The sequence below is a fragment of the Myotis lucifugus genome, unplaced genomic scaffold (genome assembly GCF_000147115.1).
Source record: "Myotis lucifugus unplaced genomic scaffold, Myoluc2.0 scaffold_827, whole genome shotgun sequence".
NCBI lineage: Eukaryota > Metazoa > Chordata > Mammalia > Chiroptera > Vespertilionidae > Myotis > Myotis lucifugus.
In genome coordinates, this window is record NW_005871875.1 from 6,380 (window position 1) to 78,468 (window position 72,089).

Sequence of the window (72,089 nt, forward strand, 5' to 3'; positions counted from 1 at the left end):
GCAATATTTGTCTTTTTGTGACTGGCTTCTCTCACTGAGCATAACGTTAGCAACTCTCTCTCCTCTTTAACAATTTCTCTGTTGTATGTGCATTTCAAGTGCTACGTCCTTCCATCAGGACCCGCATGCCCAACAAATACAAGTATCAGATTGGAAATCATTGTGAATATGTTAAGAGCAGGTCAATAAAAAGAAAAGCAATGTCTACATGAGGGTGCCAAAATATAATTATCAAGAAAGCAAATAAGTCTCTAGCTCTGTTAATCAATGAGTTAAGTCCCTGGACTCCAGATATCTGGAAGGAAAAAATTTTATTTTTCTTCAGCCTAGAAATGGTAAGCAGGAGGCAAGTGGCAGAGGGAGCATGTTTATATTTGGAGGGCTTGACCTTCTAGTGTAGAACTTCCACATATGCTCATTAAACATATATTTATTCGCACTCTCCAAGATCATTCAGCCATTCAGGGTGATGACAGAAATAAAACTTTTCTGAAGTAAAATACACACAAGTGATAGACCCTTTCCAGAGATGGCCCCAATTTTTGTTTTCTTTCATGTCTTTGGCAATGGGACTGTGAATTCCAGAATAGTAGTCTTTTTCTCCATGTTTGAATCTGGGCTGGACTTAAGATTTTTTATTTGTTTTGGCCAATATAATATGGTGGAAGTGACAGTGTGTTTTACCAGGACTTGGTGCATTTCTGCTGCTCTCTTTCAAAACCCTGCCCTCAACCATGTGAACAAATCCAACTGGGCAGTTTAGAGAAGGAGAGGACTTGCGGACAAAGCTCATGTATTCCAGCCAAGTCTTCCCTAAATCAGTCACAGTAATAGTTAAACCCCTAATACATTAGAAAGCCCAGCCAAGGTCTGCAGAGGCTCTCCAGATGACCTATATCTGACTACCGATTCATGAGGAGACCAGCAGAGATCAAAACATCTCTCCACTACACAAACCCATTGCAAAATAAAGAAATTGTATTAAACCATTTACCTTTAGAATGGCTTGTTATATAGCAACTAGAGGTCCAGTGCACAAATTTGTGCAAGGGTGGGGGGGTCCCTCAGCCTGGCTAGCAATTCAGGCCTATCAGGGGGCTAGATGGCTAGAGGGGAAGGGACCCTGGGAGGTTGGCCAACCAGCTCCGCCCACACTGGGTTGGTGGAAGGGCAGTAGGAGGTTGGAGGAGGGCTTATTGGGCCCAGATCTGGCCGGTTGGCTACTGCAGTGCACATCATAGCAACCGGTCTTTCCGGTCATTCCACCATTTGGGTCACTGGGCTTTTATATACATACATAGTGAATTGAAACTATAGTCAAAGAGAACAGAACTGAGGGAAATTTTAATAATCTGCTACTTCTTACTTTGGGCACTTCTACTGATATTTGAGGACAGCATTCACAATCATTCTGTTATTCCAATATGCTTTAGATAACTGTATAAAAGTGACCACTCCCAGGTAGTCAGGACAGGGTGGAAGGACATGCATGTTTGTGCAGAAATTTTGTGGGTCTTATTCACATGAGTAGGCAGAATTTTATCTCCTGTGTGATTTATCCTTTGATCATAAATATTGAAGTTATTCCCGAGTGTAAAGGAGACATATATTGTATGATATTGAGATTGTTCACTCACTTTCCCTTTGGTGGATTTGAAAACATTTAGAAAAGGGCAGATATTAAAGGAGTCACATTAGTAGGGAGCACATTTAAAGTTTTCAAGAAACCCTGGCCTGTATGGCTCAGTTGGTTGACCATTGTCCAATAAACCGAAATGTTGGTGGTTCTATTCCCAGTCAGAGCACATGTCCAGGTGGTGGGTTTGATTCCCTGTTTGAATGCTTTGGGAGACAACTGATCAATGTTTCTCTCTCATATAGATGTTTTTCTCTCTCCTCTCTCTCTCTCTCCCTCTCACTTTAAAAATTTCAATGAAAAAGAAAGTTTTCAAGCAGAAATAATGAAATAGTTCAGAAAAAAATTCATGATACTCCATGTAATATTTCACTCCAGAGAATAAGGAGCCTTACAAATGGAAAGCATATTTCACACCTTATTGAGTAGATGTGGGTCATGAAAAACATTTTTGTATAGTAAAAAATTGTATGACTATTATTGATTCATCACATTTACGGTCATCTCTGACTCTAACCATATTAGATCAATCTACTTATTAAAATGTATATTTCCTTGTAGACTCTTCCAGAAAAAAAATGTGTTTGATAGGCAATTTTTGCCAGTGGCTATAATAGGCATGTGGACACAGAGCTGAATAATAGAATGAACACTATAAAACCAGGAAACAAGCTATAAAACATGCTAGTATGTTAAAGTCTACATTATCAAGAAGAGCAGCAAAAGTTACATGTTAAACTCTACATTATCAAGAAGAGCATCTACAGAAAATAATGATGAAATAGAAGTGAAAACTGTGGTCTCAGAGTTACCTCTAAAATGAAATTATGCAAATGACCTTAGTAACCAAGTATAATTTTGTCCATAGGGTTGGTATAATTCATAACTATTCTTTTAGGAAAACAATAGAAAAATTACTTATAATAAAATATGTCATAAGACAATAAATTATGCTAAACTAATTCATGTTAACCCATGAGATAAATGAAAATTTCCAAATACATATGGTCAAAATATTGGTTTTATTTGTGTCAGACTTCTGGCTCTGAGGATTTGCACCCTGAATTCCTGGGTAATTCTTCAGCCTAGTACAGTTGGCCCTTGAAAAGCTTATCTGCCAAGGAATCTTTCCAGGGCCCTCTTTATGTCCTTGTTCCTCAGACTGTAGATAAAGGGGTTCAGCATGGGTGTGACCACAGTGTACATCACCGAGGCTGTTGCACTTGAGTGTGCATTTTGGGAAGCAGCAGAGCTGAGGTACACTCCTAGGATCGTACTATAAAATAAGGAGACAACTGAGAGGTGAGACGCACAGGTAGAAAATGCTTTATACCTCCCCTGTGCTGAAGGAATTCCTCGTATGGAGGAAATGATCTTGGAGTAAGAGTAAAGTATCCCAGCAAGGGGACCAACACCTAGCAGTCCAGCTGAAAAATACATTATAATGTTGTTAAGAGACGTGTCAGAGCAGGCAAGTTGGATCACCTGATTAAGTTCACAGAAAAAATGGGGGATTTCCAAGTCTGAGCAGAAAGACAGTCGCAACACCATTAAGCTTTCTAACAAGGAATCCAGTGCACAGATGATCCAGGACACCAGAACCAGCAGTCCACAGAGCCAGGGGTTCATGATGACTGTGTAGTGCAGGGGGTGGCAGATGGCCACAAACCTGTCATAAGCCATCACGGTCAGAATAAAATTGTCCAACACTGCAAAGAGTATGAAAAAATACATCTGGGTGATACAGCCTTCATAGGTGATGACTTTGCTCTGTGTCTGGATGTTCACCAGCATCTTTGGGATGGTGGTGGAGGTAAAACAGATGTCTACCAAGGACAGGTTGGAGAGGAAGAAGTACATGGGTGTGTGGAGGTGGGAGTCTGAGCTGACAGCCAGGATGATGAGCAGGTTTCCGAACACAGTGATCAGGTACATGGAGAGGAAAAGCCCATATATGAGGGACTGTAGTTCCAGTGCCTGTGAAATTCCCAGAAGAAGAAATTCTGAAATTTGTGTACCATTGCCTGGTTTCATGTTTTTCAGTTGACTACCAGAAAATAGAAAAAAATGAATAACTAATTATTATATTAGTCAGCATTAGTAATTGAGAATTAATGACATATATATTTTAGAATCAGGAAAATAATTTCCATTGTTGGTGTGGTCCCCATTATGGTATCTTTATTGGTATTTGTCATTATAATTTTCTTTTCTACCATCAACCTGTTCTTCCAACATAATGTATATTGCTGTTTTATTGAGGATCTCTTTCATGCATTTGAGGGATATAGAGTGACTATGTACCATTCTTTAGGCACTGTTCAGAGTATGGGTTGCTGAAAAACAAAGTCTCTACACACTAATGATTAAGAATATAATAAAATATATATTAGCAATACATATTCAATGGTGCAGCTCCTATAAAAACCTAAATGACATCAAATGGAAAGAGTATAGAAGGTGCTTTTTTAAAATAGACATTAGCCAAGGCTAGCCAACAAATGACACTGAAACAAATATCTCAAAGGCGGCTAACTAGGAGACAGAGGGAGAACTGTTTGCCAAGCATAAGGGAGAGCCAGTGAAGGCCCTGTGGAAGAAAATTGTTTAGAAAATCAGGAATCAAAATGATCCAGTGTGTCAAATGAAATGAGCAAATCAGAGCAGGATCAGAGATTATATCAAAGAATATTGAGTCATAAGGAAGCCTGTGTCTTGGTGTTATCTCTCTATTACCTTCTTCTACCTCCCCCAACATAATAATGTTTATAAGTCATTTAAAAGGCTGATAGAATAATAGGCACAAAAATAATATTCAAATTAACAGGACCATTAAATATATGAATCTTTAATCAAAGTCAGAAATAGCTCAGAAGACAATAAAATTTCTTTCACATCGTCAGCCTGGGGAAAAACTTAAGAAGGTGTCACACTGACCATGGTTAGAACTTGCAAACAAGTAGCTATGGGGTACTCTATTTTCTTTTATGGCAGAACAGTAAAGTGTTACAACATTGGGAAACCAATCTGAAGACAGATATAAACATTACAAGTACATATATTCTTTAAGTCATGGTTTCTCAGTCTCTGCACTATTGACATTCTGGGCCAGATCATTGTCTGTGGTGTGGTCTCTCCTGTGCATCCCTGGACTCTACCTACACTTTCCATGTGACAGACTGAAATGTCTCTGGATATTTCTCAATGTCCCCTGTGGAAAAAACACTGTCTAGCTATTAGAGAACCTCAATTTTAATGTAACAATTCCCAAAATATCTTTGTATAACTGTTATAATAGCAATTCATTGAGAATGTATATGGAAGGCTTTCAAGTGTAAATAGCACAGCCACATCATAAAATATTATGTAAACATGGTAATAATGAATTGGTATCACAGTAGTTGATTGGAGGGAAGACTATAAGGTATTGTTGAGTAATAAGGAAGAGTGAGCACATGGAAAAAAAGACTGTACAACATAGAAATAAATTTTCTAATGGGCACAGGATGTTATTTCTGCATTTGTGCAAATGTACACGTATTTAAAGCAGAAATGACAAGTTTTTTTTTAAAGCTAAGAATTTATGGAATACAGATTATCAGTAGGAATGCAATTAGTGGTTACAAAACAACTGTGTGAAACAAAATTAAGTGAGAATCAAATTAATTTATATAAAGACAGAAAACAATAAGTTAATAATATCAACATGGACCACTAATTCTGGATTAAATTTCCAATAACTTGGAAATAAAAGGATAGCATAGAAGGGCTTTTAATTTGGGAGGAGAGCAGCATCTAAGTTATAATTTCTTCTTATATAAAGATATTGGATTCAAATATGCTAATGGAAGGTGAAGGTACTCTTTAGTAAATACAAAAGAAAATGCCTTCCAGAGGATGGAAGAAGATGATGCAAATTTACACAATAGAGCTAACCACAAAGTCCAAAAGGAACAATAAGGAATAACGGAGATGTGAAACAAGTTGGCAATATGTGTATAGGATGATTTACCAACACTAAGTACATAGAATAACATTCACTTTCATTTTCATTGATAGCAAAGATTCACATGTGAAGAATATAAAAGTAACAGCTGAACTTTTTTCAGTAGGCAAAGCAAAAAATAAAAAAGCAATGGAGAGAATACAATATGACTGAGTGACAAATTTGAGCCCACAATATCAATAACCCTCACAATTGCCCGCATATACATATATGAAAGTACTCAATGACAAACAATGAAGCAGGTGAAAGAAATGTCCAATTCCTTGTTTAGAAGAATGTACTCAAAAACAGGAATAAAAACATGCTGGTCCCACTGTACAAATGTCAAGACTTGTGCAGACAATTTATAATAGACAAAACAAATGAATAACTAACCCACAAATATATTCATGTCACAGGTAATGAAGTAATTGCAAAGTTAAGCTATTTTGTATACCTCATTTCACTTATCAAATAAATTCTTTTTCATGTGAATTGAATGCCAGAGTGAAAGAAGATAGTGTGAATGTATGTCTCATGAACAATTGTTGCAAGATAATATTTGCAAGAAATATATTGGAAAATATCTTTCTCATCATATGGAAATGTAGTGGAATAGAGCCCCTGAGAAAAATAAAGAACTGCCCTCACTTTACTGGACATCCCTCCATAAATAGGACTCTACCTTCCTACTCCCTTTAATTGCAATACTCAATGTATACTTTCTACTTTTATTTGAAATACTTTATGCCTCCCATTGCCACCTCTAATTGAGCTTCCATCAGTTAATTGTCATAAATTACCAATGTCTTGCTGAATTCAATGTTCATTTCTCCTTTTAGCATTATTAATTAATCATTAATTAGTTAATCATGCAAATCAGCAACCATAGGCTGATGGCTGTCAAGAGACCTCAGAGAAATGTGCTTGGCTTTGACCCTTTCTGACCCTTTCCTGTTGTAGCAACTTGACCTCTGGACTCACCTGATTGGGAACTCTGAGGGGATGGTCTGATGGGAAGTCCAACCTACTGGATGGTTGATGCTGGAGACTGAAGCTCTCTGTCCAGACAAGACAGCAGGAAGGAGGCAAGCACAGGTCTCTTAGACAAACATGGGACTCCAAAAGCAACAACCAGGTCCCATGTAGCTCAAAGTTACACATGATGAAAGACTGGAGATGAGGAAATATTTATAGCTCCTTATAGCTGCTCATTAGGTACATTTCTCTCTTGTTACTCCAACTCCTAATCATATGATTTCCCTGTGGATCTGGACAGGTTGGAAAGTTTTTCTGAAGATTCTGTGTTCCCAACAGACTAGCTTAGAAGGCAAGTGAATCCATGTCTACTAGCTTGTCCTCACAAAATCTGTTGGCTTTCAGAGGACCAACCTGCCAGCACATTATCCCAACCCTGATTTAAGATATTTCTTGTGTGGATTAGAAAACTTAAATCTCCAAATATTGACTTGTGGTAAGGACAGAGACCCATGATATCTACATAAAATTGCTACTTTTCTTTTCATCAAAGGGGAGAACTAAATAACTTTAATATAAACTTTGAACATTACACACTGGGCTTCATGACACATTAGGAAAAATAATTTGGCATTTCCACCTTATATCACAAGTTGAAGCTGTCATTTAGTCCCTCACTGTGAAATATTTGTGAATTATAGGAAATATATTTAGATTACTTTCACTATAATCTAAATATGGAATAAGAAAATAAGTAGATTCTTCTCTGTAGCCTGCAGAAGAAACTTAGCCTTGCAAATATCTTCATTTTAGCCCAATGAGACCCAATTCCTGTTTCTGACCTCATGAATTGTAGCAGCATAAATGTGTTTGTTTTAAGTCTCTAAGGTGGAAATTTTACATTGGCATTGAAAAGTAAATATAAACATTTATCAGATTACATGTCTGAATTCATTCATTTAGTATCCTCTAGGTAAAGGAACCTTGTGTTGTAATCCCCCTTAAGTAGAAGTAACTTATAATCAGTTGGAGATATTCTGCCTCTTTATCTGGTAGAGAATTTCTTATTGTATAAATGTAAATGTGCTCCAGATTTTAATGTTTTTGAAGCATTAACATAGGAAAAGTAATTCATCATTTAAGTTCATGTCTATCATTTACTTGAACTCTTCATGTCTAAATTTCTACATCTTTTCATTTTATATGAATTCTAAGATTCTTTCTTTTTATTTCTATACTCTTCAACTTCCTCTTAACTTTCTTTTCAACATAAAACATGAGATTACAAATGAATCTGTGTAGTGTCCATATAAGTGTGTACATTACTTTGAAATAATTATGTATATGAATAAACACACATACATACACAGACTTTAACTTTGAACATTTTATTTGTGCTCATCAAAATATATCCACATATCTCATTCATCTGAAGTTATGTATACTAACCCACATTAACTTCAGAAATAAGGAAATTGAGGCTCAGAGAGATTAAATGTTTAATAATTACATTAAGAAGCCATTAAAGTTTATTGTGCATTTTCTTGTCTTATATGCAAATGGAAACGTGAGGTATGGACTGTAATTTTTATATGGCTTTTATACTCCAAATTGTACATTTTAATCATGTTTAGTTTATATTATGTAATTATACTTCAATAAACTATGTAGAAGAAAAAAAAACCAGGATACAGAGATCATATAGCTGATTCACACTCAGAAATTATAGGAGGAATCTCTTCTACCTGGGAAGAAAGCAAAGTGTCATCGATATAGGAAGAATAGAAATAAAATAAAGCAATTCACATTTGGTACAAAAAATATAAAATAGAAGATAAACATAAATATAACATTAGGGTAAAGTGATCATATATTGTTTCAAGGGAGAAAAACAACATGGCCACACACAACATCATGAATAAGCCTTAGAAAAACATGTAGAGACTCACAGCTGACTATAGACACATAAGGATGTGGGCAGAGCTCAGAACAACTCCCAATCACACAAACTCACTTGATAATAATGGAATTATATTAAATAATTTTTTGTAGGATGGCTTGTCATGCAGCTTGTCATAGCTACTGATACAATAATTAAAGTGAATAGGTGTGAGGACAGTAATAACATGCTGCTGATTCTAGCTGGCATATGTTATCATTTTTTAAGATGTCATTCATAGTTACTGTGGTTTTTAGTTTATGTCAGACAACTGTATTTAAAAACCCTCATTGGGATTCATTTTCCTGTAACCAGGAGAGGTGGAAAGAACATTTATTTATTGTCGGAACACTAGTGACCCTGATTTACATGACTAAACAAGAATGCAAAAAAGTTTTATATTTTGACTCTATCCATGTCAATATCCTAGTTGTGGACACTACCATACATACGACGAGGACCAAACTTGGATTATAACTAAAATACAGAAAAACCACACTGAATAATCAACTGAAGACTAGCTGGAGAGAATCATAATAACCAAGAACAGAAAGTAGAGACTGCTTAGAGACTGATTCAAGTGTGAATGTGCAAAAGGGCTGGTCTGCTCCCACAGATAGCAGCTGAAGGTCCAGAGGAATATCTCAACTGTGGGAAGTTCCCACTGAGAACTCTGGGGTCTAAACCCCAAGCTGTGCACCCCAGTCCAGAGCACCAGAACTGAGAAAGGTGCCTATATAACATCTGACTGTGAAAAGCAGCAGGGTTACTGTTTGCCTGAAGAAATGGCTGGAAATGCAGGCACCCTCTTAAACGGCCAACACACAAAATTTTGTGTGCTGCCATTCACCTTGGGTTCCAGCAGAGGGAGGGCAGAGCTGACTGGACCTGTGCAAGCAGAAGCCAAGTTTGGGAACTCTGGGATTAGACCTCCAAAGGCAGATACCCCTATTTTCTATGCTGAATCATTCCTTCACACTGAGGAGGACATCTTTTTCCAGCAGATCTTTGCTATCCCGGCAGTTTTGCCTGGGGGAGGCAATTGCCCCACCTGATTGTAAAACACCTTGCTCCACCATGTGGAGTTTCTGAGGCCCAATAAGAGACTAAGAATAATAATCAGCCTGAAGGCAGAAGCAATTGCCCCATCCTCTTGGAAAACCTCTTGTACCACCCAACCCCTTTGATGATAGCTTGAGGCTAATCAAGACAATGCAATCAGACTGCAGTTAGAGGTGGGTTTCTGGAGGCTTTGAATCTTTGTCTGATCTAATTCAGGGGCTCAGGGCTATGAAATGTAGACCTTGGTGCACTTCTTTCCAAAGGCACCAAGCCACCTCAGAGGGAACCACAAGTGGTGGATTGTTGATACCTCCAAACAAGGTATGCAGGGCCAGTCAGAAACAGTGTCTCCCACTATCCTGCACTAGAGATTGGGAGATATAGCAGATCTACCTAATATAGTCACAAACCAAAACTGGCAGCCAAAATGGGGATACAAAATAATAATAATAATAATAATAATAAGAAGAAGAAGAAGAAGAAGAAGAAGAAGAAGAAGAAGAAGAAGCCCCAAATGGCATAATAAGAGAATTATTCAGAAAAGCTACAGAAATGAAGGTAAGAAATTTATCAGACATAAAGTTCAGAGTAATATTGGCAAAAATGCTCAACAGCTTGAGAGAAGATGTAGTAACTATGAATAATGACACAGCATTAATAAAGAACACAGTGGAAAGAATACAAAGCAGATTAGAGGAAGCTGAGGATGATCAATGAATTAGAAGACAGGGCAGAACAAATCATTTAACCAGAAAATCAAAAAGAAAAAAAACACTATTAAAAAACAGGAGGACAGCATAAGGGGCCTGTAGGACAACATAAAACGTAACAATATTCACATAATAGGAGTGCCAGAAGAAGGAGAAAGTGAGCAGGGAATAGAGAATGTGTTTGAAGAAATAATGGCAGAAAGCTTCCCTAACTTGGTGAAGGAAAAAGGCACATATGTTAAGGATACACAGAGAGTCCCAATCAAGAAGAACCCAAAAGGCCCACATCATTATCATAATGAAAATGCCAAAAATTAAAGACAAAGAAAGAATCTCAAAGGCAGCAAGAGAAAAGCAATTTGATACCTACAAAGGGGCTCTCATAAGGCTGTTGTTTGATTTTTCAGAAACTCTACAGGCCAGAAGGGATTGTCATGAAGTATTTAAGCTAATGAAAAGAAAGGGTCTCCAAGCAAGATTACTATATCCAGCAAGGCTATCATTTGAAATAGATGGTGAAATAAAAGTTTCCTAGACAAAAAAAAAAAAAAAGGCTAAAAGAGATTGTCACCACCAAATCAGCACTAAAGAAATGCTAAAGGAACTGCTGTAATGAGAAGAAGAAATAGAGAGAAAGAGAAGCATAGGCATAAAGAATTAAAATGGCCATAAATAAGTACCTATCAATAATAACCTTAAATGTAAATGGATTAAGTGCTCCAACCAAGAGGCATGGAGTAGCTCAATAGATACAAAAACATGACCCAAATATATGCTGTCTACAAGAGATGAACATCAGAACCAAAGACTCACACAGAATGAGAGTGATGGAATGGGAAAAATTTTCCATGCCAATGGAAAAAAAAAAATGCTGGAGTAGCCATACTCATCACTGACAAAACAGACTTCAAAATGAAAGCCATCACAAGAGACAACAAAGGTCACCACATAATACTAGGTGGATCGATACAACAATAGGATACAACCCTGGTAAACATATATTGATCCAATATAGAAGCACCTAAATATATTTAAAAAAACTTCTAAAGGACTTCAAGCGAGAGATCAACAACAGTCATAGTAGGGGAGTTTAACACCCCACTTAATTCACTGGATAGATCTTTAAGACAAAAAATTAACAAGGACACAGTGATTCTAACGGGCACACTGGATCAAATGAACTTCATTGACATTTATAGGACATTTCACCCCAAATCTGCAGAATCACATTTTTCTCAAGTTCACATGGATCATTTACAAAGATAGACCACATGTTAGGACACAAAACAAGTCTTTACAAGTTCATGAAGATTGAAATCATATCAAGCATCTTCTCAGATCACAGTGGAATTAAATTTGAAATCCAGTACAGTAAAAACACCCCAAAACATTCAAGCACACGGAGGCTAAATAGCATGTTATTAATCAATGAATGGTTACCAATGAGATCAAGAAAGAAATTAAAAATTTCCTGGAAACAAATGAAAATGACACACAATAACCCCACATCTCTGGGACATAGCAAAACTCCTGAGTTCCATTCATAGCACAACTGGCCTACCTCAAAAAACAAGAAAAATTCACAATAAACTATTTAACACTACAACTTAAATAACTAGAAAGAGAACAACAAGAAAAGCCCAGAGTAAGTAGAATGAAGAAAATAATAAAGATTAGAGCAAAAATAAATGACATAGAGACTACAAATATACAGAAGATCAATGAAACCAAGCGCTAGTTCTTAGAAAAGATAAACAAGATTGATGAACCATTAAACAGACTCATCAGGAAACAAAGAGACAGGAACAAACCAATAAAATCTGAAAAGAAAGTGGTGAAGTAACTGTTGACACCACAGAAATACAAAGGATTGTAAGAAAACACTATGAACAACTGTATACCAATATGCCAGACAATGTAAATGAAATGGGCAAATACCTACAAAAATAAAATCTTCCAAAACTGAATCAGGAAGACTCAGAAACCTTAAATAGGACAATAATAACTGATGAAGTAGAAGTAATAAAAATGAAATAAAAAAAACCTCTCAGCAAACAAAAGCCATGGTCTGGACATCACAGGGGAGTTTTACCAAACATTCAAAGAACTAACATCTATATTCCTCAAACTATTACAAAAATTCCAATTGGAAGAAAAACTTCTAAGTTCTTTTTATGAGGCCAGCATTACCCTAATTTCAAAACCAAATAAAGACACTACAATATCACTGATGAACATAGATGTTAAAATCCTTAACAAAATATTAGCAAATTGGATCCAGCAATATATTAAAAAGGTCATACACTATGACCAAGTGGGATTTATTCCAGGGATATTCACAAATCAATAAACATGATACATACATCACATAAACAAATTGAAAGACAAAAGTCACATGATCATATCAATAGATGAAAGATCATATCAATAGATGAAAGAAAAGCATTAGATAAAATCCAGCACTTTTTTTTTCTATAAAACCTCTCAGAGGACATTAAAAATGGTGGCAGAGTAGGAGGATGCTGCAGGGACATGTTCCCAAGAACAAGCTGGAATTACAACTGAAATGTGGAAAGGCTTTCTGAATAATCAATGGAAAACTCACAGGAGAGAACCCTGATAAACAAGGACCAAAGGTGGAGATGGCATAGAGACTGGTAGGAGGGGCGGAGGGGCGAAAGGGCTGGCTGGGCACCCATAGACGCCAACTGAAGCCCCAAAGAGATATTGATTGCAGCTGCGGGGAGGGGGGTGCCACTGAGAACCCTGGGATCTAATCCTGAAGCTGGGTTTCCCAGCAGAGAGCACCAAACTGAGGAGGGTACCCACATAACATCTAGCTGTGAAAAGCAGTGGGGTGCTGTCTGCCAGGGAGTGGCAACTGAAAGTTTGGGCACCCTCTTAAAGGGACAATGCACAAAAATTCTCTGTGGAGCCACACACCTTGTGCTCTGGCAGAGGGAGGGTGAAGAGAACTGGAGCTATGACAGCAGAACCCAGGACTGGGGACTTGGGGGTGGAGCTCATAAGGCAGACACCCCAAGTTTCCTGGGCTGAGTCATTTCCTCACACAGGGGAGGACATCTTTCCCACATAGACATCTGCCTTGCCTGGGGGGAGACAATCAATACACCCTATTGGAAAGCACCTTTCCCTGAGGCCACTTAAGAGATTAAAAGTAACAGTTAGCCTCCAGGCAAAAGCACCTGCCCCACCTGTTGAAAAAACTTTTGCCACACCTGAGGTCAATTGCCTGGGGGCAATTCAAGTCAGAATCCTATTAGTCTGTAGACAGAGGTGGTCTCTGGAGGCTTTGAGTCTTTGCCTGATCCAATTAGTCAGAAATAGCCTTTAACACTGTCCTGCACTAGAGATTGAGAGGTGTAGAGGATCTACCTAAAACATAGTCACAAACCCAGACAAACAAAATGAGGAAATAAAGAAACAACCTCCAAATGAAAGAACTAGCAAATTCTCCAGAAGAAGAGATAAATGAAGCAGAGATAAGAAATTTATCTGAAACAGAGTTCTGATGTTAAAAATGCTAAACAGTATGAAAACTGATATAGTAGCTATGAAAAAAGAACAGTCTGAGATAAAGAATGACATAACACAAATAACACATTGGAAGGAATACGCAGCAGATTAGGGGAAGCTGAGGATCAAATCAGTAAATTAGAAGACAGAGATGAAAATACCACTCAAGTAGAGAAGCAAAAAGAAACAAATGAGTAAAAAACAGGAGGACAGCTTAAAGGAGCTTTGGGTCAATGTGCAACGTAACAATATTAGAATAGCAGGTGTGCCAGAAGAGGCAGAAAGGGAGAAAAGAATAGAGAAAGTGTTTGAAGAAATAATGATAGAAAACTTCCCTAACCTGGTAAAGGAAAAATCACACAAGTTTAGAAGGCACAGAGAACCCCAAACAAGAAGAACCCAAACAGACCCATGCCCAGACACATCATTATTAAAATGCCAAAAATTAAAGACAAAGAGAGAATCTTAAAGGCAGCAAGAGAAAAGAAAACTGTTACCTACAAAGGAGTTCCCATAAGGCTGACACCTGATTTCTCATCAGAAACTCTACAGGCCAGAAGGGAATGGCATGAAGTACTCAAGGTAATGGAAAGCAGGGATCTGAGACCAAGATTACTATATCTAGCAAGACTATCATTCAAAATAAAGGGCTTCCCAGACCAAAAAATTAAAAATAAATAAAAAGGCTAAAGGAGTTCATCACCACTAAGCCAGCATTACAATAAATGTTAAAGGGATTGCTGAGAAGAAGAAACAGAGAGAGAAACCTAGCCATACAGAATTAAAATGGCTATCAATAAGTACCTCTCAATAACAACCCTAAATGTAAATGGATTAAATGCTCCAATCAAAAGGTGTAGGGTAGCTGAATGGATACAAAAACATGACCCAACTATATGCTGTCTACAAGAGAATGATTACAGAACAAAAGACACACACAGGATGAAAGTGAAGGGATGGAATAACCCAGTCGGAGAAAGATAAATATCATATGTGGAATATAATGAACAACATAAACTGATGAACAAAAAATAGAGCCAGAAGGAAAAATATATATAATAGAATATAATAGAAGTAATCTTGTTATTTGCAGATTTTTAATATTTCCTACAACTTTTGTGATATCATACTATGTTAATATAGTTTTGGTAATATTATTATACTTAACATTCTCTTATTCTTGAAATATTAATGTTTATTTCATGTAACATTAATACATATAGATCATTTTTCTTGAATAATTGGTGTTTAGTGCATGTAATATTATCATATTTAAAATTGTTTTTCTTGAGATATTAATGTTTATTACATGTAACATTATTATATTTAAAATCATTTCTCTTGAAAAAAAAACTGAAAATAAAACCTCTCAGCAAAGTGGGATTAGAGGGATCATACCTCAACATAATAAAGGCCATATATGAAAAATCTATAGCCAACATCATACTCAATGGACAGAAACTAAAACCACTTCCCCTAGAACAGGAAAAAGACAGGGATGCCTGCTTTACTACTCTTATTCAACATAATGTTGAAAGTCCTAGCCCCAGCAATAAGACAAGAAGAAAACAAAAGCATCCAAACTGGAAAGGGGGAAGTAAAATTCTCATTATTTGCAGATGACATGATATTGTACGTAGAAAACCCCAAAGACCACCAAAAATCAACAAGATTTAATAAATGAATTTGGCAATGTAGCAGGATACAAAATTAACACCCAGAAATTCATGGCATTTTTACATATCAAAAATGAATTGTCAGAAAAATAAACTAAACAAACAATCCCATTTACTGTAGCAGCAAAAAAATTAAGATAGTTAGGAATAAACTTAACCAAGGAGATAAGACACTTGTATTTGGAAAACTACAAAAAAGAGATAGAGGAAGATATAAATAAGAGGAAGAACATACTGTGTTCTTGGATGGGTAGAATAAAAATTATTAAAGTTCCATACTACCCAAAGCAATCTATAGATTCAATGCAATCCCTATTAAAATACCAACGGCATATTTCACAGACCTAGAAATACTCCAAAAATTTATATGGAACCAAAAAAGACCCCAAATAGCCGCAGCAATCTTAAGAAAGAAGACCAAGTTGGAGGGATCACAGTACCAGATATCAAGTTATAATACAAAGCCACTGTAATAAAAACAGCATGGTACTGGGACAAGAACAGACATATAGATCAATGGAATAGAACAAAGCACCCAGAAATTGACCCAAACCATTATGCTCAATTAATATTTGACAAAGGAGGAATGAGTATACAATGGAGTCAAGACAGTCTCTTCAATAAATGTTATTGAGAAAATTGGACAGCTACATGCCAAAAAATAACACTAGACCACCAACTTAAACCATACACAAAAATAAACTCAAAATGGATAAAAGACTTAAATGTAACATGTGAAACCATAAAAATCTTAGAAGAAACCATAGGCAGCAAAATCTCAGACATCTCTCATAGCAATATGTTTACGGATATATCTCCTAGGCCAGGCAAAGGAAACTAAGAGGAAAATAAACAAATGGGACTACATCAAAATAAAAAGCTTCTGTACAGCAAAAGAAACCATCACAAAATGAAAATGGAGCCCACTGTATGGGAGAACATATTTGGCAGTGATACATCTGATAAACGGTTAATATCCAAATATATAAGGGATTCATACATGTTAACAAAAGGAAGACAAACGATCCAATTTAAAAATGAGCAAAGGACCTAAATAGACCCTTCTCCAAAGTGGACATACAGATAGCCAAGAGACATATGAAAAAATGCTCAAAGTCACTAATCATCAGAGGGATGCAAATTAAAATGATAACGTGGTACTATGTCATACCTGTCAGAATGGCATCTGTAAATCAACGAATGACAAGTACTGGCGAGGATGTAGAGAAAAGCAAACCCTAGTACACTGCTGGTGGGAATGCAGACTGGTGCAGCCATTATGGAAAACAGTATGGAGTTTCCTTAAAAAATTAAATGTGGAACTGTTACTTGACCCAGTGACCTCACTTCTAGGAATATATCCTAAGAAACCAGAAACACCAATAAGAAAGAATGTATGCACCCGTTTGTTCATAGCAGTACAATTTACAAAAGCTAAGGTCTGGAAACAGTCCAAGTACCCATCAGTCGATGAGTGAATAAAAAGCTGTGATACATTTGCACCGTGGAATACTATGCAGCAGTGAAAAAGAAGGGTACCTTACCCTTTGATACAGCATTGGAGGGACCTGAAGAGTATTATGCTAACTGAAATAAGCCAGTCAGAAAAAGACAAGTATCACATGATCTAACTCATATGTGCAATCTAATGAAAAAAGTTAACTGATGAACAAAATAGATCCAGAGATGTAGAAGTATGGAACAGATTGCTGAATCTCAAAGGTAAGGTAGGTGAGTGGGAAGAGATCAACTAAGGAACTTGTATGCATATAGGCATAACCCATGGACATAGACAATAGGGTGGTGAAGTCCCAGGGTGGGAGGGGGGGCCATGGCAGGCTATAACGGGTCAACTGGAGAAAAAAGGGGACATATGTAATACTTTCAACAATAAAGTTTTTTAATGAAAAAAAATCCCATGATAATGCCATTTCTCTCTTCAGTCATTCTTTAATCGTTAAAAATGAATAAAATTTTGTGCATAATAGGGAGAATTAGTAGATGCAGCTGATAATGATCATTCACCATCCCCTTCATGCTTACGGAACCTTTAGAAGGGGAGAATCTGTATTATTTAATAAAAAGAGTCACATTATAGACAGCTCTGAAAGTTTTCAAACAGAAACATAAAGATAATTGAATAAAACATAGAAAACACCAACCAATTTTCCATTATACGTATAAACCCCCTTACAAATAGGCATCATTCCTCCATACTCCAATGAATAGATGTACAGCATGAAGAATAAATATTTTCATAGTAATACAGTGTGTGATTTAAAAATTTGGTTCATCGTATTGAAATTCATCTCTGACTTTAAGGTGGTAATAAGTCCACCTATTTATTAAAATTTGTCTTTCACTGAAGAGTCCCTCTTGGAGACACTAAATGAAAAAAACACACAGAATCTTAACAAGGAGAATAAAGCCCAGGGACCCGCTATTAAACACACTTTTATGTTAGAGTCTACATTATCAGGAAGAGCAGTTAAGATAGTAAATACCAAAAATTGTCAGTCATAAAAGTGAAAAACACCTGTCTCAGATTTTCCTCTCTTTTCAAATTGCCTTGGTCATTAAGAGTATTTTTTTCCATAGGAATAGTGCAATTCAGGATGATTATTTTAGTAAAAAATATCTATATTTGTTAAGATATATGTAATTTAAGAAATATCCATATTGTTTCATTAGGTAAATGAAATTTTCCAAATACATCTGATCCATGATGGAAATAACTTTAAGAAAAGAGAAAAACAACAAAGAGAAGAATTGCTGAATATCTAAGAGAGCAGAGAACTTAATTGAGTTACATAAATTGAATAGAGAAGATGAGGTCAAAGAAATAGAAATTACAGGAAATAAAAGGAAAGAGCAAGTTCTGCTTCCATAGTCTGACCATCATCACACTGCCTGACTCTGCAAACATGGGCACATCTGCGGTCTTAGGACAACTGACCAGTTTGTAGTTTCCTTCACAAGGAATGTCTTCAGAGCCTGTTTGATGTCTTTGTTCCTGAGACTGTAGATGAAGGGGTTCAGCATGGGTGTGACCACGGTGTACATCACCGAGGCTATGGCACCTGAGTGTGAGCTGTGGGTTGCAGCAGAGCTGAGGTACACTCCTAGGATCGTACCATAAAATAAGGAGACAATTGAGAGGTGAGACGCACAAGTAGAAAATGCTTTGTACTTCCCCTGAGCTGATGACATTCCATGTATGCAGGACACTATCTTAGAATATGAGTAAAGGATCCCAGCGAAAGGACCACCAACAAGCAGGACAGCTGTAAAATACATCACCATGTTATTAAGAAAGGTGTCAGAACAGGCAAGTTTGATCATCTGATGGAGTTCACAGAAAAAGTGAGGGATTTCCACGTCCATGCAGAAGGACAGTCGTAATGCCATTAAGGAATGTAGGAAGGAATGCAGGACACTCATGATCCAGCATATCAGCACCAGCAGTCCACAGAGCCGAGGGTTCATGATGACCGTGTAGTGCAGGGGGTGACAGATGGCCACAAACCGGTCATAGGCCATCACAGTCAAGAGGAAAACATCCAACCCAGCAAAAAGTATGAAAAAATACATCTGTGTGATGCAGCCTGCATAGGTGATGACTTTGCTCTGTGTCTGGATGTTCACAAGCATCTTCGGGATGATTGTGGAGGTGAAACAGATGTCTAGCAAGGACAGGTTGGAGAGGAAGAAGTACATGGGTGTGTGGAGGTGGGAGTCTGAGCTGACGGCCAGGATGATGAGCAGGTTTCCCAACATAGTGATCAGGTACATGGAGAGAAAAACCCCAAATATTAGGGGTTGAAGTTCTGGTTTCTCTGAAAATCCCAGAAGAATAAATTTTGAAATTTGTGTAAAATTCACTGGTTCCATGTGTTGGAGGTGACTACCAAGAAAGATTAAAATAACATGAATAAATTTCACACAGTGTTGCATTGCTCACATACTTGAAATGCTACAATTCATATTTTGTAGACCAGACATTAATTTTATTATTTTGTGTGTATAGTCCCCTGTTGGGGATATACAGTGACCCCCCTGATATGGAGTGTTTGTCCCAATCACCTGTACATCTGAGGGGATCATGTATTCTACAGGTTTATTGAGAATTTCTTCATGTTTCTCAAGAATGTAAATTGAGTGCTGACCATGTTTAGGCACTGTCCAGGTTGTGAGAATGGGGTGCTGAAGAACAAAAGTCTCTACAATCCAATGAGGGAATGAATGTAGAAGGAACAATAAAATGATAAATTACTTTAGATGGTGGCAGTAGTATGAAGAGAAGGAAAGTACGTCTAAAGGAGAGAATGAGTAGGGAGTTCTGTTTTTCATGGGTTTGTAGGTAGATCTGCAAACAAGGTGACATTTGAACAGAGACTTCAAATAAGTGAAAAGGGGAACATTCTGAGTTGTCCTAAATTAAATACACTGGGGCTAGAGAGTGTGAGAAAAACTATAGTAGTCAACCAGCTAAAAGCTGTGGCCCACTTACAAAAGGCTGCTCACATTCCTGAATGTCTGTTGGAATGTGAATCAACTTTTGTAGTGACCACTAGATGCCCCTGCATCCTTCACTGCATGAGTTTCAAGACTATTGCCTGCAACCAATTAAAAGTAGTAAATATTTCTTCCTCCGTACCTGTCCTAGAACTGCTCACTTTACCTTCTTCTGCTGCCCCACAGCTATCAATAGTCGATGTAAATTCTTTTTAAAAAAAGTACCTCTTTCTTCCCCAAAACATAAAGTGTAAAGAGCCCTCAACTCCAGGTCAGTGGACATGACTTTTCTACCTGGCTCTGCTGCTGGTGGTTTAGACTTCATGCCCAATCACCTGGTCCTTTTCTGGCTGGCATTTGGCTCAATAAACATTTTTTTGTTTATTGAGCCAATAAACAAAGATTTTTTAACTCAAGAGAGGAAGAGATATATAAGTAGATGTGGGAAAGTGTGAGCCCTGCAGAGGGACTGGCCAGTGAAAAGGTCCCGAGGAAGGTGCTTCTTTCACATGTTCAGAAAAAGTGAAGCCAGGTTAGAAAGTGAATGAGCATGAGGAGGAGTGATGAGAAGTGGTGGCTGACACGTTGAGGAGTGAGGTGGCCTCTCTGCCACTGCTGACACCTCTGGCACAGGGACTTCCTCATCCCCTCGGCCTCTTATGCTCTATTATTCTTGTTGCAAAGGTGTCCAGTGAATGGAAAAAGATCCCCTCCTTAGTACCTGCTCTTGATTGAGTTTGAGTCCCATATTGTAAGAACCACCTTGGAGTGTATGAGTGCAGCTACCCCTGGTCTGAGGACAGCTCACATCTACAAATCACACACACACACACACACACACACACACTCCACCTCCACCACCACCACCACCACCACCACCACCACCACCACCACCACCATGTCTGTCTCAGCCCTAGCCATCCTGATGATGCTAGGAATGGATAGAACACAAGTTGACCTGATCAGTGATCTTTCACCTGTCAGATGTAGAAATATTTCTGGATATTCCAATTCTTAAGCCTTCCATGGACAAATGAATTTGAGGTTCCATATTTGATGGATATTTTATGCCCTGTATTTAATAAAACATAAAGAAATCTATTCAATGAATGGATAGGAGAGTATGGGGGAGGGTAATGAATTGATTGAGCAGGAATAGAGATTTAATGAGCTCAGGTGATCCCCAAGATACGGTGAGGAAGAAAATCATCTTGGTTCTGGCAAATAAATGCAGTAAAAGCTTTGTTTTCTGTACATTTTCCATAGTCATTTGACCAATTTGTTTTTATGTGGCCCAATAGTGGGTCAGGTTAGTCCCTTTCTCCCTTTCCTTATGTGGCACCAATTCTATCTTATTTGGGGGCTTTGGGTTTTCATCTCTTTTTTGACACACCCAGGATGCACCACTCTGTTCCTGGTTCAGGTCTTCATTCAGCATGCAAAAACCTCCCCAGACCATGCTTTACAAATCCTGCCCACACCACAACAGTTCTACCTATTTATATGGAATAGTTTTCTTCATATGTTTCTTCCTGAGGACATTATTTTTAACACATTTATTTCATTGTTTTATGTCTTCGTTGTTTTATGGCATGACCCAAAAGAGCAGAAATTACACCTGCTTTGTTCACATAAATTTTTCACAAAGGTAAGTGATTAGATGTGCACTTACATAGAAAGAAATTAAAAAATGTGAAGTGATAAAATGAAAAAGTGATGAAGAGATAATGTAACCAGGTTAAAATGAGTAGTTTTAAAACAACAATAGTAAGCAAAATGAAATGGAGGATTAAATACTAACTGAAACATGATATAAAATGACAATAATTTAATAATATCAGTATGGGCTAACCATCAAATTGTAAAGACTTAGATCTAAAAGAGCATAATGTTCTGAGAAGGTGCTGACTTACAGTTCTTTTCATTAATCTGGAATTAAGTCTTCATGTATATGAACGTTTACCATATGGGAAGGTTACACATCTATTTAGTTGACAAAGATTGAATTGTGATATGAGAGCTGGCATAAATGGCTATCAATCTGAAAGAATATGAAATTGGTCCTCACCCTCAGACATCTGAAAATATCAGAGAATATACACTCAGGGTAAGAATAACCAATACATTTGTTATGAACATCAGAAACTACATATAAAATTTAAAGGTGGGAAAAAACATCTCAAATAAAGCCAAAAACTCACTAGTAAGAAAATAAATCTATTGAAATAAAATTTTAAAAATTATGGTAAAAAATATCCTACAGAAGTCATTTGAGTAACAATGATCTATAGAAACTATTTGAAATGCTATACAAAAGTGGGAAAGTAACACATGGGCATAGATAAACAATAGGTAAATCAAAATGGTGATCTAAGTAATGAAGTTTGCTGAAACTGTGTAATAGTTTGATAAAACAACAAGAAATGGCTTTTGCACTCATTAGATGGGGAAAAACTGGAAGAACAGTGACGTTGATTGAGGTTGGGACTTTCGAACTGGTAGCAAAAGGGGGTCCTCTAATTTTATTGGCAGAAAATAAAGTGTTACAATTTTAGAGAACAATCTGAAGCCAGCAATAAATATCACAAATGACGATGTTATTTAATTCAGATTATCTCAGCCTGAGCACTGCCTCAGATGAGGCAGATCCTTCTCTGTGGTGATGTCTGTCCTGTGAATTGAAGGTTGTTTAGAGCAGCGTGCCAACCGGTGGTCCGCGGACCACTGATGGTCCATGAGGTGTGAAAGGTTGGGCATCACTGGTTTAGAGCACCCTGCTTCTACCCACCCCTCTCCAGTGTGACAGTCACAAATCTCCCTGGACATAGCTCAATGTTTCATAGGGAACAAAATCACCCCTGATCAGAACCACATTTTGAAATTAATAATTTAAACATCTTATAGCATTGATATGACAGCAATTTAATGATGAAGAGTGTGAAAGACCATTAAAAGTGTGGGTAGCCATTACCCTATGAACTCTTATGTAGCCATTGAAATAAATTCGTTGATCAATCAAGCAAACAAACACAGCAATCTCTTGCCTCTGGACTAAGTAGAATGGACTCTCAGGTGACAACAGGTAAATGCTCCTGGTTTCCATTCCCTATGACCCTCTTCTGCAGTGTCATGTGGGTCATTGGACTCACCTGGATTAGATTTCTGAGAGGAAGGTCATTGTGGGGATGTCTGAATTCCTCCCCAAATGGTTGATGATAGAGATTAAAGTTCTGTTCACAGGCAAGACAACAGGAAGGTGTGAAGCATCAGTCTCCAGCCAGAATTAGGCCTCCAAACAAAGAACAATGACAAATAAACATAACCATGCTCCTCCCACCCTAAGTTTATACAAGCTGAGAGACTGGAGTGGAGAAGTTATTTATTTATAAATCTCTGTACCTGCTCCTCAGATATATTCCCTCTTGTTATTTCCACTCTAAGCACACGATTTCCCTGGGAAATAATGTTCTGGACAGAAAGGAACATTTTTCCAGACTCACTGTTTCCAACAGACCAGGTTACAAGTCATGTGAATTCAGTTTTTTTCCCCCTTTACTCCTTCTCCATGAACTCTCCCCTCATCCAGATCTCTAATCTCCTAGCATCTCATCTCTACTCTGAGTGTGTCCTCCAAATCTAAGATTGAGGAATCTGCCTGCATTAGGTCTCTTTGTCTTCAGCACTGACTTGTGTTGGGGACACAGTCCTGATAGGTCTGGAAAATCCCTTTTCTCATTTTCAACAAGGGGAGAGCTGATTCTTTAGACAATAAACCTTGGACACTACACTTGTTGACTTTCTGTCATTTTGCTATAACAATAAGGAATTTTGTACTTTCATCACAAGTTAAGACTGTCATTTGGTCCCTCATTATAAAAATGATTGTTAATTCTAAAAAAAAAATATTTATATCTTTTTATGCACTGTAAACTGAGGCTAACACCCTCTAGGACTGTCTGATTTAATTTTTATTAGCAACTTACCACGAGAAAGCACATTTATGAGCTCCATTCTCTATTGCAGAAATGGGACTTGGAGAAGTTTAGTGATCTGCTCAAAGTTAATATCTGAGTAAGTGATGGGCCTCCATTATAATTATGTCAGATGCTTCTAGGGCAGCGCTATCAACCAGAAATGAGTTCTCCCTGGGGTTGTTAGGCAATGTCTGAATAGAGGACACTAAATACCTGTGATCCACAGGAAAGTACCCACACATGGAATTATTATTCTGTCCCCAATGTTAGCAGTGACACCTGTTCTAGGCCAGCACCTCTCCACTTCATAGTGCATATAAGTCACCAAAGTTCATAGTGCAAATTCAGATTCTGATTTGTCTTAACTGAGTCTAGGGACTGCATTTCTGACAAGCTCCCAGATGGTGTTGATGCTACAGGTCCTCTTGGTCTGTGGACCACAGTGTGAGTAGCTAGGCTGTGGCTCTATATCAGAGTCAGGGGGAAATGGTTCTAGGTCATCTGAAACAAAAATCATCTTTGCATATAACTTTTAAGGAATAGTGTATTCACTTATTCTAGAAGTTGTGTTAAATACTGTTAGTTTCTTATATATAAGGACACTTCAGTGATAGAAAACAATGCATTTCTGAAAAGGACTTTGTAGCAGGCAGAGTAAGGGTCTCCAGAAGATGTCCACATCATACCCCAGTAATTTTGAATATGATAATTTTATGACAAGGGGAGGATTGAGGTTGCAGATGGAACAGGCTTATTAATCGGCTGACTTTAAGACAGAGAATGAGCCAGGCTCATCCAGGTGGGACTAAGGTAAGCACAGTGGTTCTGTTAATGTTGAAGAGAGAGACAAAAGATTTGGTCCCAGAAAGATTTTGAAAATGCTACCCAGCTGGCTTGAAGTTGGAGGAAGGAACATGAGCCACGCAATGCAGGCAGCCAGCCACACGGACAATCATTAGAAAGAAACAGAACCTCCCCTGAGCCTGAAGGAGCCCAGCCCTGCACACACCTTGATATTAGCCACTGAGACTCATTTCAAGCTTCTGACATCCAGTCTGTAAGAGCATAGGTTTGTTTGTTTGTTTTAAGCAACTACTGTGGGAATACATTACAGCAGCTGTAGGACTCAATTTAGACATTTATTCAATAAAACTTGTTTGACAGAAGCTTCCCTTGGGTCAGGGCATTTCATGTTAAACACAGGCATGAAGTAGAAAAGGAATTTTAACTAGATTTGGAGATATTCCCCTCCCCCTTTTGCTGGTACAGTCAGGTCCTCGCTGCATAAATGTAAACTGACTGTGCTGCCTCTGTGGCATTAAGAGTTAAGGTACAATGGGTGACCTTTATTTCTCCATCTATATAACTATGGTGACTTTTTTCTCAGCACCCTATATCTTTGCCTAGGAAGTTGGTCTATCCTCAACTTATATTCCCCGAATGCATGCCAGAATTACTCATTATAAGTAGAGATCACTGGGGGAAAGGCTGAATGTGGGGTAGGAATGCCTGCCATTTGCTCTAACAGAGATAGTCAATGGGTAACAAATCCAAGAGTATATGCAGCCTGTCCAATAATAAAGTAATTAATTCAAACTGAAACTATTTAGTATTCCTCTTCAGACTTATTAAATACTTTTTTCATATGAATACACAGCATCAGAGAAGATACTGAACTGAATATCTGACAAATTGCTATAGCAAGGGACCAACTCCTTAACTGGTCGGATCTTTCCAATAAACACAAAACATGCTCAAATGCACACCAACTTTGAAATTTCATACAATCACTCTCACTCCACTGCACTGTTCTTCCTACCTAATTTTCTATTACCTTCTTCCCAAAAAACAAATCTCAGATATGTTTTCATTTTACTGCAATCATTTTATGCATCTCACTCATTCCACAGTGTTATCCAACTGGACTCCCATTCCCAGCACTTAATTGTCAACTATGGTCCTTGTAGTGCAAATTCAAACACACACACATCTTTCTTATTCTATTAACTAAATTAATTACCAATTGGTTACTAACCAAGAATACTGACACAAAGATATCTTGTCTCTGAAACAGGTTGTTTGGACTCCTATGTGACTCCAGTAAAAGTTCTGATGTTCCATCCTCTGTGACCCTCTCTTGATGTATCTGCTGGGCTCCCAGACTCACCTGGATGGGGTCTCTGAGAGGAAGGTCTCCGTGTGGAAGTCTGAATGGCTCCCTGGATGGTTGATGATGAGATTGAAGCTCTGTCCCACAGGAGACAGCAGGAAGGAGTGAAGCATCAGTTCCGGAGCCAGCTTGGGAATCAAAAGCAGAACCATGTCCTGCCCCCCAGAGTTGTACAGCTGGAGACTGCACAGGGAAGATAGTTACAGCTCTCTCTATACCTGCTCATCAGGCACATTTCCCTCATATTATTCCAACTTCTAAGCACATGATTTCCCTCTGGGCCTCTGGAATAAGCAAAAAGGAAATTTTTCCTAATGATTCTCTCATCCCAAGAGACCAGGTTGGAAGTCAAGTGAGCTGTTCTTATGACTCTTTCTCTTGAGCTCACCTGCTTTCCAGAGGTCTAACCTTACCCATCCTGACTTCATGTTTTCTTCAAAGTCTGCTTTGGGGTGGGACACAGACCTTATATCTCTGGAAAATTGCTATTCTCCTCCTCAACCAGGCAGAACCACATTTCTTTGATATGCAATGCTTTGTACCTCCCTGTTTGGCTTCCTGACACATTTGTCAAAATAACTGGGGACTTTATACTTACATCACAAGTTAAGAGCTATTATTGAGTGCCTCATAAAATATTTATGAATTATAAGTGTTACATTTAGATATTAGATATTTTTATACTACATGACCCGAGCTTAGCATTTTATAGGAATTGTCTGGTTTAATTTTTAGAAAAGTCCATTCTATGATGTAGTATTATGAACTCTCTTCCCCATTGCAGAAATGGGGCCAAAAGGAGTTTACTGATGTGCTCAAAGCTCAAACTGATAAGAGGTTTTTTAAAAATATATTTTATTAATTTTTTACAGACAGGAAGGGAGAGGGATAGAGAGTTAGAAACATTGATGAGAGAGAAACATTGATCAGCTGCCTCCTGCACACCTCCTACTGGAGATGTGCCCGCAACCAAGGTACATGCCCTTGACTGGAATCAAACCTGGGACCTTTCAGTCCTCAGGCTGACGCTCTATCCACTGAGCCAAACTGGTTAGGGCAAGAGATGGGGTTTTATTTGGAATTCTGTCAAGATGCTTCCTAAAGCTTTCTCTGTGGGGCAGTGCTTCTCAACCAGAGGTGACTGTGCCTCAGGGGCTATTTGGCAATGTCTGAAGGATGCTGCTGAACACTGACAATACCCAACACATGTAATTATCCTACCTCACTTGCCAGCATGAAAAGGTGAGAACCCTTAATCTAAATCAGCACTTCTCCAACTTCTCCAGCACTATCTCAAACACAATGAGATATCATCTCACACCTGTTAGAATGTCTATGGGCATGAGTCACCCAGGAGTCTAGTTTGAATGCAGAATCTGAGTGATCAGGTCCTGATCGGCTTGATCTTTTGAGAATCAATGTCTGTGTGATACTGATTCTGCAGGTCCTTGTCTGAGGACCACTCTGAACAGCAATGCTGTGGCTCTGTGTTAGAGTCAAAGTTGCATGTGATTTTGAACAAGTAGGGTTTTCACTCATTCTGGAGGCTCTCATAAATTTACTAGAGGCCCAGTGCATGAAATTCATGCAAGGGGAGGGGTGTCCCTCAGCCCAGCCTGTACCCTCTCCAATCTGGGACCACTTGGGGGATGTCAGACATCACTCTCACAATCCGGGACTGCAGGCTCCCAACCGTTCGCCTGCCTGCCTGCCTGATTGCCCTTATCCACTTCTGCCTGCCAGTTTGATCACCCCCTAAACACTCCCCAGCCAGCCTGATTGTTGTCTAACTGCTCTCCTGCTGGCCTGGTCGCCCCTAACTGCCCTTTCCTGCTGGCCTGATCGCCCACTACTGCCCTTTCCTGCCAGCCATCTTGTGGTTACCATTTTGTGACCACATGGGGGTGGTCATCTTTGTCCACATGGGGGCGGCCATCTTGTGCAAAGGCATGACAATCAATTTGCATATTACCTATTTCTTATATAGGATTGTTCACTTATCCTATATAATAAAAGGTTAATATGCAAATTGTCCCTTTGGGTGGGAGTTCAACTGATCAGGAGTTAAATCGATGGGGAACTCGACCACTTGCTATGATGTGCACTGACCTCCAGGTGACAGCGTGGAATGATGGAAGGCCCTGGCTAGTGGCTGGGGAAGGGAGGCCTGGGCCAGCAGCCAGCAGCTGCTAGGAGCCCTACCCATGCATGAATTTCATGCACTGGTCCTCTAAGTTTCATGTAAGGATTCATGAATAACATTATATAATAAATTCCTGAAAGATGCCTTCTTCAATTATTTTATACTAGAGGCCTGGTACACAAAATTCATGCACAGGTGTGGTCCCCTAGGCTTGGCTGGTGATTGAAGTGCGAGCATTTGGCATGGAAGGGCAGGTCCCAGGTGACCTCTGGGCCCTTGGCAGCACCTGGACTCCAGGGCCCCTGCAAGCCCCCTCCACCTGAGTCATGGCTCCCGAATCCCCACACAGAGATGCAGTGAGCACAGCTGGATGCCATGGACCGGGGCACAGCATGGGCCTCTGAGCTGCCCAACAGTGCTGCACGGAAGCCGTGAGGACATTGCACTCTCTTCGGCCTGCCTCGCAGACTGGTTCCTGTGCAAACTGACAGGGAGCCCAATTGGCCCCTGTGGTCCCAGCAGCTGCAGCCCAGCTCACCCAGAAGAAGCCACGTGGGTGCGGGGCTGGATCCTTGTGGGAGCCCAGAACCTGAGCGCAGGGGCTTCCCCTGCATGCGAGCCCTGGCATCCCAGGGGAGGGCAAGCTTGGCGGACACTCCACATTCTCACTGTGCTTCCATCACCGTCACCCCCACCCCCAGGTAACAGATGAGAGGTCACCTGCCATGTTCTGTGCTGCACCCTGGTGGTCAGCGTTCATCATAGCAAGAGGTCGAACTCCCAGTCAAATTCCTGGATGAACAACCACCCGAGGGGGACAATTTGCATATTAGCCTTTTATTATATAGGATAAGTGTCATTGAGAAGCCAAATAATCTATTACTGAGAAAGATTTTACAGTATGCAGAATGTTCACCTCCAAAAGATGCTAACATCTTAGCCCCAGAAAATTGTAATATGTCATACTTCATATCAAAGGAAGATTAAGGTAGTAGACGGGATGTGTTTACTAATCAGCTGACTGTAACAAATAATTGCCCAGGCATCAAAAGAGGGCATGAGTGGGGGGGGGGGGGGATGGGGCAGTAAGGACACATATGTAATACCTTAATCAATAAAGAAAAAACATTATTAAAAAAAGCAAAATAAGCAAATGGGACTACATTAAACCAAAAAGCTTTGCAGAGCAAAGAAAACCCACATCAAAATGAAAGGCAATCTACTGAATGGGAGAGGATGTTTGCAGATGATATATCTGGTAAGGGGTTAATATTCAAAATATACGGGTAACTCATACAACTCAACATAAACAACAAAAAACTCAATTTAAAAAAATGGGTAGAAGACCTTAGTAGACATTACTCCAAAGCAGACATACAGATGAAAAGATGTACAACATCCCTAATTATCAGGAAAATGCAAACAAAAACACAATGAGATATCATCTCATGCCTGTCAGAATGTCTATTAGCTAAAGTCAACAAATAACCAGTGGTGGTGAGGATGTGGAAAACAGGGAAGCCTCATATATTGTTGGTGGGATTGCAAACTGGTGCAGTCAGTATGAAAAACAGTATGCAGATTCTTTAAAAAGTTAAAAATAGAAGTACCATATGACCCAGCAATTCCACTTCTGGGTATTTATCTGAATAAAATAAAAATAATTATCTGAAGAGATATATGCACCCCTATGGTCATTGCGGCATTGTTTACAATAGCCAAGATATGGAAGCAAGCTAGCTGTCCACTGATTAATGAATAGATAAAGAAGATGTGGTACATATATGCAATGCAATATTACTCAGTCATAAAAATAATGAAATCTTGCCATTTTCAATAACATGGATGAACATATAGTATTATGTTAAGTGAAATAAGTCAGAGAAAAAATTCTATATGATTTCACTTATATGTTGAATTTTAAAAAAGAATATAAATAAAAATGAAACAAAGAAATTTATACATACAAAAAACAACCTGATGGTTATTAGAGAGGAAGGAGTATGGCGTTGGGGACAAGGATAATGTTATTATGAAGTATAAACATCCAGTTATAAAATAAATCATGGACTACAATGTACAGTGTAATAATACTGTAATAATTATGTATGGTGACAGATGGTGACTAGACTTATTGTAGTGATCACTTTCTAAGGAATATCAATATTGAATCACTATGTTATACACCTGAAATTAACATAATATTGATTGTCAACTATAATGAAGATATATTTGTCAATAATTATGTAGGTCAGGCTAATGTAATCTCCATGGTCATCTGAATGTGGAAGAGGAAGGAAGAATACCAGTATATAGTTGGTGTCAGAGCAAGATTTTTAAATGCTACATTGCTGGTTTTAAAGATGGAGAAAGGGCTGTAGCCAGTTTGGTTCAGTGGATAAAGTGTGGACTGAAGGTTCATGGATTCAATTCCAGTCAAGGCCACATACCTTAGTTGCAAGTTCCATCCCAGGCCCCAGACAGGGCCTGTGTGAAAGCAACCAGTTGATGTGCCTGTGTAACTCTCAAATTGATGTTTCTCTCTCTATCTCTCCCCCACCCTTCCACTCTCTTTAAAAATCAATGGGAAAAGCCCTAGCTGGTTTGGCTCAGTGGATAGAGTGTAGGTCTGCGGACTGAAGGGTCCCAGTCAAGGGCATATGCCTGGACTGTGGGCTCGATGCCCAGTAGGGGATGTGCAGAAGGCAACCAATCAATGATTTTCTCTCATCATTGATGTTTCTATCTCTCCTTCTCTCTTCTTCTCTGAAATCAATAAAAATATATTTTTAAAAACTCAATGGGAAAATATCCTTAGTTGAGGATTTTTTTAAAAAGGGAGAAAGGGCCGTGAGTCCAAAGAAGAAAATCTTGCCTATTATGATAACACTAGGAGCCCAGTGCACGAATCCATGCACCTTGAAAGGAACTGTGGCCTGCGAGGCTGCGGTGGGCACAGGGGCGGGTATCAGCCCATCCTCTGTGCCCCTGCCTGGCCCCTCCCACCACAGCTCCCAGTCCCCTGTCTGCCGGCAGCCCTGCTCCCGCTGCCTCTGTTCCCATGCTCTGATGTTGCAGAATGATTGGGGCGAGCACCAGCAGTGGGTGTGAGTGAGGCTATCGCCGTCAGCGGGTGCAAGTGGCAGCTGCTGCCCGATCACCCCTCAGGAGCAGGGGGAGGTGGAGAAGCCCTCAAGGGTGATCGGGGCTAGCAGCCACCACTTGCACCCGCTGATGGCAAAAAGCAATCGGGACCAGCACTGGACACCGGTAGCAGGTGCAAGCAGCTGCTTTGGCACTGGCTGCGAGTGCAAGTGGGGCCGGCGCCGGCAGCAGGTGCAAGGGTTGGGTGGGACTGAAGCATATGGGAGCAAAAAATTTTCAGTAACCACCAGAGGCTCGCCCAAATGACAGCAACTGATGCCCCGGCTCACCTGCTCCACCATCCCACCATGGCCAACGACCACCATGTTCTGCGCTCTGCCATCTGCTGCTGATGCCCACCATGTTCCACGCGCACCCCCTGGTGGTAAGCGCATGTCATAGCGACCGGTTGTTCGGTTGTTCTGCCATTCAGTCTATTTGCATATTACAGTTTTATATATAGATAACTGGAAGTTTGTACCCTTTGACCTACATCTCCCCATTTCCACAGCCCCCAGCCCCTGGTAACCACCATCCTAAATAGAGTCCATGTATAAGTGAGATCATACAGTACTCATCTTTCTTTGTCTAACTTACTTCACTCAGCATAATGCCCCCAAGGTCTAGATATATACGTATATATATATCCCTACTATGCAAATAGACCGAATGGCGGAACAACCAAACAACCAAACAACTGGTTGCTATGATGTTCACTGACCACCAGGGGGCACACGAGGAACATGGCGGGGAATTGGTCATGGCGGATGGTGGAGCAGGTGAGTGGGGACGCCAGACCAAGGTGGGGCGCCGGTCGCTGTCATTTGGGTGAGCCTCTGGTGGTTACTGAAAATTCTTTGCTCCTGCGTGCCACAGTTTTGCCCAGCGCTCACACCTGTTGCCTGTGCTGGCCCCGCTCACATCCGTTGCAGGCACTGGAGCTGCCACTCACACCCGCTGCTGGCACCTGCCGCCAGTCCTGATAGCTCAGTGCCATCAGCTGGTGCAAGCACCAGCTGCTGACCCCGATCAGCCCTGAGGGTTTCTCTACCTCCCCCTGCTACTGAGGGACGAACGGGGCCTGCAGCTGCCTCTCACACCCACTGCCCATTACAGCCCCGCTCACACCCACTGCCATTGCTGGAGCCATTGCTCACACCCACTGCCAGTGCCTGGCACCAGTCCCGATTGCTCAGTGCCATCAGGGGGTGCAAGCAGCGGCTGCTGGCCCCGATCGCCGCTGAGGACTTCTCCACCTCTTCCTGCTCCTGAGGGGCGATCAGGGCAGCAGCCGCTGCTCATACCCACTGACTGTGCCAGCCCTGCTTGCACCTGCTGCTGGTGTCGGTCCCAATCGCTCCACGCCATCAGTAGGTGCGAGCAGGGCCAGCACCATCAGCACGTGGAGCGGCAGTGGCGGGAGCGGGGCTGCGGGCAGAGAGGGTACCAAGGGCCATGGCAGAGGGGCCAGGTGGGGGTGTGGAGGATGGGCCAAGACCCACCCCTGTGCCCACCGCATCCTCACGGCCCACAGTTCCTTTCAAGGTGCATGAATTCGTGCACTGGGCCCCTAGTAAGATGAATAAGTTCTAGGGATGTAATGGACATCATGTTGACTACTGGTATAGTTATACTGCTGTACTATATACTTGAAAATTGCTATGAAAATAAATCTTAAATGTTCCGAACAGAAAGAGAAATGTTAATTATGTGTGCCAATGAAGGTGCTAGCTAATGATTTGATGGTAATCATATTGCAGTTTTTAAATGAACCAATGATCACTCTGTACACCTTAAACTTACACAATGTTATAGATCAATTATGTATCAATAAAGCTGGAAAAAATACAGAAAAGAAAACATGGTTAGTACAGCATTCATATTTGTTCTCCAGGGTCTATAGAAAGAACACTAAAGTAATCAGTAGTTGATACTCTTTATTGCAGTAGTCCTGTTCTCAAAAGTTGTCACTAATACTGAATTCTGTCTCTGCTTTCAAATTCCTATTTTCTCTTGTGCATACACTTCAAATGCCACCCCCTTCCATCAGGACTGCCATACCCAACAAATAAATCTATCATATTGGATTATGAATATTTTAAGAGCGTGTCAATAAAAAGAAAAGCAATGTCTACATGAGGGTGCCAACAAAAGATGGTATCAGGAAAACAACAGCTCTCTAGCTCTTTTAATCAATGGGTTAAGTCTCTGGACTTGAAATACCTGGAAGTAAATTTTTTATTTCTTTCCTGCCTATAAATGGTAAGCTGGAGGCAAGCAGCAGAAGGGGCATGGTTATTTTGGAGGGGCCTGACCTCAAGAGTAGAACTTCCACATCTGCTCATTAAACATATTTTTACTCTCACTCTCTTCTCTAAGATCATTCACCATTAAGGGCAGATATAGAAGTAAAACTTTATTGAAATAAAATTTACACAAGTGGTAGAGTGTGTGCAGAGATGGCACCAATTCTTTGTCTGTTTCCATGTCTTCGGCAATGTGACTGTGAGCTCCTCCCATCCAGAGCTGTAGTTTTCTTCTCCACCTCTGAATCTGGGCTGGAATTAGGATTTTTTTTAGTCGGTTTGGTAAAATAAAATATGGTGGAAGTGACAGTGTGCTTTACCAGGCCTTGGTGCATTTCCACTGCTCTCACTCAGAACCATGGCTCAGCCATGTGAACAAATCCAGTGGGCCTTCCAGAGGAGAGGACAGGCGGATAGAGCTCATTTATTCCAGCCAAGCCCTCCCTAGATCAGTCACCATAGCTGAGCCCCTCATACATTAGAAAGCCCAGCCAAGGTCAGCAGAGACACCCCAGCTGACCCATAACTGACTGCAGACTCATGAGACTAGCAGAGATAGTAACACCACCCAACTACACAAACCCATTGGAAAATAAAGGAATTATATTAAACCATTTGCTTTTAGGATGGCTTGTAACATAGCAATAGTGAATTGATACTATAATCAAAGCAAAAAAACTGAGGTAAATTACAATAATCTGCTACTTCTTACTTTGGCATTTGTACTGATATTTGAGGACAGCACTCACAATTACACTGTAATTCCAATGCATTTTAGGTAACTGTATAAAAGTGACTCCATTGAGGTTCCCTTCCAGGCAGTCAAGACAGGATGGAAGGACATGCTTGTTTGTGCAAGAAAATCTGCACATAACTGGGCAGGATTCATCCTTTGATCATAAAGATTGAAGATATGGTCCTAGCTGGTTTGGCATAGTAGATAGAGCATTGGCTTGAGGACTGAAGGGTCCCAGATTCGATTCTAGTCAAGGGCACATGCCTAGGTTTTGGGCTTGATCCTCAGCAGGGGCATGCAGGAGGCAGCCAGTCAATGATTCTCATCATTGATGTTTCTATATCTCCCTCTCTCTTTTTCTCTGAAGTCAGTAAATATATATTTGAAGATATTCCTGAGTATAAAGATACATATTGTGTGGTAGTGAGATTGTTCAGTCACTTTCCCTTTAATGGATTTGAAAAAATTTAGAAAAGGGGAGATAGTGAATTTAGAACACTAGAAAGAGTCACATTAGTAGAGAGCACATTTAAAGTTTTAAGGAGCCCTGGCCTGTACGGCTCAGTTGGTTGAGCATCATCCCATGCACAGAAACGTTGCTGGTTCTATTCCCAGGCAGGGCATATTTCCAGGTTGTGGATTGGATCCCCAGTATGGGAGACAATCAATCAATATTTCTCTCTCATATGGATGTTTCTCTATCTCTCCCTCTCACTTAAAAAAAACATATCAAAAGAAAGTTTTAAAGCAAAAACAGTGAAATAGTTCAGAAAAAATCATAAAATACACCACATAATTTTTCACCCCACTGAATAAGGAGCCTTACACATGGACAGCATATTCCACACTTTATTAAGTACACAAGTGCCATGAAAAACATTTTTGTACAGGAAAAAATTGTATGGCTATTATTGCTTCATCACATTTAAGGTCACTCTGACTCTAACCACATTAGCCCAATCTATCTATTAAAATGTGTATTTCCTTGTAGACTCTTCTTAGAAACATGTGTTTGATAGTCAATTTTAGCCAGTGGCTATGGTAGGCATGTGGACACAGAGATGAATAATAGAATGAAGAACATAAAGCCAGGAGACCAACTATAAAACATACTAGCATGTCAAAGTCTACATTATCAAGAAGAGCAGTAGAGGTAGTGTTATAAAATATAACGATGAACAAATAAGTGAAAACTGTGGTCTCAGAGTTACCTCTAAAATAAAGTTATACAAATGACCTTAGTAGCCAAGTATAATTTTGTCCATAGGGGTAGTATAATTCATTACTATTCTCTCAGGAAAACAATAGAAAAATTACTTAGAATGAAATATGTCATAAGATAATAAATTATGCTCAGTAATTCATGTCAACCTATGAAGTAAATGAGAATTTCAAATTACATATGGTCCAAATATTGGATTAATTTCTGTCAGAACTTCTGGTCCTGAGGATTTGAACCCTGAATTCTTGGGCAATTCTTCAGCCTAGTACAGGTGGCCCATCAAAAGCTTACCTGTCAAGGAATCTTTCCAGGGCCCTCTTTATGTCCTTGTTCCTGAGACTGTAGATGAAGGGGTTCAGCATGGGTGTGACCACGGTGTACATCACCGATGCTGTTGCACTTGATTGTGAGCTCCGGGAAGCAGCAGAGCTGAAGTATACTCCTAGGAGCGTACCATAAAATAAGGAGACAACTGAGAGGTGAGATGCACAGGTAGAAAATGCTTTATACTTCCCCTGAGCTGAAGGGATTCTACATATGGAGGAAAGTATCTTAGAGTAAGAGTAAAGGATCCCTGCAAGGGAACCACCACCTAGCAGCCCAGCTGTAAAATACATTATAATGTTGTTAAGAAAGGTGTCAGAACAGGCAAGTTGGAGCACCTGATTGAATTCACAGAAGAAGTGTGGGATTTCCAAGTCTGAACAGAAGGACAGATGCAACACCATTAAGCTTTCTAACAAGGAATTCAGTACACTCATGATCCAGGACAGCAGAACCAACAGTCCACAGAGCCGGGGGTTCATGATGACCATGTAGTGCAGGGGGTGGCAGATGGCCACAAACCGGTCATAAGCCATCACAGTCAGGATAAAGTTATCCAACCCAGCAAAAAGTATGAAAAAATACATCTGTGTAATGCAGCCTTCATAGGTGATGACTTTGCTCTGTGTCTGGATGTTCACCAGCATCTTTGGGATGGTGGTGGAGGTGAAACAGATGTCTACCAAGGACAGGTTGGAGAGGAAGAAGTACATGGGTGTGTGGAGGTGTGAGTCTGAGCTGACAGCCAGGATGATGAGCAGGTTTCCCAACACAGTGACCAGATACATGGAGAGAAAAAGCCCAAATATGAGGGGCTGCAGTTCCAGTGCCTGTGAAAGTCCTAGAAGAAGAAAATCTGAAATTTGTGTACCATTGTTTCGTATCCTGTGTTGGAGGACGTGGCTACCAGAAAATAGAAAAAATAAATAAATAATTTTCACATTAGCAGGCATTAGTAACTGAGAAGAAATGACATTTTTATGTTTTAGGATAAGGAAAATAATTTCCATTTCCTATGTGTGATTTATTCCCCATTATGGTATCTCTATTGGCCTTTCTCAATAGAATTTCCTATTCTACCATCAACCTATTCTTCAAAAATAATGTATATTGCTGCTTTATTGAGAATATCTTTTATGCATTTGAGAAATATATATTGACCATAGACCATATTCCAGGCACTGTTCAGAGTATGGCATGCTGAAAATTGGTCTTCCATCAGTTAATTGTCAGCAATTAGTTCAATGTTTACTTCTTTTAACATCAGAAATTAGTCATTATTTTGTTAATCAGGTAAACAACCATAGGCTGGTCCTATCAAGAGACCTCTGGTACATGCCCTTGGCTTTGACTCTCTCTGACACTTTCCTGTAGTACCTACTGGACCTTTGGACTCACCTGTTTGGGAACTCTGAGGGGAAGGTCTCCATTGGGAAGTCCAACCTCCTGGATGGGTGATGATGGAGACTGCAGCTCTCTGCCCAGACAAGACAGCAGGAAGGAGGCAAGCACAGATCTCCTAGACAAACTTAGGATTCCAAAAACAACAACCAGATCCCATCCAACCCAAGATCACACAAGCAGAGAGACTGGAGATGAGGAGATATTTACAGCTCCCCATGTCTGCTCACTAGGTGCATTTCTGTGTTCTTACTGCAACTTCTAATCACCTGATTTCCCTGTGGGTCTGGACAGAAGGGAATGTTTTCCTGGAGATACTGTTCCCAAGAAACCAGCTTAGAATTGGAATGAGTCCAGTGTCTACTAGTTCTTCCTCATTACATTTGTTGGGTTTCAGAGGACTAACATCCCAGCACCTTATCTCAATCCTGATTTAAATTTTTTCCAAATTTAAGACTGAGGATGCAGTCTGGATTATTAAAATTGAATCTCCAAATATTGACTTGTGGTAGGGATACAGGCCCTGATATCTACAGAAAATTGCTATTTTTCTTTTTAACAAGGGGGGAAACTAAGTTCCTTTGATATAAACTTTGTGTGTTACACACTGGGCTTCATGATACATTAGCCAAAACAATTTGGCATTTCAACCTTATAGCACAAGTTAAGAGCTGTCATTTAGTCCCCTCACTATAAAATATTTGTTGATTATAAGAAACATATTTCCATTACTTTACATGCTAATCTAAGCTTGGACTAAGAAAGTAAATAGACTCTTCCCTGTGGCCTCCAGAAACATCCTAGCCCTGTAAACATCTTGATTTTAGCCCACTGAGACCCATTTCCTGTTTCTGACCTAAGGAATTGTAACAGCATGAATGTGTTTGTTTTAAATCACTTGTGTGGTCATTTTACATTAGCATTAGAAGTGAATAAACCTTTATCCAATGAAAATTTTCCTTAGGAAGCTGAGATCAAGTGGCTCTATTCATTCATTTAACCTCCCCTGGCTAAAGGCATTTTGCATTGTAGTCCCCCCTTAAGTAAAAGAAATGTGTAATCAGTTTGGAGATATTCAGGCTCTTTAACTGGTAGAGAATTTCTTATTGCATAAATATAAATGTGCTCCAGATTTTGATGCCTTTGAGGCATTAACATAGGAAATAAGTTCATGTCTACCATTTACTTTAAATTTTCATGTCTAAATTTCTACATCGTTTAATTTTATGTTAATTCAAAAATTCATTCTTTTCATTTCTATCTTCTTTAAATTTCTCTTAAGTTTCCTTTCAACGTGAAATATGTGATTATAAATGAATCTATGTTTGTGTACATATATGTTTGAAATAAAAATGTATATGAATAAGCACACATATACATACACACTTTAAATTGGAATTCTTTATTTTGGCTCAATGAAATATGGCCATATATTTTATTTATTGCTTGCAATATTCCTCTGAAGTTACGTTTACTATCCCCATGACGAATGTTGCAAGCAATAGATGAGATATATGGCCATATTTCATTAGAAATTTAGGCTTAGGTATATTAAATGTTTAACAATTACTATAAGAAGCCATTAAATTTTATTGTGTACTTTCTTGACATATGCAAATGGAAACATGAGGTATAGACTGCAATTTTTGTATGACTTTTATTCATCAAATAGTGGATTTTTATCATGTTTAGTTTACATTATGTAATTATACTTTAAAAAATGGAAGGAAAATAGCCTAGGATCTAGAGCTCAGGTATCTGATTCACACTGAGAAATGGTAGGAGTATCTCTTTTAACTGGAGAAAAGTAAGTTTCATGGATATTGGAACCACGGAAGTAAAATAAAGCACTTCATATTCAGTACTATTTGTTTTCTTTAAAATAGAAGATAAAATTAGATATAAAAATAAGGTAAACTGATGACATACTGCTTCAAAGAAGATCGCCATGGCCACACACAGCATCATGAATGAGCCTTAGAAATACATGTAGAGACTCACCGCTGACTGCAGTCTCACAGGGAGACTGGCAGAGCTCAGAAAAACTCCCTAACATGCAATCTCACTTGGTAATAATGGCATTATATTTAATAATTTGCTTGTAGGATGGCTTGTCATACAGTAATAGCTTAATGATATAATAATCAAAGTAAATATAAGGGAGGACACTATCTGCTGTTGGTTGTTGTTTTTTTTGAAACTTGTTTTCTTTTTTTTCTGAATTATAAACTGTTTTTAATTAACTGATAAATATTGAACTTTGTAGCCTACAACAAATAATACATCTCCTTTTTAAGCACCCATGGAACATTGACAAAAGACAGTTAACTTCTTAGCCACACATTTTAAAACATCAGAAGAAGAAATTCAAATATATTCTCTAACCACAAGGCCATAAAACTCAACTAAAAAAAACTTTATGGGGGAATTTTTAATGCAATCTCCTCAAATACAACTTGGTCAAAAGAGAATTATTCAAACTACTATTTAAAAGATTACAATGAGTCCAACTGGTGTGGCTCAGTGGTTGAGCATCAACCCATGAACCAGGAGGGTTTGATTGGTTTGATTCTCAGTCAGGTCACATGCCTGGCCTCAGATGCGATCCCTAGGAGGGGGCATGCAGGAGGCAGCCCATCAATGATTCTCTCTCATCATTGATTTTTCTATCTCTCTGTCCCTCTCCCTTCCTCTCTGAAATCAATACAAATATATTTAGAAAAAAAATTACAATGACAACTCTATATGTGAAAACTCAGGGTGTAACCAAAGCTGTACTCAGATGAAAAACATCCTTAAAATTTTTCAGTTAAAAAAAATAAAGCATGAAAATAAATTGAATTCATTAATAGAATAAAACAAGCTTCAGGGAAGCAGATTCAGTTTATAACAAAAACAAAGTCAGGAATTAATGGATTTAAAAACAGAAAAACAGAATTTATAAATCCAAACCATACCGATGTCTAATAAATCTAATCAAGAATAAAAGTTAGGAGACACAAACAAAATTAGAAATCTCACGGGAGAATAACACTTTCTTTCCCTAAATATATATTTATTGATTTTAGAGTGAGAAGGGAAGGTAGAGGGAGAGATGGAAACTTCAATCGGCTTCCTCCTACATGCCCCCCATTTGAGATAGAGCCCGAAACCCAGGCATGTGACCTGACCAGGAATTAAACCTCTCAGTGCTTGGGACAACATCCAACCAACTAGGATGCTTACCATTTTTATTTTATTTATTTCTTTTAGAAGACAACATTCATTGTTACTATGTTAGTTTATTTAAGACAACTATATATAAAAACTTATTGGAGGTTCATTTCCCTGTAACCAGGAGAGGTGGAAAGAACACATATGTGTGTGTAGGAAAACTGGTGACCCTGTGTCATACAACTAGATAAGAATGCAATTTCTCTCTTGAGTCATTCTTTGATCATAGAGGATGAATATTATCCTGAGCACAATAGAGATATATAGTGGATGGAACTGATAATGATCATTTACCATCTTGTCCATTTTTATGAAAAATTTAGAGGGAGGGAACCTATATTCTTTATTTTAATAAAAGAGTCACATTATAGGAAGCACTGCAAATTTTCAACCCAATAAAATATAGAGAAACACCAACCAGTCTTCAATCATATGTATATACCCCTTTCCAAATGGGCATCATTCCTCCATATTTCAATGAATGGATGCATAGCATGAAGAATAAACATTTTACATAATAATACAATGAAATTCATCTGTGATTTTAAAGTGGTATTAGGTCAACTTATTTATTAAAATTTATTTTTCAATGAAGAGCCCCCTTGAAGACATTGATTTGATAATCATTTTGTAAGTGGCTAAGGTAGGGGTATGAACACTGAGCTAAAAGAGAACAGGATTCCAATGAGGAGAATAAAACCCAGTGACCAGCTATTAAACACACTAGTATGTCAGAATCTGCATTATCAGGAACAGCAGTTGAGACAATGATATACAAAGAAATGTCAGTCATAAAAGTGAACAGCAGAGGTCTCAGATTTTCTAACCAAACAAAACGGTATAAATTGTCTTGGTCATTAAGTGCAGCTTTTCCATAGGAGTAGTGCAATTCAGGATGATTCTTTAGTAAAAAAAAATAATAATAATTATTTGGTATGATATATGTCATTATTCTAAAGATATCCATGTTGTTTCATTGGGTAAATAGTATTTTCCAAATATTCTGATCCACGATGAAAATAAATTTAGGAAAGTAGAAAAACAACAAAGAGAAAAGCCGTTGAATATTTGAGAGAGCAGAGAACTTAATTGAGTTACATATGTTGAATAGAGAAGATGAGGTTAAAGAAATAGAAATTCCAGGAAATAAATGCAAAGAGTAAGTTCTGCTTCCATAGCCTGAAGATCATCATGATGTGTGACTCTGAGCCTTTGACCTCTGCCATCATGGGCACATCTTCAGTCTTAGGACAACTGGCCTGTTTGTAGTTTCCTTCACAAAGAATGTCTTCAGAGCCTGTTTGATGTCTTTATTCCTGTGACTGTACATGAAGGGGTTCAGCATGGGTGTGACCACAGAATACATGACCCAGGCTGTGGCACTTGAATGTGCATTGTGGGTAGCAGCAGAGCTAAGGTACTGAAGTATGGTAGCAATCATCTCAGGTGGGAACTGTAGTTCTCTAACCTGCTGTTTGGCTTATGTACCTATTTGCTTTGTTTAACAATGGACAGGTTATTTTGATTTTCTGAATTATATAAATCATCCCATTTGATTAAATGCCTTATTGATTATAATGTGAATATCCGATGGGTTGTGGTCATACTGGTCTTAGAAAGCACATTTTTCCTTACCTGGGAAGGACAGCACAGTTATCCCAAGGTCAGAGGCCTCTAGACCCAAAACTGTAATTTAGATAACATGCCTAAGTTTAACCCAGGTTACCCAAGGGCTCCAGATAATGTGTTTATAACATGCTGTTTAATCTGCTTTTTGCAAACTAGGTTCCTCATTCCAGACTCAAGGGCTCTAGATAATGTATTTCTGTCAATTAAGTGACCCCGAGACCCAAAACTATAATTAACATGCTTAATTCTGCTTCTGTAAACTGCTTTTTGTGAGCCAGGTTCCTCATTCCAAACCCTGGGATGTAATCAATACCTTTGTGATTTTTTGCCTGTATAACCTTGGAGCTGCGACCATCTTGTTACTATGAGATTTGGGAAATGTCCCCTCATAGTCCCGGATTGCAATAAATGTGACTCTTTAATTCGACTTCTTGAGGCGTCCTTCTGTGATTTGCAGATACATTACAACAGTACATATCTAAATTCATACCATAAAATAAGGAGACAATTGAGAGGTGAGACACACAAGTGTTATACTTCTCCTGAGCTGATGACATTCCATGTGTGCAGGACACTATTTTAGAATATCAGTAAAGGATCCTAGAGAAAGGACCAGCACCAAGCAGGAGAGCTGAAAAATACATCACCATGATAGTTAAAATTGTGTCCGAACAGGCAAGTTTGATCATCTGATGGAGTTCACAGAAAAAGGAGGGATTTCCACATCCATGCAGAAGGACCATCGTAATGCCATTAAGCATTGTAGGAAGGAGTGCAGGACACTCATGATCCAGCATATCAGAGCCAGCAGTCCACAGAGCCGAGGGTTCATGGTGACCATGCAGTGCAGGTGGTGGCAGATGGTCATAAAACAGTCATAGGCCTTCCAAGTGAGGAAGAAAACATGCAACCCAGCAAAAAGTGTTGTAATGTACCCCGCAAATCACAGAAGGACGCCTCGAGAAGTCGAGTTAAAGAGTCACATTTATTGCAATCCGGGACTATGAGGGGCCATTCCCCAAATCTCATAGTAACAAGATGGTCGAAAAACCAGGTTTATGTAGGCAAAAATCACAAAGGTATTGATTACATCCCAGGGTTTGGAATGAGGAACCTAGTTCGCAAAAAAGCAGTTTACAGAAGCAGAATTAAGCATGTTAATTACAGTTTTGGGTCTCCGGATCACTGAGTTGATAGAAACACATTATCTAGAGCTCTCGGGTCTTGAGACCACTGAGTTATCAGGAATTCATTATCTAGAGCCATCGAGGCAATTTAGAGTAATTGTGCTGTCCTGGTCTTGGGACCACTGAGTCAACTGGAACGCATTATCTATGTCCACTAAGACAATTTAGGATAATTGTGCTGTCCTGTTTCCCAGGTACAGAAGAATGTGCTTTCTAAAACCAGTAAGATAACAATCAATGGGATAGTCATTCAATCGAATGGGATGATGTATACAATTCAGAAAATCAAAATAACTTTTCTATTGTTAAGCCAAACAGCAGGGTTAGAGTTAAACTACAGTTTCTACCTGAGATGGTTGCTACCATACTTCAAAAGTATGACAAAATACATCTGAGTAATGCAGGCTTCATAGGTGATGACATTGCTCTGTGTCTGGTTGTTCCACAGCATCTTTGGGAAGGTGGTGAAGGTGAATCAGATGTCTAGCAAGGACAGGTTGGAGAGGAAGATGTATGTGGGTGCTGGAGGCTAGGAACAGTAGTTAGCATAATAAATGCAGGAGGTCCATCAAAAGGTTGATGGACACCTTCAGCAGGGCTGAAGATCTGCATATGATTGCCTGCTGCCAGACAGCTGAGGGAAGTTCCCCCCAACCTGATGGTCCTTTATTGTTTACCAGGCCTTACCTTTGATATGTGTATCTGCTTTGCTAGAGGGCAAAATGTGTGAATAAAAAGCCTTGGGTGCAGAGATTCTACTGGAACTAAGTTTCCTTCTTGCCCTCCAAAATGCCTTTCAAATTTATATTTCTTGTCTAGTCTCTTTAATCCATTTATGCACAGCCCCTTTGCCATATTTCTTGAACCCTAGTAGATGCTGAGAACGACTCCAGCACATGGGTGTGTGGAGGTGAGAGTCTGAGCTGATGGCCAGGATGATGAGCAGGTTTCCCAACACAGTGATCAGGTACATGGAGAGGAAAAGCCCAAATCTGAGGGGCTGCAGTTCTGGTTTATCTAAAAATCCCAGAAGAAGAAATTCCAAAATTTGTGTAACATTTACAGGTTCCATGTGGTGAAGGTGACTACCAGGAAAGCTGAAAATAACATGACTAATTTTCACACAGAGTTGCATTCCTCACATATTTAAAGTGCTATAATTCATATTTTACACCAAGAAATTAATTTTATTACTGTGTGTATGGCTATGGTCCCTTTTAGGGGATATCCAGTGCTACCCCTGATATGGAATATTTGTCCCAATCACCTATGTATCAGAGGAGTTCATGTATTCTATAGTTTTAATGAGAATTTCTTCATGTTTCTCAAGAATGTAAATTGAGTGCTGACCATGTTTAGGCACTGTCCAGGTTGTGAGAATAGGATGCTGAAGAACAGAAGTCTCTACAATGCAATGAGGGAGAAAGAATGCAGAAGCAAATGATAAAATAATAAATTATTTCATATGGTGGCCGGTGGTATGAATAAGTTTAGTTAGTATAAGATAGCATAATCAAATTTCATTTTTTATTAGAGTGAATTTTAAACTTTACTTAGAAGTGAAACTTAACTTGTGTGTGTGTATGACCCTGATAAGTACTTTGTAGCTCCCTGCGTGTGCACTCCTGATAAGTACCTTGTAACCCCCTGTGTGTGTATCCTGATAAGCCCAGAAGGCCACCGGAGCACACTGATATGAGACACTGAAGAAGCCCACCCATGGGGCATAAAAGAAGGACTCTCACAGCAGCAGTCAGACACCTGTCTGACCTCCACAGACAAGACGTTCTCCTTCCCCCTGGAAACTGCCGTTCCTGCTCTGCCTCTGAGCCCAAACTGTTAAGAGGCCTCTCTTCGTGTCAAGAGACTGAGCATTTGCAGCTGTGTATTTTGACGACCTCCATGTGTCTCTGTCAGCAAGTGTCTCCAGGTGGCCTGCCAAGAACTGAAACCCATCAGCTCTCTGGTAAATAAACCTGTGTGATTTCTTGCATTGTTTATCCCCTGTGTCTTCTCTCCTCTTAGTTTTTGGTTAAGCTCGGCCATATTAATTAATAGTAAGTACCCTTTGACATCTGTATTGTTATATCCAAATGAGGCGCTCTGGGTCACCTGTGCATACGTTCCCATAGATAATTGGAACAGTGGCCGGTGATATGAAGAAAAGGACAGCACTTCTAAAGGAGAAAGTTGATAGAGAGTACCATTTTTCATGGGTGTGTAGGTAGATCTGTAAGCCAGGTGACATTTGAACAGAGACCTGAAAAGTGAGCAGGAAAAAAATCTCAGATGTCCTAAATTAAATAACACTGAGCCAATGAGTGGGATAAAAAGATATTAGTAGTCAACCAGGTCAAAGCTGTGGGCCCATTTACAAAACACTGCTCACATTCCTCATTGTATGTTGGAACTTTGATTCAACTTCTGTAGCGACACTCAATGCCACTGCAGCCTGCACATGCATGAGCTTTCAGGACTGTTGCCTGTAACAAATGCAAAGTAGTAAATATTTCGTTCTTGTGCTCTTATCCTAGAAGTGCCCCAGTTTATTTTCTCCCAGGACAGTGGACATGTCTTTCTTTGCCGTCTCTCTCTGCTGCTGCTGGTTTAGACTTCATGCCCCAGAACCTGGTCCTTTCCAGGCTGGCATTTGGATCAATAAACCCTATTTTCATTTTTAAAGAAAAGCTTTGCGCCCTCAAAATTTTTTCTTTAAAAAAGAGAGGAAGGGAGACACAAGACTATGTGGGAAAGTGTGTGCTGAGCAGAGGGACTGGCCAGTGCAAAGGCCCCGAGGACAGTTCTTGTTTCTAATATTCAAGTCAGAAAAAATGAAGCCAGCTTGCAAGGTGGGTGAGCATGAGGGAGAGTGAGGAGAAGTGGTGGCAGACACATTGAGGAGTGAGGTGGCCTCTCTGCTACTGCTGACACCTCAGGCACAGGGACTTCCTCATCCACACTGCCTCTTACACTCTATTATTCTTGCTGCAAAGTTGTCCTGTGAATGGAAACAGATCCCCTCCTTAATACCATCTCTTTTCATTTTTAAAATATATATATCTGTTGATCTCAGAGAGGAAGGGAGAGGGATATAGAAACATAAATGATGAGAATCATTGATCATCTTCCTCTTCCATGCCCCCTATTGGGGGTGGAGCCCCCAGGCCAAACTTTTAACCACAGAGCCAAAGCAGCTAGGGCCTAAGTACCTTCTCTTGATTGAGTTCTGGCCCCACAGTGTTAGAGCCACCTTCAATGTATGAATGCAGCTATCCCTGCTTTGAGGACCTCTCACATCCACAAACCTCATACACACACCGCTACCACCACCGCCACCACCACCAGCACCACCACCACACCATGGCCCAGCTATTCCCATGTCTCTCTCACCCCAGTCACACTGATAATGCCAGGAATGGATTCAACACAAGTTGGCCAGATCTGTGATCTTCCACCTGTCAAATATAGAAATGTTTCCAGAAATTCGTCAAAAAATGGACTTTTCTAAAAATTAAATCAGGAAATTCCTATAAAATGATAAGCTAAGGTCATGTGGCATAAAAATATCTAAGTGTATCTCTTATAATGAATATATATTTTAATATGTTTTTATTGATTTTTTTTTAGAGAGAGAGAAACATTCATGAGAGAGAAACATTGATGGGCTGCCTTCTTCACACTCCCTACTGGGGATCCAGCCTTCAACCCAGGCATGTGCCCTGACTGGGAATCATACTTCAACTTGTAGGTACATGGGAGGATGCTTAACCAAGTGAGGCACACTGGCAAGAAAAATTAATAAATATTTTATGAGGGTATAAATGACAGTTTTTAACTGGTGATATAAGTATAAAATCCTCATTATTTTAACAAATATATCAGAAACCCAAAGAGTGTGGCTCCCTGGATTGCATCTCAAAGGAGCCCAGTTCTGCCAGTTTGAAGAGGAGAATAGCAATTTTCCAGACATATCAGGTCAGTGTCCCACCCCCAATCAGACTTTGAAGAAAAAGGAAGTCAGGGATGGGATAGGGTAGTAGGTCTTTTGACCTCTAGAAAGCAGGCGAGATCAAGACAAGGAGTCATAATAACTGAGTACACTTGACTTACAACCTGGTCACCTGGGATCAGAGAATCATTAGGAAAATTTTCCTTTCTGCTTATTCCAGAGGCCCAGAGGGAAATCATGTGCTTAGAGGTTGGAATAACACAAGGGAAATGTGCCTGATGGCCAGGTATAGAGAGAGCTGTAGATATCTCCCCTGTGCAGGCCTCAGCCTATACAATGCTGGGGGCCAGGGTATGACTGCTGCTTTTGATTCCTAAGCTGGCTCAGGGACTAATGCTTCACTCCTTCCTGCTGTCTCATATGAGGACAGAGCTTCAGTCTCCATCATCAACCATCCAGGGAGCAATTCAGAGGTTCGCACAGAGTTCTTCCTCTCAGAGACCCATCCAGGTGAGTCTGGGAGCCCAGCAGGTACATCAGGAAAAGGTCAGCGAGGATGGAACCTGACAAATTTCACCCAAGTCACCTGGGAGCCCAAACAGCCTAGACCAGAGATAAGAGCTCACTGTGTTGGCATTTTGTGTTAAGAAAATAATTTGTAATTAAGTTAGGTAATACATTAAGAAAGATGTGTTTGTTTGAATCTGTATTATAAGGACCATAGTTAACAATAAAGTGATAAGAATGGGAATCTAGTTGCATGACACTGTAGAATGAGTGAGATGCATAAAATGATTGCGGTAAAATGAAAATGTATCTGGAAAGATTTATTTTTCGGGAAGAAGGTAATAGAAAATTAGTTCAGAAGAACTGTGCAGTAAAGTGAGAGTCTTTTTATTAAATTTCAAAAATGGTGTGTATTTGAGCATGCTTTGTATTTACTGAAAAGATCCTGACCAGTCAGGGAGTTGGTTCCTAGCAAAAGTAATTTGTGAGACATTCATTGCAGTATCTTCTCTCATGCTGGGTATTCGTGTGAAATAAATATTTAATGAGTTTGGGAAACAATACTAAATAGTTTTACTTTGATCAATTATTTATTATTGGCAGGGCTGCATATATTCTTGGATTTGTTACCCATTGACTTTCTCTGTTGAAAGAATTGACAGGAATTCCTACCCCCACACTCAGCCTTTCCCCCAGTGGTCTCTGTAATGAGAAATTCTGGCATGCATTCTGGGAATATAAATTGAGGACTGACCATCTTCTAGAGTCTAGACAAAGGTATAGGGTGCTGAGAAAAGAGTCAGCATAGTTATATAGATGGAGAATTAAAGGTCACCCATTGTACCTTAACTCTTAATGCCACAGAAGCAGCACAGTGAGTTTACATTTATGCAGTGAGGTCTTCACTGTATCAGCTGAGAGGGGAATGTCTCCAATCTAGTTAAAAATATCTTTCTACTTCATTTGTGTTTTTAACATAAAATGCCCTTACCCAAGGGAAGCTAATGAATGAAGAGGCCTAAACTCGGTTCCTCAGACAAATGTTATTGAATAAATGTCTATATTAGAATCCTATAGCTGCTGTAATGTATTCCCATACTAGTTGCTTGAAAGAAACAAACATATGCTCTTACAGTCTGGATGTCAAAAGCTTGAAATGAGTCTCACTGACTAATATCCAGATGTGTGCAGGGCTGGAGTCCTTCTAGAAGCTGTGAGGATCTGTTCTCTGATGCTTGTTAGTGTGACTGGCCACCTGTATTCCTTGGCTCATGTTCCTTCTTCCATCTTTAAGCCAGCTGTGTAGCATTTTCAAAGTCTCTCTGAGTCCAATTCTTTTGTCTCTCTCTTCAACATTAACAGAATCATTGTGGTTACCTTAGTCCCAAATCAGCCGATTAACATGCCTGTTCCATCTGCTACTCTAATCCTCCTCTTGCTATAAAATATATCATATTCGTGTGCTTAGAGGTTGGAGTAACAAGAGGAAAATGTGCCTGAGGAGCAGATAAAGGGATTTGTAATATCTCCTCATCTCCAGTCTCTTAGCGTGTGTAAACTTAAGCTGGGAGGAGCACGGTTATGTTTATTTGTCATTATTCTGTTTGCTTGGAGGCCAATTCTGGCTGGAGACTGATATTTCAAGCCTTCCTGCTGTTTTGCCTGTAAACAGAACTTTAGTCTCTATCATCAAGTGTTCAGGGAGGAATTCAGATCTCCTCACAATAACCTGCCTCTAAGAGATCTTATCCAGGTGAGTCCAAAACCCAGCTGACCCTGCATGAGAGGGTCGCAGAGAATGGAAGCCAAGAACAATTACCTGTTGTCACCTGAGAGCCCATTATACTTAGCCCAGAGGCAAGAGATTTCTGGGTTTGTTTGCTTGATGAATCAATGTATTTATTTCAGTGGCTACATAGAGTTCATAGAGTGACTGCTACTCACACTTTTGATGGTCTTTTACACTCTTTATCATTAAACTAGAGGCCTGGTGCAAGGTATTTATGCACTGGGGGAGGGGGGTCACTCTGTCTGGCCTGCTCCCTCTCGCAGTCCTGGAGCCCTAAGGGGATGTCCCACTGACAGCTTAGTCCCAGGGGGAGCGGGTCTAAGCTGGCAGTTGGACATCCTTAGCGCTGCCACAGAGGTGGGAGAGGCTCCCGCCACCGCCGTTCTGCTCCCCAGCCTTGAGCCCAGCTTTTGGCTGAGCAGCGCTCCCCCTGTGGGAGCACACTGACCACCAGAGGGCAGCTTCTACATTGAGCATCTGCCCCCTGGTGATTAGTGCACGTCATAGCAACCAGTAGTTCACCCATTTGGTCAATTTGGATATTAGCCTTTTATTATATAAGATTACTGACATATCTATGCTATGAAATGTTTAAGTTATTAATTTCAAATTGAGGTTCTGATCAGGGGTGATTTTGTCCTCCATGAGACATCAAGTAATGTCCAGAGAGACTGGTGACTGTCATACTGGAGAGGGTTGGGTGGAGGCAGGGTTGCTAAACAACTTCCAATTCACAGGACAGACAGCAGCACAGAGCGCAGTCTGTCCCAGAATGTCAACAGTGCTGAAGCTGAGAAATTCTGAGTTAAATAACATCACTATTTGGACAGTATCCTGTCATTTGCAAATAATGACAGTTTTACTTTCTACTTTCCAATTTGGATGCCTTTTATGTTTCCTTCATGTCTGACTGCTGCGGCTAGGACTTCCAGTTCTATGTTGAATAAGAGTCGTAAAAGCAGACATCTCTGTCTTCTTCCTGTTCTTAGAGAAAATGTTTTCAGTTTTTGCCCATTGAGTATGATGTTGGCTGTAGGTTTGTCATATATAGCCTTTATTACGTTGAGGTATGATCCCTTTATTCCCACTTTGTGAGAAATTTTACCAAAAATGAGTTTCGGATTTTGTCAAATGCTTTTTCTGCGTCTATTGATATGATCCTGTGAATTTTGTTTACGATTTATTTGTGAATATTGTTCCAGCCTTGCATCCTGGAATAAATCCAAAGTGGTCATGATGTATGATCTTTTTAATACATTACGAATAGGATTTGTAAATATTTTGTTGAGTATTTTAGCATCTATGCTCATCAGGGATATTGGCCTGTAATTCTCTTTTTTTGTGGTGTCTTCATCTGGTTTTGTTATTATGATAATGTTGGCTTCATAAAAAAGAGCTTGGGAGACTTCCCTCCTCTTGAAGTTTTTGTAATAGTTTGAGGTGGATACTTCTTCTTTGAATGTTTGGTAAAACTCCCAGGTGAAGTCATCTGGCCCAGGGCTTTTGCTTCCTGAGAGGTTTTGTTGTTGTTGTTGTTTTATTACTGTTTCAATTTAATCAGTTGTTATTGGCCTATTCAGGTTTTCTGGTTCTTCCTGATTCAGTTTTCAAAAATTGTATGTTTCTAGGAATTTGTCCATTTTGATTACATTGTCCAGCCTGTTGGCATGTAGTTGTTCATAGCATTTTCTTACAAGCCTTTTTTTGGTGGTGTCAGTTGTTACTTCACTGCTTTTGTTACTGATTTTATTTATTTGGGTCCTCGCTCTTTGTTTCTTGATAAGTTGGGCTCAAGGTGCCTCAATCTTGTTTATCTTTTCAAAGAACCAGCTGTTGTTTTCATTTATCTTATTTATTATGTTTTTATTCTCTATGTCATTTATTTCCACTCTGATCTTTATTATTTCCTTCCTTCTACTTACTCTGAGCTTTTCTTCTTGTTCTGTTTCTAATTTTTTAAGTTGTAGGGTTAGATAGCTTCTTAGAAATTTTTCTTGTTTCTTCAGGTAGGCCTTTAAAGCTACGAACATCCCTCTCAGGATTGCTTTTCCTTTATCCCATAGATTCTGGGTTGCTGTGTGTTCTTTTTCATTTGTTTCCAGGAATTTTTTTTTCTTTTTCTCATTGGTAGTCCATCCATTGTTTAATGAAATGGTATTAAGCCTCCAGGTGTTTGAAAGTTTTGGGGTGTTTTTATTGTAATTGATCTCTAGTTTCATGCCATTGTGATCTGAGAAGAAGCTTGATATGATTTCAATTCTCTTAAACTTCTGGGGACTTATTTTCTGTCTTAACATGTGGTCTATCTTTGAGAATGATCCGTGTGCACTTGAGAAGAATGTATATTTTGCAGCTTTTGGGTGAAATGTTCTATAAATGTGAATTAAATCCATCTGTTCTATTGTGTTATTTAAAGTCGCTGTTTTCTTGTTGATTTTTTTCTACAAGGTCTATTCAGTGATGTCAGTGAAGTGTTAAAGTCTCATATTATGATTGTATTACTGTAGATTTCTTCCTTTAAGTCCTTTGGTAGTTTTTTTTCAATATTTGGTCTTTTCCTACATTGGGTGCATATAGAGTTACCAGGGTGATATCCTCTGGTTGGGTCAATCCCTTTAGTGTTATATAGTGACCTCCATTGTCTCTTGTTATGGCCTTCATTTTGAAGCCTATTTTGTCAAATACAAATTATGTTTCACAGGCCTTATCTTCATATCCATTGGCATGGGGAAAAAAATTTCATCCCTTCATTCTCATCCTGTGTGAATCATTTTAAAAATATATATATATTTTATTGATTTTTTACAAGAGAGGAAAGGAGAGGGATAGAGAGTTAAAAACATCAATCAGCTGCCTCCTGCACACTCCCCACTGGGTATGTGCCTGCAACCAAGGTACATGCCCTTGACCGGAATCAAACCTGGGACCCTTTAGTCTACAGGCAGATGCTCTATACACTGAGCCAAACCGGTTAGGGCTGTGTGAATCATTTTTTTCTGAGCTGGGTCTTTTGTAGACAGTACATATTTGCATCATGTTTTCTTATCCATTCAGCTACTCTATGTCTTTTGATTAGAGCATTTAACCCACTTACTATTATGGGTTTTTTTCTTTATTGTTTAAGGTATTACATATGTGTCCTTATCACTCCATTGACCCACCCCCATCCCACTCCCGTTCATGCCCTCACCCCCCTGGTGTCTGTGTCCATTGGTTATGCTTATATGTATGCATATAAGTCCTTTGGTTGATCCCTCCACTATCTTCCCTCTGAGGTTTGAGCATCTGATTGATGTTTCTGTCTCTGGATCTGTTTTTGTTCATCAGTTTATGTTGTTCATTATAATCCATAAATGAGTGAGATCATGTGATATTTATCTTTCTCTGACTTACTTATTTATGGCTATTATTATATTTTTAAATATATTTTTATTGATTTCAGAGAGGAAGGGAGAGAGAGAGAGAAAGAGAGAGAGAGAGAAACATCAATGATCATCAATGATGAGAGAGAATCATTGATCAGCAACCTCCTGCATATCTCCTACTGGGGATCGAGCCCACAACCCAGGAATGTGTCCTTGACCAGAATCAAACCTGGGATCCTTCAGTCCCCAGGCCAATTCTCTATCCACTGAGCCAAACCAGCTAGTGCCATTTATGGTTATTATTGATAGGTACTTACTTCTTGCCATTTTAATTCTTTATGCCCATGTTTCTCTATTTCCTCTCATCATTACAGTAGTCCTTTTAATAATTCTTGCAATGCTGGTTTGGTGACATTAAACTCCTTTAAGCTGTGTGTGTGTGTGTGTGTGTGTGTGTGTGTGTGTGTGTCTGAGTAGCTCTTTATTTTGCCATCTATTTTGAATGATAGCCTTGCTGGATAGAGTAGTCTTGGTTTCAGAACCTTGCTTTTCATTACCTTGAATAATTCATGCCATTCACTTCTTGCCAGTGTTTCTGTTGAGAAATCAGCTGACAGCCTTAAGGAAACTCCTTTGTAGGAAACTAACTGCTTATCTCCTGATGCCTTTAAGATTATTACTCTGTCTTGAACCATTGCCATTTTAATTAATATGTGTCTTTGTGTAGGTCTCTTGAATTCATCTTGATTGGGACTCTGTGCTTTCTGAATTTGCATGATGTTTTCCTTGACCAGGTTAGGGAAATTTTCTATCATTATTTCTTCAAACTTGTTTTCTATCCTTTTTTCACTTTCTTTTCCTTCTCTACCTCTTTGATGTGTATATCATTACATATGAAGTTATCCCAAAGTTCCCTTAAACTATCCTCATTATTTTAAATTCTTTTTTTTTGTTTTTCTGCTTCATCCAGCTTAATTTCTATTCTTTTCAGTGTATTCCTGATGTCACATATGGTGTTCTTCATTTCTATTTTTTAATATTTATTTTTGAGAGTATTATAGATGTCCTGCTTTTTTCTCCCCATTGTTCCACTCCACCCAGTTCTCACCAAGCCCCAAGCCTTTACCACCCTATTGTCTGTGTCCATAGGTAATGCATATATGCATGTAAGTTCTTTAGTTGATATATTCCCACACTCCCCACCTCACCCTTTCCTTCTGAGAGTCATTAGTCTGTTCCATTTTTCCATGCCTCTGGTTCTATTTTATTCATCAGTTTATTTTCTTCATTAGATTCCTTGTTTGTTTATTTTTGTTTTTAGATTAAGTGGTTGATAGATATGTATTTATTGCCATTTTATTGTTTACATTTTTTATCTTTTTTCTCATGTTTTTCTTCTTCTTCTCCTTCTTCTTCTTCTTCTTCTTCTTCTTCTTCTTCTTCTTCTTCTTCTTCTTCTTCTTCTTCTTCTCCTCCAAGAATACCCTTCAACATTTCATGTAATACTGGTTTGGTGGTGATGAACTCCTTTACCATTTTCTTGTCTGAGAAGCTCTTTATCTGACTTTCAATGCCAACTGATAGTGTTTCTCAGTCAAGTAATCTTGGTTGTACATCCTTGCTATTCATCACTTTGAATATTTCTTGCTACTCCCTTCTGACTTGCAAAGTTTCTGTTAAAAATACACAACAGCTGATAGTCATATGGGCGCTCCCTTATAGGTAAGTTACTGCTTTTCTTTTGCTGCTTTTAAGATTCTCTCTTTGTCTTTAACCCTTGGCATTTTAATTATGATGTGTCTTGGTGTGGGCCTCTTTGGGTTCCTCTTGTTGGTACTCTCTGTGCTTTCTGGACTTGTAAATGTATTTCTTTCACCAGGTAGTATTCTTCATTTCTGAGTGGTTCTTATTCATGGTTCCTATGTCCTTTTTCATGTTGATGTAGTTCCCAGTGAGTTCCTTGTGGTTCCCATTATGTTTCCTGTAGTTCTCTCTAAGTTCCTTAGGCATTCTTATAACTATTACTTAGAACTGTATATCTGATAAAATTGCTTGCCTCCATTTTATTTTAGCTTTTTTTCTGGAGGTTCCTACTTTTCTTTCATTTGGGGATTGTATCTTTTCTCCCCAAGCTCTTTCTTTGTGTTTGTTTCTATGTATTAGATAGAAATGCTGATTCCCAGTCTTCATGGGGTGGTCTTTCAAGGAAGTGTCCTGTAGGGCCAGTAGTGCAGCCACTGAGCTGGATGCTCTAGAAATGTCCCTTGTTTGTTTGTTGTTGTTGTTGTTTGTTTGTTGGGGGGGGGAGTAGTAGTGGGAGGGCTGTTCTGTTGTAACTGGATCTTGATTGTTGTTATACCATTTGTGGATGGGATCCACCCTCAGGCTGGCTGAATGTGAAGCTCAACCCTGATCACATGTGTGAGCTATTTTAAAGATGCTGATCCAATAAAATTTGAAAGAAAACAAAAACATACAAAGGATCCAACAGCAATGAAAACAACCAGAATAGAAAAAAGAATGAGAAAAGAGATCAAGAATAATAAAAGAAGACGAATAAAAGAATAAATAAGAAAAAATGAAGAAGATAAAATAACATGAAAGGAAAGAAAGGAGTAAACAAGAAGATGAAGTATAAGAACAGTGAAAAAGAGAAGAAGAAAGAAAAAGTAAGGCAAAAAATAAGTGAAATAAAGGAAGAATAGAATACAAAAGGAGAAAGAAAAATAAGTGATGAGAAAGAAAAAATAATAAAACAATAAAGAGAAAATAATGAAATAACAAAGTGGAGTTCATTTAGGTAGAGTTTAATGAGCTCCTGGAATCTCCCTTTGTATCCTTCTTTTGTGTTGCCTGAGGATAACTGTTTTGTATGTTGATTCTGGTAGGGACTTTGGTGCTAGCTAATGTCGGAAGCTCTCCACATTTGGTTCTCAGCAACCTAGTTGAAGCTTGAAGTGATCCCCCTTTTGTGGCTGCCTCCACTGAGCTTGACTGTGCACAGGAAGGACAAGCTACTCTCCAAGGTCAGCTGTATAGCTGCATGGGCCCCAAAGGTGGGTCAGCAAACATCCCAAGGCACTTTGGGGTCCAACTTGTCCCTCCTTCATTGCCCACTTGCTATCATATTTAGTCACTGAAAAAACTGTTTCTGAAAGGCTGTTGGCAGAATCGGGGAGATGGGACCTCTGTCTCTCCCATGAGGGAGAGGTGCCATTCAGACTTCAGGGAAGATGGTGGGTGTGTTCCCCTGTCCCAGAGCCACACACCTGAGACTCTCACAAAATACTCTCGAACTTACTAGTAATTCATTCCAGAAGACTGTTGGAGAAGAGATTTGTTTGAAAACTGAACAATTCTTTCTTCATTAGAAATAATGTAAATTGAATTACTTTGTTGCAGACCCCCAAATGGTTCCCTGTTTTAACCTTTCTTATATACAGTACATGTCTACAGTACTGTATAATCTATAAACAAACACTTCTTTTCTCAATTTATTGAACTACCCCTTACTAGCCTTAAATGAATCACTTTTATCACTCATTCCAGGGGTGCAGTATTCACTTTATCACATATCAATGCTTCCAAAATGCAATCACAGGCTAACTGCTCTTCTTTATCCAAATCAACAACAGTTTTTCTACCTCTTCAATTGCCTATGATCTTTGTTTCGTGAGCACTTTTATGCCCTTAGCAACATCAGCACATCTGATGGTCTCTTTAGGTTTTAAAATTGCGCTAATCATCCATTTCACCAACAAAAAAAGCAAAACAAAATAAAAACAACAAAAACAACACCAACAACAAAACTACATGAAAATATTCACAGCACAGTATACTTGACTCTCATTCTCTCCTTTGTTTGTGTCTTGCAAGACGCTTTTGATCATGCACAAAATTTGTTTGGCACTCAAGACATGGTTTCTCTGAACAACTTGGTCAAGAACGGAATTGTTCGAGTTGGGAGAACCGAGGTTAGACTGTATTTCCCTAACCTTGCAGGGCGAATCCACTCATAGGCAGGCCAGTGGGGTCTGCTGGAAATCAGTAATTTCTATCAGCTCTTCCATGAGGGGGAGGTGCCAGTCAGGTTCCCAGGAAAGTTTAGAGAATGGCCTCACCCCAAAGCCAGTCACTGGTGCTTCCTGAGTCTGACCAGACCTATAGGTTGGGCCTTTTCAGCTAAGGGGAGGAGCTTGTATTTCTCAGGAAAAATGGCTACTGCTGAACTGGGAAGGAAGACTGAGCCCTGGTATCCTGGAAGCTACTCTTCATGTCTCTCCTCAAGGCTTCTAATCCCAGACATTTCTTGCTGGGGTCCAATCCCAGCAGGTCCAGGAGTCCCCAAAGGTGTGGACGGAGTCGGCGAAGAAGGAATGACACGGAGACAGCCTTCAGTTGGTCAGCAGCCTAGTCAGGACCTCTAGCCAGGATCTCCAGCCAAAGTTCTGGTCGGAGTTCTGGTTAGGAACTGATGAGGATCTCATCTTTATTGTCTTGTTACATCCGTATTTATACCAGCCGGTTTTAATCCTGTCAATTTCTATTACAAAGGTTAGGGCGTTTCTTATCTCCATTCCAGGGAGTAAAGATTATGTAGCTTAAGCGTGATTGTTTGTAGTTAAAGTGATTAACTACCCGCCTGGCACTTAGTTAAGGGGTTGTATCCCCTCCCTAACCTCAGGGAAAAATCCCCACCTGGGGAAACAACCTTTCTCGGAGAGGTGACCTTGGTTAAAACACATGGCGCTAAGGAGAGCAAACATATTAAGAACAATATGCTATATATGCCAGGTCCCTTGAAACACATGCTGTGCAGATGTTTCTTTCCTGCAGCGACTGTGTCAAGCAGCAAGGATGGACCGGCTTCCGGCAATTTCTCAGGTGACTCCAGTCTGCACCACCACTCCCCACTCCACTGAAGCCAGGGTGAGTGGCTATGAATGAAAATTCTGTGCTCTGCCCCTTTAAAAACAAAGTGGCTTCCTCTATGGAAAAGAGTATGGAGTTTTCTCAAAAAATTAAAAATGGAACTCCCATTTGATCCAGTGATCCCAATTCTAGGAATATATCCTAAGAAATTGGAAACACCAGTCAGAAAGAATATATGCACCCCTATGTTCCTAGCAGCCAATTTGCAATAGCTAAGATTGGGAAACAACCCAAGTGCCTATCAGCACATGAGTGGATATAAAAGCCATGGTACATTTACACAATGGAATACTACACAACTGTAAAAAAGAAAGAACCCTTACCATTTGCAGCAGCATTTCGAGTGTTATGCTAAGAGAAATAAGCCAGTCAGAGGAAGATAAGCATCACATGATCTCATTCATATGTGGAATGTAATGAACCAAATAAAATGATGATCAAAAATAGACCCAGAGTCATAGAAACATGAACAGACTGTTGAACCTCAAAGGGAAGGTGGGGGAGAGTGAGAGGCAGGGAAGAGATTAACCAAAGAATTTGTATCATATATGCATAACCCATGGGCCCAGACAATAGGGTGGTGAAGGCCAGGGGTAGGGGACAGGCGCAGGCTAGAAGAAGTCAGTGGAGGAAACAAGCGACCATATGTAATACTTTCAATAATAAAGATTTTAAAATATATATATAAATAAAAACAAAGTGGCTTTATCTCCAGCAGGATCCATCGCCCCCTGCTGGTAGAAGCCCTGCTGCTTTTCACTTTTGGATGCTATGTGGGCAGGTGTTCATGGCTCTGGCCCTGGGAGCTGGGGAGCCCAGCCTGGTGTACAGGCCTCACTACTCTCAGGGGGAAACCCCCACAGCTGAGATATCCCTCCTCAACTTGGCCTACCCTGTGGGAGTGGTGCCAGCCCCTCCCCAAACCACAACCTCCCTATCACTCTCAAGGTGGTTTCTGCCCGTCCCTTCTTTAATAGTCTCCTCTTCAGCTACTCTCTAGTTGGTAATTCAGGGTGAATATTCCCTAATTTAGTATTATTGCCAGTTTGGTTCTGGGAGGAATTGCAAGAGTAATTCGCCACATGCTGCTATCTTCAAACTCCAGAGCCTTCATTTTCTAAAACAACTATCTTCCTCAGGGCCTTTGCACTGGCCATTCCTTCTCTCTGGGAAACACTTTCCCACTTAGTCTCTCGCTCAGTCTTCATTAAGGAGTGTGTTAAAGTGTCAGGCGTTGGCAAGTCTTGGTTAAACTCTATAAAAAAGAACACCCTCTATCCACTCTCTCCATTTAATGTGATTTACTTTTCTTTATATCATCTTCACCATTGGATATGTTATATTATTATTTTTATTTGATTATATTATTGCTCTATCATTAGTTTGTAGACTTTTGTTTTTAAGAATTCCATACCCTGAACAGTGCCTAGAACATGGTCTATAGTCAATATATATTTCTCAAATGCATGAAAGATATCCTCAGTAAAACAACAGTATACATTATGTTTGAAGGACAGGTTGATGTAAGAAAAGGAATTTCTAATGAGAAATGCCAATAGAGAAACAATGGAGACCAGATAACACAACAAAAATGCAAGTTATTATCCTGATTCTAAAATATAAACGTGACATTTATTCTCAGTTACTAATGCTTGCTAACATGAAAATTAATTTTTAATTTTTTTTGTAGTCAACTCTGACACATGGAACCAGGCAATGATACACAAATTTCAGAATTTCTTCTTCTGGGAATTTCACAGGCACTGGAACTGCAGCCCCTCATATTTGGGCTTTTCCTCTCCATGTACCTGATCACTGTGTTGGGAAACCTGCTCATTATCCTGGCCGTCAGCTCAGACTCCCACCTCCACACACCCATGTACTTCTTCCTCTCCAACTTGTCCTTGGTGGACATCTGTTTCACCTCCACCACCGTCCCAAAGATGCTGGTGAACATCCAGACACAGACCAAAGTCATCACCTATGAAGGCTGCATCACACAGATGTATTTTTATATGCTCTTTGCAGTGTTGGACAGCATTATCCTGACTGTGATGGCCTATGACCGGTTTGTGGCCATCTGCCACCCCCTACACTACATGGTCATCATGAACCCCCAGCTCTGTGGACTGCTGGTTCTGCTGTCCTGGATCATGAGTGTCCTGAATTCCTTGTTAGAATGCTTAATGGTATTGGGTCTGCACTTCTGCTCAGACTTGGAAATCCCCCACTTTTTCTGTGAACTCAATCAGGTGCTCCAACTTGCCTGTTCTGATACCTTTCTTAACAACATCGTGATGTATTCCTCAGCTGGGCTGCTAGGTGGTGGTCCCCTTGCTGGAATTCTATACTCTTACTCTAAGATACTTTTCTCCATACGAGGGATCTCATCATCTCAAGGGAAGTATAAAGCATTTTCTACCTGTGCATCTCACCTCTCAGTTGTCTCCTTATTTTATGGTACAAGTCTTGGAGTTTACCTCAGCTCTACTGCTACCCAAAATGCACACTCAAGTGCAACAGCCTCGGTGATGTACACTGTGGTCACACCCATGCTGAACCCCTTCATCTACAGTCTCAGGAACAATGACTTAAGGAGGGCCCTGGAAAGATTCCTTGACAGGTAAGCTTTTCAAGGACCAACTATACTGGGCTGACGAATTGCCCGGGAATGCAGGTTTCAAGCTTCAGGGTCAAAAGTCTGACAGAGATCAATCCAATTTTTGGACCATAAGGAATTGGAAATATTCATTTATCTTATACGTTAACATGAATTACTTTAGTATAATTTATTCTCTTATGACATATATCATTCCAAATAATTTTTCTACTGCTTTCCTAAAGAATTGTAATGAATTTTACTACCTCTATGGACAAAACTATACTTGGCTACTAAGGTGATTGGGCAGACCCCCACAGGCACCCACCTTGGCTGGCCTAGGGCCTGTGGCTTGGGGGCAGCTCCTGCATTGAGCATCTGAGCCCTGGTGGTCAGTGCACGACATAGTGACCGGCTGTTCCACCACTTGGTCAATTCACATATCAGGCTTTTATTATATAGGATATATATATATATATATATATATATATATATATATATCCTTTACACTCAGGAATATCTTCAATCTTTATAATTAAAGGATGAATCTCACATGCCTGAGAGGACCCCACCCCTGAGAAAAAAGTCATGAGGTCCTCCTAACACCTTCCCCCAAGCCTCTGCCACTCTCAGGCCCAGGGCTGCTTCCTCAGGTTTACCAAGGACTGCCCCGCACTGTGCATGAAATGAAGTCCAGGAGCCTAGGAGAGGATCTGTCTATCCTCCATTCACCCTGGAGCTGGAGGAGGAGGGAAGCGGCCTGGAGGACACAACATGAACAAGTTTACTTCATTGCAGAAGGATAACCTGGGTTACTTTATGATCTTCACACAATCTAATGAAAAACCAGCAGTAAGTTGCCTGTCTCAAAATGACTGGAAGTTAGATGTCGCAAGAGACCAATTTTTTCCAAAATCCTGAACCGTATATATGAGACAGTGTAAAAGGATCATTGAACAGGAAGAAGTTAAAACATCTATACACTAGATACAAAGATCATCAAAGTAAAATAAAATTGGCAAAAAGGATAGGTCTAGGAATGGTCATTGCCTACTGGAATTTAGTGCATAATGGAAGCTTTAAATTCTTAGTTTTTGTTGGGACATCATAAACAATCACTACCAAAAGATACCTGGAATTTTCTTTAGACTTTAGTGCAATGATTGCAGATGACATGTCTCATTATGATGAAGAGGGAGAATGGCCTGTTCTCATTGATGATTTTGTGGTATTGGCACACCCTCAAATTGCCAGGACAAAAAGTACAACAGTGTACACTAAAGAAACCTTCTAGAATGGTCTGCATAATAAATACAATTAAAAATTGCAAGTCAATTTCTGCTGGCTGGACTGAACTGAATTCAGATTACTCCTTATGATTAGACTTACGGTCCAAACAAAACTTTACAGATTATCTAGTACCATATCATATTTCACTCGTCTACTGTTGGTTTGGTCTTGTCTTCTAGTCTGGCCTCCTCTAACCATTTAAAACTCCAACATTGGGGATTTCATCTTACATCTGTGGACCATCCTATTTTATTCTCCCAGAAGCTTTATGATGATTATTTTGAGGTTTCCATTCTTGCACAAAGCACAATGTTGTCTTCATTAGAAAGCAGTTTGGCTTAAGAAGTAAACATGAACATTACAAACAACTTCTAAAAAGCTCTGAAATATATGCTTTAGGCTATTTGCAAAGACTATGCTGATAGCACTTCCAATGGAGTCATACATTTAAGTGTACCGGATCTGGAATGGTATTTTGGTGTGGGGGAATTTTTATTTCCTGGCAAATCACATTTAATGTTAATGTGAATAGAGGATCTGAAAAACAAAAACAAACAAACAAAACAAACTGTCAAAATAACCAAAGTGAAAAATAAAAAATAAAGAGGATTAATCGCCCGGGAGTGGAAATTCTGCCCAGTCATGTGAATAAGAATTATGGATTTTCCTGCACAACCATGCATGACTTCCCACCCTGTCCTGACTACCTAGAAGGAACCTCAGTGGAGGCACTTTCATACAGTTATCTTAAATACAGTTGAATATATTTGAATAACAGAATGATTTTGAATGCTGTCCTCAAATTTCAGTACAAATGTCAAAAGTAAGGAGTTGCAGGTTATTATAATTTACCTCAGTTCTGTTCTCTTTAATTATAGTATCAATTCACTATTGCTATGTAACAAGCCATCTTAAATGCAAATGGTTTAATACAATTCTTTTATTTTCCAATGGGTTTGTGTAGTGGGGAGGTGCTCTGATCTCCGCTGGTCTCCTCATGAGTCTGCAGTCAGCTATGGCTCAGCTGGGGTGTCTCTGCTGATCTTTCTAATGTATTAGGGGCTCAGCTATGGTGAATGATCTAGAGAGGGCTTGGCTGGAATAAATGAGCTCTGTCTTCCTGTCCTCTCCTTCTCTGGAAGGCCCCCTGAATTTATTCATATGGCTCAGCCAGGGTCTGAGTGAGAGCAGTAGAAATACACCCAGGCTTGGTAAGGTGCACTGTCCCTTCCACCATATTTTTTTGACCAAAACAACTAAAAAAATCCTAAATCCAGCCCAGATTGAAAGGTGGAGAAAAAGACTACACCTCTGGATGGGAGAAGCTCACAATCACATGGACAAATACGTGGAAACAGAAACGAATGGGGCCACATCTGCAAACTGACTGTCACTTGGGTAAATTTTAATTCAGAAAAGTTTTATTTTTACATCTGCCCTCAATGGCTGAATGATCTTAGAGAAGAAAGTGAGAGTAAAAAATATGTTTAATTACCAGATGTGGAAGTTCTACTCTTGAGGGTCAGGCCCCCCCAAATGTAAACATCTTCCCTCTGCAGCTTGCCTCCCGCTTACCATTTCTAGGCTAAAAAAGTAAAACTTTTTCCTTCCAGATATCTCCTGTCCAGGGACTTAACTCATTGGTTAACATGGCTAGAGAGCTGTTGCTTTCCTGATACTATCTTTTTTGACATCCTCATGTAGACATTGCTTCTCTTTTTATTGACCTGCCCTTAACATATTCAAAATGATTTCCAATCTGATACTTGTATTTGTTGGGGATGGGTTCTTTGTGGAAGGAGGTGGCCTTTGAAATGCACATACAACAGAGAAATAAATATTTGAAAGAATAGAGTTACTGACATTATGCTGAATAAAAGAAGCCAGTCACAAAGGACAAATTCTGCATGATTTCACTTATATGACATATCTGAAGTAGTGAAATTTATAGAAAAAGAAAATACAAGGGTGATTGTCAGGCATGGAAGGAGGGGGGCTGGGGAGTTAGTTAGTGTTTAGTGGGTGAATAGTATCAGTTTTGCAAGAACATAAAAATATTTAGGGGTTGGTTGCACAACAATGTGAATGTACCTAACACTACTCAACTGCACACTTAAAATGATTACAATAAAAACTTTTATTTCTTTTTTACTACTTGCTGGAAGCCGATCCACCCTGGCTGCTTAACTCAGTTGCTGCAGGGGTGTTTTAAGGGACCTGGCCTATGTGGCATACTGTTCTTAATATGTTTTCTCCCCCTCTTAACGCTCCCCGAGAAAGGTTGTTTCCCCAGGTGAGGATTTTTATCAGTAAAACCCTTTAACTAAGTGCCAGGCGGGTAGTTAATCACTTTAACTACGAACAATCACGCTTAAACTACATAATCTTTACTTGGGATGGTCTCCTTCAGTTACTTCCTTGTAGCTTAATAGAACAATAGAGTAACCTTGGAATGGAGATAAGAAACGCCCTGACCTTTGGAATAGAATGGATAGGATTAAGATCAAATAGGATAAATACAAATGTAAGAGGACAATAAAGGGAGGAACCTGGCTAAAAGGAACCTGGCTATGATGATCACCTGAACGCTGCCTCCCTGTCATTCTTTCTTCGCAGACTCCGTCCACACCTTGGGGAATCCCTGGACCTGTTGGGGCTGGACCCCAACAACTGCTGTAAATATTTTTTATAAGGAAGGAAATTTTGACACATGATACAACATGGATGACCCCTAAGGACATTAAGCTGAGTGAAATAAAGGAGACATACAAAGACACATACTGTGTGATTCCACTTTTATGAGCTCCCGAGAGAAGTCACACTCATAGAGACCTGAAGTAGAATGGTGGGTGCCTTGAGCTGGGGGTGAGGGGGAGAGAAGGAATGAATGTTTAATAGAAACCAAGTTCCAGTTTATAAAGATAAGACAGTCTGGAGATGAATGGTGGTGATGGTTGCATGTAAATGTACTTAATGCCCCTGAACTGTCCATTTAAATAATGGTTAAGATGGTAACTTTTATGTTATGTGTATTTCACCAAATTAAGAAAAAAATCCAGCCCTAGCTTGTTTGGCTCAGCAGATAAGAGTGTGGGCCTGAGGATTAAGAGTCCTGCATGCAATTCCAGTCAAGGGCACAAGGCCAGGTTGCAGGCTTGATCCCCAGTCGGGGGCGTGCAGGACACAGCCTATCAATGACTCTTTCTCATCATTGATGTTTCTATGTCTTTCCCCTCGCCCTTTCTCTCTGAAATCAATAAAAATATATTTTTAAAAAAGAGAAAAAAATCTGCAGGAGGCTTAGAGTGGCCACACACTTTTCTTTTCCTATGTGTGCAGACAGTAGCCAGGTGAGAAAGAAAGTCTCTGATGCTTTAAACCATGGAGATTTGAGCTTTGCTTGTTACTAGAGCAGAACTGAGCCCACCCTGCTCATATATGGCAGCTGACAGCTGAGTCCTCTCCCATGTGTGCTGATATTGGTGATGGTTCCCTCATCCATGATCCCCAGGGCTGGGACCTTAGTAAGAATTGAAGCAAAATTTAAAGGACACCAAGGAACTCAATAGTAAAGATGACTATTATTTTAAGGAGTGTTTAAAAAAATCAAAATTAATGTAAAACATGCATGATGTTTGAAATAGAAAAATGTTAAATTAAGACAAGATCTGTCACAGCAATGAGCTGAGACGTTGTAGAACAGAGGCCAAGGGAAAAATCAATCTTTGTGCCTCATTCATCTCCCTGTAGTCCCTGCTCTGGTGAACACCCAAGATGCTCTGCCTGGGGCTTTCTATGGCCCATGTTGGGCTAAGTCAGAATTGATAGGGAGTTAGCATCGTTGGCAATGATCCTCCATCACTTTTTGTGGATCAATAACCCAGCTCCGTCACTCCTCCAGGGTGTGTTCTATACTCTTTCAAAGGCTCCTGAAAGGACTGAGCCCCAGTGCCCACTGCAGAAATTGTTCATTCAAACTCTCATGATTTGCTGCCTAAACCTCCCTATCTCATGTTCCTTCTTCTCTACTCATGCTTTGTAAGATCCACTGCTAATGATGTACCCCTACTCAGTCCTTATCTCAGGCTCTGCAGTTCAGGGAAACCAGCCCAAGGCAGACATCTATTACAATTTTATTTCAACTGGGCAAACACTATAATTCCTGATTCACCTCTTAATCTCTGGCCAAATATGTTGTGTTAGTGATTTATTGCTGTGCAACAAATTGCCCCAAACATAAGGGCCTAAAATAACAGCAAATAGTTATGATCTCACAGTTTTTGTGGGTCAGGAATAAGGTATGGCTTCTCTGGGTTCTTTGTTCTAGGGTTCCTAGTGGGTCACAGTGTCAGCTGAGAAAGGGTCCATTCCCAAGTTCACTCAGGTGTTGTTGACAGGATTAAGTTCCTCACTGGCTGTTCAGTAGGCAGCTCTCAGCTCCTCACCACATGGGTCTTTCCACAGGGCAGCTCACAATGTGACTGCTGGTTTCACCATAGCGAGGGAGAGGGAGAGGGAGAGGGACAGGGAGAGATAGAGGGAGAGGGAGAGGGAGAGGGAGAGGGAGAGGGAGAGGGAGAGGGACAGGGAGAGCTCTCAAATCAGGATCATACCTTGGCTAGGGATGAGTCCACTGTGGACCCATGTGCAACCTGGGCACCTCCCTCTGCCCCTGTGGGCCTCAGTGTTCTTCCTAGTGGCCTAGGTGTCCAGGTCAAAATACTAGAGTATCTGTGTATCTCTCTATCTCTTTGCTATCTATCCCTCCAATCCCAGAATTAGCAAACCCCAAGGGTTCTACTTTCAAAATCCATCCAGAATCCACGCACTTATCATCTCCTCCATGGCCTTACCCTGGACCAGCCCCATTATCTTGTACTGGGGACAGTTCAGTCACCTGTGCCCTGACCTTTCAGCTCCACTCCACTCCACTCGCCCTCACACACAGGCTGTTCCCCCAGCAGTGTCCAGAGGACAACACTACTCAAGAACCCTTAGAGACTTCCAACAAACTCAAAACAAAAGTCAAAATCCTCCTGAACCCTTAGAGACTCCCAACATGTCCTGCCCTGGCCCTCCCTCCTCCTGGTGACCCACAAGTCCCTACATGTCCTGCCCTGGCCCTCCCTGCCATTATCTCCTCCCACTGTCCCCTCACTATTTCCTCCAGCCCAACTGGCTTCCTACTATTCCTGTCATTATTGCTTATGTTGAGTCGTGGACACACACACCAGCAATTGAGATTCTATGTGTGTGTGTGTGTGTGTGTGTGTGTGTGTGTGTGTGTGTGTGAGCGCATTTGTTCTGTCATTATTCATTATTCAAATATTCCATATTTGAGAACTGACCTACTTGCAAACATTTATTTGTAACCTGAAATCAATACTGGTGAGAAGTCAGTGGTCATTCTCAGACATGCACAGAGAAAAGAGCAATCAGAATTGCTTACTGGCCACTTCTAATCTGAGGTCCAACAAGGCAAGACGCTGCCTTCTTGTTTCAGCTCTGATACCATAATGTGTAGTTTTCATAGTCTATGTAGTGCCACACGTTTCACCTTCTTTCTGTTGGTGATTTCACTGTTGAAATTGGCCCCCATGTATAGTGCTGAAACCTGTCTAGTGTCTCTAAGTACAAGAGGCTGTGATGTGACTTATGGAGAAAATATGTGTGAGATAAGCTTCATTCAGACATATATTGTATGATACGGAGATTGTTCACTCACTGTCTCTTTGGTAGATTTGGAAAACTTTAGAAAAGGGGAGATATTTAACTTGGAGCACTAGAAGGAGTCACATTTGAAGGGAGCGTATTGAAAGATTTTCAGCCAAAACAGGAAAATAGTTAAGAAAAAGCACATAAAACTCTCCAGGTAATTTTTTCACCCCAATGAATAAGGACCCTTACACATAGACATCATATCAACTCTTTAAAGATTAGCCCTAACTGGTTTGGCTCAGTGGATAGAGCATCAGCCTGCAGACTGAAAGGTCCCAGGTTCGATTCCGGTCAAGGGCATATACCTTGGTTGCGGGCACATCCCCAGTAGGAGGTGTGCAGGAGGCAGCTGATCGATGTTTCTAACTCTCTATCCCTCTCCCTTCCTCTCTGTAAAAAATCAATAAAATATATTTTTTAAAAAAAGATTAGATGTGCACCTTGAAGACTATGGTCTTAGGTTTTCCTCTAAATTAAAATTATGTAAATATCCTTAGTACCCAAATGTAGTTTGGTCCATAGTGGTAGTGGAATTCATGACTATTCTTTCAGGGAAACAATACAAATATTCCTTTGAATGATATATGTCACAAGAGAATAAATTATGCTAAAAGAATTCATGTTAACCCATGAGATGAGAATTTCCAATTATGTATGGTCCAAAGATTGGCTTTATTTGTTCAGAACATCAGGCTCTGAGGCTTTGAAGCCTGCATTCATGGGCACTTCTTCAAACTAGTACAGTTGTCCCTTGAAAAGGTTACCTGGCAAAGAATCTTACCAGGGCCCTCTTTATGTCATTGTTCCTCAGACTGTAGATGAAGGGGTTCAACATGGGTGTGACCACGGTGTACATCACCGAGGCTACTGCACTTGAGTGTGTATTTTGGGGAGCAGTAGAGCTAAGATACACTCCTAGGCACGTACCATAAAATAAGGAGACAACTGAGAGGTGAGACGCACAGGTAGAAAATGCTTTATACTTCCCCTGAGCTGAAGGGATTGCACATATACAGGAGACTATCTTAGAGTAAGAGTAAAGGATCCCTACAAGGGGACCACCACCTAGTAGCACAAGTAAAAAATATAACATAATGTTGTTAAGAAAGGTGTCAGAACAGGCAACTTTGATCACCTGATTCAGTTCACAGAAAAAGTGGGGAATTTCCAAGTCTGAGCAGAAGGACAGCCTCAACACCATTAAGCTTTCTAGCAAGGAATTCAGGATACTCATGATCCAGGACACCAGAACCAGCAGTCCACAGAGCCGGGGATTCATGATGACCATGTAGTGCAGGGGGTGGCAGATGGCCACAAACCGGTCATACGCCATTACAGTCAGGATAAAGTTGTCCAACACTACAAAGAGAGTATAAAAATACATCTGTGTGATGCAGCCTTCATAGGTGATTACTTTGCTCTGTGTCTGGATGTTCACCAGCATCTTTGGGACGGTGGTGGAGGTGAAACAGATGTCTACCAAGGACAGGTTGCAGAGGAAGAAGTACATGGGTGTGTGGAGGTGGGAATCTGAGCTGATGGCCAGGATGATGAGTAGGTTTCCAAACATAGTGATCAGGTACATGGAGAGGAAAAGCCCAAATATGAGGGCCTGTAGTTCCCGTGCCTGTGATAGTCCCAGAAGAAGAAATTCTGAATTTTGTGTACCATTGCCTGGTTCCATGTGTCAGAGGTGACTACTAGAAAATAGAAAAAATTAATAACTAATTTTTACATTAGCAGGAATTAGTAACTGAGAATAAATGATATATTTATATTTTAGAATCAGAAAATAATTTCCATATTTAGTGTATGTTTTGATTCCCATTAATTTATTTCTGTTGCCATTTCTCATTAAAATTTCGTTTTTTACCATCAATCAATTCTTCAAAGATAATGTTTATTGCTGTTTTATTGAGGATATGTTTCATTTGCTTGAGGTAAATATATGGTGTCCCAAAAAATGTGTGTCCATAGTTTGAATAATAATAAAGGTAGTGTTTATTAAATGCATTTTATTTTCAATATTGAGCTATCAGCTTGTACAGTGTGTATACACTTTTGGAGGACACGCTGTATGTTGACTATAGACCATGCTTTAGGCACTGTTCACAATATGGAATGCTGAAAAATAAAAGTCTCTACAAACTAATGATGGAGAAAGAATTTAATCCAATAAAAATGATAATATCACATATGCAATGCTGAAGATGCAATAAAGAAAAGTAAATCACATTCCATGGAGAGAGTGCATTGAGGGTGTTGTTTTTATAGAGTTTAGCCAAGACTTGCCAACAGGTGACAGTTAAACAGACACCTCAATGAAGACAGGCACCAGACAAAGGGGAAGTTCTTACCAGGCAAAAGGAACATCTAGTGCAAAGGCCCTGAGAAGATGGTTGTTTTAGAAAATCAGGCCCCGGTGAGGTTGAAACGGCCCCGGTGAGGTCAGGACGGGCCCGGTGAGGTTGAAACGGCCCTGGTGAGGTCGGGACGGCCCCGGTGAGGTTGAAACGGCCCTGGTGAGGTCGAGACGGCCCCGGTGAGGTTGGGACTGCTCCAGTGAGTTTGGGACAGATAATGGGGACCAGTATAGACTGATGAACAGGGGTAGATGCAGAGGCAGAGCAACATTGAACAGACTGTCAAACTACAGTGGGAAGCCTGGGGAGGGTTTGGGGGCAGGGGTTAAGAGATCAACCGAAGGACTTGTGTGCATGCATATGAGAATAACCAATGGACACAAGACACTAGGGGGTAGGGGCCGGGGGAATGTCAAGGAGGGGGGGGGGAGGAGACATATGTAATACTCTTTGTAATACTTCAAGAAATAAAAATTATTTAAAAAAAAAAGAAAGAAAAAAGAATCAGGGCTCAAAATGAACCCGTGTATCCAGGGGAATGAGCAAGAAAGAGCCGGGTGAGAGATGGTGTCAGAGAATATTAAGAAACAAGGTAGCCTGCATGTTGCTGTTGAAACTTCAAGTCATAGAGGGTGCCTTGTGCGCACTATGTAAATCTTGCACTTTATTAATCTGGTTGCCAAAGCACCCAGTGAATTGAAAAGGATCTCCTCCTTGTTACCTTCTCTTGATATTAGAGTCACATTGGAATAAATGAATTCAAGCACCTCTGCTCTGAGAACTTCACTCAATGTATATGCCAAACATACACACACACACACACACACACACACACACACACACACACACAAATACACCAGGGCCTCTTCATCTATGTTATTTCCATGTTCTTCTCCCTCCTTCCCGCACTATGTAGGCTATGAGTAGATGCAAGTCAAACTGTCCATATCAAGTATTTTTTAAAAGAACTTAGAAACAGCACCTAGATATTCCTATTGTATGCCTTCCATGGACAAATAACTTTGGGTTTCATATGGCTATGCACATTTTCTGTTCTGTATTTAAAGAAACATGAATAATAGGTTAAATAAACATAGTGGGAGAGACAGAAATAAAATGCACATGAGGAAGAAAAGAGATCTAATGAGCTCAGCTGGTCCCTGAGAGATGATGAGGAAGCAAAATCTTCTTTGGATTCTAGCAGCTTTCCAAATCTAATTACACCCCCTTGAGGCCAAGCAAAAATAATAAAAGAAAAAAAATAAATTTCTCCAAAAGACAGAGGTAGTTATAAACATACGGTGTGAAACACCTTACAGATTGACTACCCCACGTGACAAATTACCAAAAAATAAACCAATAGCTCACAAAAGGAAATGTACAAAAACAACACAGGTTGAATATTTATAACATCAAGCAGTAGAAGACAAGTTTTTCCTGTGCCCCTTCTATATTTATTTGACCAGTTGGTTTTATATGGTTGGTGGCAGATGAGACAAGCCCCTTTCTCACTTTTCCTATGTGGCATCATTGTTTTTCTTGGACTTTGGGTTTTGATCTCATTTTTGACAAATAATGGGCGCAGGCTAATTCTGTCTCATCCAACAGGCAAAGGCATCCCAGGACAAGATCAATAAACCCTGCACACGCCATGAGGAGCCATCCTTCTACACTGAGTGACTTCCTTCCTATGATTTATGCCTGAGCACATTGTCATACAAACATTCATTTCATCGTACTCTGACTTCACCATCACAGTGCCAGATCCAGACAAGCAGGGCTTCACCTGTTTTGTTCACCTTTGTATTTTCACAAATGTGTGTGAATATATGTGCACTTATATAGGCAAACCTTTAAGTAAATGTGAAGTTATGAAATGAAAGGCATGACAGGGAGAATGAAACCTGGTTAAACAGAGTGGTTTTAAACCAACTGATATCAATTAAAGAAAATTGAGTGGAGCATCAAAAATTAATGGAAGCAAGATGGAAAAACAACAATAATTTAGTGATACCAACATGGACTAGTAATTAAATTTGCAATGGCATAGACATAGAAGATAATCTATAATGTTTCTAAAAATTGTGGCA

At 39.8% G+C, this 72,089-nt stretch overlaps 4 protein-coding genes and 1 pseudogene across 4 annotated transcripts; 1 reads left to right on the forward strand and 4 right to left on the reverse strand.

The window, feature by feature from the left end:
• Window positions 1–2,746: 2,746 nt before the first annotated feature.
• On the reverse strand, window positions 2,747–3,670 carry LOC102424484 (olfactory receptor 7A5-like). Its single transcript, XM_006106432.1, has one exon. It carries the CDS (start codon window positions 3,668–3,670, stop codon window positions 2,747–2,749), a length of 924 nt encoding a protein of 307 aa, XP_006106494.1.
• Window positions 3,671–18,424: 14,754 nt separating this feature from the next.
• Window positions 18,425–19,414, reverse strand: LOC102425109 (olfactory receptor 7A10). Its single transcript, XM_006106434.1, has one exon. It carries the CDS (start codon window positions 19,412–19,414, stop codon window positions 18,425–18,427), a length of 990 nt encoding a protein of 329 aa, XP_006106496.1.
• A 16,581-nt stretch (window positions 19,415–35,995) lies between these two features.
• On the reverse strand, window positions 35,996–36,845 carry LOC111824033 (annotated as a pseudogene).
• A 22,887-nt stretch (window positions 36,846–59,732) lies between these two features.
• LOC102426054 (olfactory receptor 7A5-like) lies at window positions 59,733–60,656 on the forward strand. Its single transcript, XM_006106435.1, has one exon. The coding sequence runs from the start codon at window positions 59,733–59,735 to the stop codon at window positions 60,654–60,656; it is 924 nt and encodes a 307-aa protein (XP_006106497.1).
• A 7,740-nt stretch (window positions 60,657–68,396) lies between these two features.
• Window positions 68,397–69,221, reverse strand: LOC102426364 (olfactory receptor 19). Its single transcript, XM_023747268.1, has 2 exons — window positions 68,867–69,221; window positions 68,397–68,581 (listed from the first exon to the last, which is right to left on the reverse strand). Exons 1-2 carry the CDS (start codon window positions 69,219–69,221, stop codon window positions 68,397–68,399), a joined length of 540 nt encoding a protein of 179 aa, XP_023603036.1.
• Between the last annotated feature and the right edge of the window lie 2,868 nt (window positions 69,222–72,089).

Coding starts and splice junctions, on each gene's coding strand:
- LOC102424484 (XM_006106432.1), bottom strand. CDS start 3,670: ATGAAACCAGGCAATGGTACACAAATTTCAGAATTTCTTCTTCTGGGA.
- LOC102425109 (XM_006106434.1), bottom strand. CDS start 19,414: ATGGAACCAGTGAATTTTACACAAATTTCAAAATTTATTCTTCTGGGA.
- LOC102426054 (XM_006106435.1), top strand. CDS start 59,733: ATGGAACCAGGCAATGATACACAAATTTCAGAATTTCTTCTTCTGGGA.
- LOC102426364 (XM_023747268.1), bottom strand. CDS start 69,221: ATGTACCTGATCACTATGTTTGGAAACCTACTCATCATCCTGGCCATC. Junction 68,582..68,866: donor TCTGGTGTCCTGGATCATGA/GTATCCTGAATT, acceptor CTCACCTCTCAG/TTGTCTCCTTATTTTATGGT.